Below are 72,089 nucleotides of genomic sequence, written 5' to 3' on the forward strand. Positions count from 1 at the left end.
CAGAGGACAACCAGCAGGCGAAAAGTCTGAGAAAAAAGTTCAATTGGAGCTGGCTCGCGAGCTTTGGCGCCCAGTGCATGCATGTTGAACCCCGACACTGTCGCCACCAGGAGTGAGCATTCAAGGGAAGTTCCTTTACCTCACTATTACTTCAATTCTTAAGCATGGGGACGTTTCTTTGTTTTAAGCGTGGGAGTGGGGGATACTTCAGTGTATATATGTAATTGTATTCATTTGACTGCTGATTTTGTGTTGTTTTGTGTGGTTTTGATTGTTTTGATGTTAGTAAGAGTTCATTAGTTTAAACTAGGTAAGTGGCTTGTCCCGACGACGGATCTCTTTCGGCGGGGTTCATGAGGGACTAAGTCGATCAATCAAAAAAAAATGAAAACTCTTCTGATGACAGATCCTTTGGACAATTCTTGAGGGAAGTTAGTCTAGAAAAATACAAAAAAAAAGATTTTTATGTTTTTTATTTTTAGGTAGTGTAGTAACTCCCCCTTGGTTTTCTTTAGGCCACGGTTCTTTTCCAATGGTTTAAACTTGAACCGGGTATAGGTATTTTTTTTTAGTTATTTTATTTTCTATTTTTTTTTGTAGATTAGGTTTAACGGGCTACGAGCTAGAGCATCAAAAGAGAATCTATAACGTCGACACACCTGAACACAACAGAAACTAGAGTGTAACGCTTAGTCTTATTGGTTGAATTTCACTAAAGTGCCTTAATTTGTATGTTTGTCACTAACTTGAATACTCATAATGGAATGAGTTGATTTTCACTAAAGTGCCTTAATTTGGATGTTTGTCACTAACTTGAATACTCATAAGGAATGTTCTCGATGAGTTAATCTAAGAATGAGTCATATGCCATGTGTGGTGAGGTTTTGTGTAGTCCATTGTGTATTGTACCTGTGTCTAGGGTATGTGAGTCGAAGCGAAATTTTAGGTGATGCTCGGTTTAAAAAAGGATTTTAGGCTTTCTTTGATCTTTTTGAGCTTAATTGCTTACCACAAATAAAATCTATCCCTAGTTACCCCTTTTGAGCCTGTAGACTTTTATTTGGCACCCACATTACAAGCCTACACCCTTTTTGTTCTTAATTGGCATTGTTTTGATCCCTTTTCCTCTTAAAGCACTTTAATCATGAGATGAGCGCTAAAAGAAGTAATAAGGAATTAAGAGTGGGGTGGCTTTTGAGTGGAACCAATGAAAGAAAGAAGGGTGCACTTATTCTGTAAAATAATACACCACTAGCGAAATTTGGAAAAGAAAAACAAAATCTGGAAAAAAAAGAGAAAGATAAGGAAAAGTGAATAAATTGTTGTCCTATTCTTGCTAGTGGGAAATACATTAAGGTAGTGCTTAAAGAGAAAGGGAACGTTGTTGGGAGTGATTTTTGTTGAAAAATTGAAGTGGGGATTGAAGAAATTGCGCTTAAGTTATCATGTGATGTGTTAAAGTGCTTAGGAGGGTTAGTCACTTTTCCTAAATATATCCTACCCGTCCCTTATCCCACATTACAACCATGAAAAAGTCCTAATTGATTTTAGATCGAGCAAGCCTACAGTAGTAGAGATTTACATTAAGGGCAAGCTTATGGTACCAATTGCATGCATGTGACGTCTTTTGTGAGTGTGAGCGATTTTCTTTGATATATGTGAGCCTGAAATTCGAATGCATGGATTGATTCTACTTTCTTTGCTATGATTGTGAGGGCATGTGACTCGTGAAGGAAAAGCAAGTCTTGACTTCTGTGTAGAGTAATTTGAGAAAGTGTGAATCTTGCGTGGCACTTGAGACTCCACCTGTGAGGCTGAGATTGTTCACTACTAGGCGTAGCATATGTGAATTGCTCTGGGTGTAATGCGGTAAGGGAAATTGTTGAGTGAATGAACCTCTAGAGAGTATAGTTTGATTGCTCGAGGACGAGCAATGAGTGTGGGGTGTTGATAATAGGCTAAGTCTAGGTGATTTGGCGATTGTTTATGCTCCTGCTTGATTATGTTTAAATGTCATAATATGGCTAAATGATGAAAAATGGGCTCTAATTGTGAATTTTACACATTGCAGGATGGTGAGCCTAGAGGATGCCTTAAAGTGGTGATTGAAGCTACATTGGAGCAAGAAAGACCCCTTGGAGCTGTGTGCGCGCAAAGACTAGACAAAGAATTGAAGAAAAATGGCCTGAACTAGCGCGAGGTCTAGTGCGTTCGCGCTAGTCCAGAAGCAGGAGGCAGAATGTCAGGAGATTAGACATGATTGTTAACTAGCCCGTGACCCTGGAATATTCTCCTCTATTGATTTTCATTCGAAATTGCTATTTGTTTGGTTAATTATTTTAGTTAGTTTATTAATTGATATTTTAGGTAGTAAATTAAAGACGAATATCATTTGTGAAAAATCTCTTGGATCGATAAGTTAATTGAGTTTAAATCAGTCAATAGTTAATCACAAGTCTTCGTGGGAACGATACTCTACTCACTATTTTAGTACTTGACGATCACGTGCACTTGCGTGAGTGTTTTGATCGCAACAGTACACAACATCAAATTGATATGTCCTATGTGCATTATAACTGAGACCGTCTATAAGATAGTGTAGAAGGTGAAACCACATATATTGCTCATATTTCGCAATAATTAAATCACAAAAAATCGTCTATGTGAGCCAAACCATAATTCTAATTTCAGTACAATGGCAGCAACAATTAAAATGAACACCAGACTCCAGTTTTTTACCTTTTTTCCGTAGCAAAATACTGAATTTCTATCGACGCCATTCCAATTTAAAGAATTAAAAAAACTTCGAATTCTCAATTCTCTATGATGTCTAGACCATAAAATATTTTCAGGAACAAGCAAATCAAAATGATTTTTGTCTGTATTTATTCTTTGAGTTTGAGGTTGCAGAATGAATTCATCAAAATTCTTTTTATCAACGTATCTTTGTTCTGGGTATCTTTTGATTAGTTTGGTGTTTACTTTTATGAACCAATGAAATACCTGTGGTTTGTGTATACGGTAAAATCAGAGGGTTCGATTTTCGGCTATTAAAATGCCTCGCAAGCGAAACTCACTAAAGGCTCGGGAGTATGGTCGAGATTCACCCCGAAGGGCCATCGACGCTTAACCTCAAGACGGTGCAAGTCGGCAGCTATGATAAGAAAGTGGGAAGTTCCCTAGGCGCACGACTGAGGCTGACACAGCCTAGAGATCTAGCCCTGACCCGTATCAGGGCATTAGGTGGCTATACGTGCCCCATATCTTTGTAATTAATGCATCTTGTACTATGTTGGATTCCCTCTTCATATATAAAGGGGATCCTTGTCATTTTGGTAAACATCTGATGCTCAATACTAAATACGCAAGAACATTCTCTGTGCCCTCCAACATATTCTCTTGACTTCATTGCTTCATTTATTGCTTACCTTCATTGTGTTCTATTTATTGCTCTTCATTTATTGCTTATTATTGGCCATAAAGAGCCGTCACTAATTTTGTTATAATTGTTAGTCGTCCATCGACTACCCTCGATAGCTCCCAGCCGAGCACTTGACTCGACCCCGAGGCCCCGGCTGGCAGTTATTCGGTTTGATCAACATCTCGTCTTTAAGCTCTTATCTCGCTTCTAAGTCTTTCACATAGCATCAACTGCTTAACAACTAGAATAAAAATAGATCACGTACTTTTAGAACCTCACAAAATCAAATTTAATTATTATTACCATTTTCACGGTAAATAATTTGGCGCCCACCGTGGGGCTAAAAATAATAGTGATTATTTCTTGCTAGTCTCGCTACACAATGCAAGTTATATTTCACACTTTTTCTTGCCCAAGATCTTTGATTTCAGGTCAAAATGTCTGACTCAGTAAACAACAATCTCGAGAACCACGGAGAAAATGGTGTTGACGTCCTAGGTGTTGCTGTACCACCATGAAACCTTGAGAACGCACCGGAACGAATTCCCGTGGACGCGGTTTCATGCGACGCTCAACATGTCGAAATAAGCTCCCACACCAACAGGAGCATACACCAAGGCGACCAACAAGAAGCTCAGAAAACCCCAGCTAGGGAAGAACGGGAGATTAGCCTTCACGTCATTTTTGAAATGTTGCAGGCATAATAGCTGACTATTGCTCAGCTGCAAAGTCACCAGAGAACTCCTAGCACGGTAGCACCGGGGACGGCTCTCCCGGCCGAGCAGGTACCATAGAGGTCAAGCAACAACGGGTCAGCAGCCGACCCCGCCATCATAAAGATGCTCGAGGACCTCATGAGGAGGATCGAATCGGGTGAGAAGAAGATAGAGGCCAACGACACGAAGGTCGAGACTTACAACTCCAGGGTCGACCAAATTCTGGGCGCACCCCCGATCTTAAAAGGTGTGGATTCGAAGAAGTTCGTACAGAAGCCGTTCCCACCGGAAGCGGCTCCGAAACCCATTCCGAAGAAGTTCAGAATGCCAAACCTCCCGAAGTACAACGAAATCTCGGACCCCAATGAGCACGTTATTGCTTACACCTGTGCGGTAAAAGGCAACGACCTGAGGGAAGATGAGATTGATTCCGTCCTACTGAAGAAGTTTGGGGAAACGCTTTCTAAAGGGGCAATGATGTGGTATCACAACCTGGCCCCAAACTCAATAAATTCATTTTCCATGCTGGCAGATTCTTTCATTAAGGCACATGCCGGTGCCATCAAAGTAGCAACAAGGAAATCTGACGTCTTCAAAATTAAGCAAAGGGAGAATGAGATGCTGCGAGAGTTCGTATCTCGCTTTCAAATGGAACAAATGGAACTACCACCAGTCTCCGACGACTGGGTAGTGCAGGCCTTCACTCAAGGTCTGAATGAGCAAAGCTCGGTGTCTTCGAAGCAGTTGAAATAGAATCTGGTTGAATATCCCGCCGTGACCTGGTCAGACGTTCACAACCGATACCAGTCAAAAATCAAGGTCGAGGAAGACCAACTAGGGGGGCCCTCGGGCTCGGTGTACCCAAGAAGGCTTCTGGCAAAGGAGCCAAAACCAAACAAAGAAAGGTACCAGCCAACATTGAAGACAGGACAAACACCCCGAGGCGCAACATACCCCGCAATTACCGAAGGATGGACCGAAGACAGAATCCTCGGGTACTCGTCAATAGAGCCGGGTTTGATAGGCACACAGGGCCAACGGAGGCACCTCGCTTGTTAGAATACAACTTCAACGTCGACGTATCAAACATCGTGTTCGCCATCAGTAAAATCAGAGACGCCAGGTGGCCCAGGCCTATACAATCAGATCCTTCGCAAAGGAATCTTAGTGTGTGAATTTCACAATACGCACGGCCACTGGACTAGGATTGCCACCAACTCCGAGAAGAAGTAGCCAGTCTACTCAATAAAAGTCACCTCCGAGAATTCCTAAGCGACCGGGCCAAAACTCAGTTCCGGGAAAGAGAGGCGGCTAAGAAGAACGAAACGAATGAGCCACAACATGTCATCCACGTGATCTTAAGAGGCATCGATGCCCCACAGGCGCCCATGATGAGAAGAACAAAAATATCCATCACCAGAGAAAAACGAACTCGGGGTTACATACCCGAGGATGCCCTCACATTCAGCGACGAGGACATCAAGACCTTATCTCAACCTCACAACGACGCACTAGTAATCTATTTCCTTGTAAATACATTTCAAATTAAACGTGTACTCGTGGATACAGGTAGCTCGGCCAATATTATCAGGTCGAGAGTGGTAGAGCAGCTCGGGTTGCTCAACCAAATTGTGCTCGCCTCATGAGTCCTCAACGGATTCAACATGGCGAGCGAAACAACAAAAGGGGAAATCACCCTCCCAGTCAACGTGGCCGGCACAACCCAAAATGCCAAATTCCATGTCATCGAAGGAGAAATGAGGTATAACGCCTTGCTCAAAAGGCCATGGATACACTGCATGAGAGCGGTACCGTCCACCGTCCACCCTCCATCAAATGATGAAATTCCCGACAAAAGAGGGGATTAAAACCGTCTACGGGGAATAGAGACAAGTGAAATGTTCACAGTAAATGATGTAATGCCGACACCAGTGCCTCCACCCTCGAAGGAGCCAAAGGATTATCAAACAGTAAAATAGTGATAGCAAACTACGTCTTCTGTTAAGTCCGACTAAACAAAGCAGAAGACCGTACTGCATCCTCATCACAAGTGACTGAAACATATCAGGGCTCGAAACATCGCCGACACATTCTACACTAAGGTACGACCGTTTCCCTTTTCTTTCAATTTTACTCTACGCTAACCTGAGGTATTCGATCGAAATGGCCAAAGCACTCTCCAATTCAAAGGCCTTAGGTTTCAAAAGCATGTGTTTCACTCTTTTCCTTCGACCGAGTTTTTATCTCAAAAAGGGTTTTACCGGCAAGATTTTTAATGAGGCAACATCCATATGCTACCTAAGGAAGACTCAACAAAGTATTCATGGCTTCTTTTGCAATCAACCTCGAATACTGAGGGGCATCTCCCCCCCCCCCCCCCATAAGGTCACCTACTCGGAGAAGCCAAGATACGCCAAATAGGGGTCTCGATAGGAAAATGATGTACCGGGCCAAACGGTCGAACGAACCGTGTCCGTATAGAATAACCAGGCCCCTGACACCAAAAATATGTATACTTGTACCAAGTAATCGAAGAATACTTTCCATCAAAGCACTTCACGCTTCAAAAGAGACTCGGTATTTTTGCAAAAATGGCTCCTTTGTCAAAAATATCCCGAACACTCGGGGACTGGCATCGAAAACTCGAGTCCACATGACCCCCGGGTCGGAAACTCCGGAATCGTAAGCCCTCAATGAGGCAATACCAAGTTTGCAAGTAATGGCTCCCGAGCCAAGAAATCCTCGATAACTCGGGGACTACTATCAATCGCCATCTCCATCGCAATGGCTCCCGAGCCGAGAAATCCTCGATAACTCGGGGACTGCCGTCAATCGCCATCTCCATCGACTTATCAAAAATCCGAAGCCATAAGACCCCAAATGGGCAGCCTCGATCTCGTAAGACCTGTATAAGGCAACAACAATATCTGTAAGACCTCAAGCAACGCATGAAACACGTTTGTACTAAGCGAAAATATTTGTAAGACCTCAAGCAAGGCATGAACCACGCTTGTACCAAGCGAAACAATATCTGTAAGACCTCAAGAAAGGCATGAACCACGTTTGTACCAAGCGACAATATCTGTAAGACCTTGTAACGACCCGAATTTTTGTTTTAAGAATTTGCATCTCGTTCACTGCTTAAGACCCCGAGAAGCTTTGTAATACACATTATGACCTGCATGTATGGTCAAGTTTGGTTTTCGTAAGACTCGGAGTTAAATTTAAAGAAAAATCAAAATCTTATTTTTGAAGCTCAAATGGAAAGAGTTGACCGGAGAGTTGACTTTTGAGCAAACGACCCTGAAATGGAATTTTAATGATGTCAATAGCTTTGTATGGTGATTTCGTACTTAGACGTGTGTCCGAATATGGATTTGGAAGTCCATAGGACAATTCAACGCATTTTGGCGAAATAAATAAGTTGACGTGTTCTAATTATATTATCTTATATGTGGAAGAGGTCTATTACCATGATGGATACCAATTAGATATGATAGCAAGTGTACGAGGTATACTATAAGATATATGGGGTCTAAGGAAAGTCCTAAGTCTAAGCCAAGTTGGAAAATTTCATAATAGACTAAAGTTGCAAATGAGTACGCACAAGACCTCACTTTGGACGAGCATATCTACATATATATAAGGTTTTATGTGGTGCGTAACCTATCAAATCAAAGGTCTTTGAATCTAGTTTTTAATGTTTCAAACCGCTCATCAATTGGACATTTGTACAAAAAGTTATCATTGATTTACTGAAGGCGGGTAATGGATTTGGGTGATTTCAAAGGGGTTTTTCACGATTTCGACTTGGGTAAGTGCTCTATATCCGGAAGTGATTACACTTCATAAATCTATATCAATATTCATCGTTTATTTCGGATGAAAGAAATTGTAGTTTTTGTAAAACTTTCCAAAAAATGAAAATTTAGGATTTGAAGGTCCATTTGACATCGGAATTCGATAATTTTTGCATGGTGGAACTCGTATCGGAATGGGTTGTCGGATTTTATGAGTTTCGTCGGGTTCCGAAACGTGGGCCCCACGAGCAATTTTGAGCTAAATTTCGGATTTTAATTCGGAAAATGTGTAAATTCATATGGAATTAGTTCCTACGATTCGTGTTGAGTATTTTGAATTATTATGACTAGATTTGAAGCTTCGGACGAATTCGCGAGGCAAAGGCTTGTTGGAATTTTGAATTGGTAGCAAAGCAAGGTAAGTGTTTGGTCTAACCTTAGCTTGAGGGATTAGAAGTTGTGTCCTATTTGTTATATGTTATTTGTTGAGTACAATGTATAGGCATGGTGACGAGTATCTATACGTTGGTGTCAAGCATGCCCGTGAGTCTTATACTTCAATTAATGTGACTCTGTTTCGTATTGTATATGCTCTATATGATAAATTCTATTGGGGAATATGACTTGTGGAAGTATTATTGTTAATTGAACATGGTAGAGCGTTGGCTCAAGTTGAGAATTTAATTGTTGAACATGGTAGAGCGTTAGCTCAAGTTGAGGTTTCATTGTGAAGTTAATTATCGGTACAAGTTTGGTTATAGCTGATTCCTTTGCCGGGACATATTTAATCCCTACTGTTGGTTCCCTTGTCGGGACGTTATTCCCTTGCCGGGATATTATTGTTATACTATTGTTCCCTTGCCGGGATGTTATTGTTTATGATATTGTCTCCCTTGCCGGGATGTTATTGCTTATGATATTGTCTCCCTTACCGGGATGTTATTGTTTATGATATTGTCTCCCTTGCCGGGATGTTATTGTTTATGATATTGTCTCCCTTGCCGGGATATGGTTGTTTCTGTATTGTTTCCTTGCCGGGATTCTTTTGTGATTAGTGTTGGCAACAATATTAAATGGATCGGGTTGCACGCCGCAACAATATTAAATGGATCGGGTTGCACGCTGCAACAATATTAAATGGATCGGGTTGCACGCCGTAACAATATTAGATGGTTGGATCGGGTTGCACGCCGCAACAAGAAAAAATAAAAGTGAGTTTTGATTCTTATGGTGAGGACGTGAGTAAAAGTACGAAGGGTGAGGCCGTGCACTTTCTGTTTGCTGTGTTTAATTGTTTTTATCAATTCAAGTGTTTTAATGGTTCAAAATTTTCCTTACTGCTGTGATCCTTTTGTGGTGGAACCCGTATTGCTTTCAATACCTCGCCGCATTTATATATAGATTTCAATACTTCAAATTTCAACAATTCTTACATTTTTAACTCAATGGATTTCTCAACTAAATTTTCCTTAAACCGTTTGAGGTTGTACTTTACTTAAAAAGGAATTTCTACTATATTTTGATTTATTGATTTCTCGTATTAAAGGTAATGATTCATTCGATATTGTACTTTAATTGAAAAGGGTATTTTCTTTATCAAATGATTTCTAAAAATATCTTCATCTTTTCTTGTTGATATCCTAATTGAGTTGGGAATTGTACTCTACTTTATGTTAAGTGAATGAGGCTCCTTGAACATTCTTAATTGTATTGGGTATGGAACCTATGAACTGAGTAATATGAGAATATTATTGTGCAATGTGAGACAGAAATATGTGGGCACAAGGTGCCGGGGAAATTATTATGGTGTTATTTAAATGGCACGTGAGTTGTCCGTGCGATTGTGATATAAATATAGGCACGAGGTACCATGAAAATGTGAAAGTAGGCTGAGATCTATATTATTTATGATTTTGAAATGAGGCATCACAAGGTGATCTTTACTCGAAAGGAAGTATATTAGAGATATATTTATTGAAAAGCATATTATCTTAGAGATTATTACTTGAAGGATTCATAGGCGAAAGATTTATATTTGAAGGACTTGATTAATTGATTGCACTTGTATTTATTATTTGTTGAGAAACATTTATGATGTTCTCGTTGCCTACTATTTATATCACTGGTTGATCATTGTTGCCCCCATTATTATCTGCTTCCTATTATTTTGTACGCTATATTGCACAGGTTTATTTGGTAGCCTGGTCCTAACCTCGTCACTACTTCGCCGAGGTTAGGCTAGGCACTTACCAGCACTTGGGGTCGGTTGTGCTGATACTACACTTCTGTACATTTTTGTGTACAGATCCAGGTGGATTGATAGTTGCTCTGCGGGTCATCGCGGTGGAGACTCAAGGTAAACCTGCTACAGCGTTCGTAGGTCTCGGAGTCACCTTCATTTGTATTTACTTCCATTTGCTCCTTTGTTTCGGGGCAGTGGTATATTATTTTGTGAAATTACTCTTAGATAGGCTTGTGACTTGTACCACCGGTTTTGGGAATTGTAAATTGTTAAGAGTTATTCAGATTAAGGTTAGCAAATATACATATTATCTCAGTTAATGTTAGGCTTACCTAGTTTAGAGACTAGGTGCCATCACGACTCCTTCAGAGGGATTTTTGGGTCGTGACAGACATCAAGCAAGGCATGAACCGTACTTGTACCAAGTATCCAAAACTGTAAGACCTCAAAGGCATGAAAAACTTGTAAGACCTACTAAAGGCATAAACCCGATCTCAAAGTTAAGGCTATATATCGAACTTGTAAGACCCCTAAAAGGCATACCCTCGATATAGATGCCGAAACTAATTCACTCGAGACTAAATGACTCCGGCCCAACACAAATGGCTACGGTCACAAGGCTGTACCAGCCAAAGTAACGCAATTCGAGGATGCTCGACCGTCGCTACAAAATCACAGGCCTTCAATTACTTCGAATCTACTTCAAAAAGAACCGGTTAAACAGGCTACCTCGACATAGGCAAAAGAGCTTCGACCATGTCAGCTCCTAAATACTGATTTCGAGATACTCAGCCTCCGAGCCAAACCTCCCGAGGTGCTCAATCATCGCCATATAAAGACTCGCAATCGAGGTTTTTTATTAAACCGTCGAAGACTCAGGCAAACACTTTCAAAAAATCCTTATCGGCGGAAATATAAAGCCTACATAAAAGGTTGCATCGACCCAAGGCGTAAGAGCCATTGTCGCCAGCCCACATAAAACGTCGCTTCGACCCAAGGCGTAAGAGCCATTATCGCCAGCCCACATAAAAGGTCGCATCGACCCAAGGCGTAGGAGCCATTTTCGCCAGCCCACATAAAAGGTCGCATCGACCCAAGGCGTAAGAGCCATTGTCGCCAGCCCCCATAAAAAGTCGTACCGACCCAGCGCGTAAGAGCCTAAGGGCCAGCTCTAAATTCAAAACTTGAGGGTCGAATGAGCTCGAGTCGAAACCCGATTCGGAGACTAAACCCAAAAAAGTTAGCTAAATCTACCTAAGAGCAAAAGCATAAGAGTCGTTGTAGCCGGCTTATACTAAAAGGTCACATCGACCGAGCACGTAAGAACCTACGGGCCAGCCTAATGATCCCCAGGGCTATACTATGAATCTAAGGATTCCTCTCAACTCAAGACCAGGTCGTCTGGCTGAAATTAAGGAAAAAAGAAATGCAAGAGGAATAAAACCACATGTTTTCTTTTTATACACAGATGCGAAAAACACAAGCTCCATCTACAAACGTGCTTTGAAAGTACTATATACAGAATCGAAAAGTGAAATCTACGTTCCCCTTGGGGACTATGGCCCATCGGCCTCATCCTCTCTATCCTCGGCATCGGACAGAAGCGCCTTAGCGCCACGTTCGTCTGCCCTCGCTCGCTTCACCTCTTCCGAGAGGTCAAAGCCCCTAGCACGGATCTCCTCGAGGGTTTTCCTTCAAGACTTACGCCGAGCATATTCCTTGCTCCTGCCCTCACGGTCGAGAACCATTCTCAGTTCAGCTGGAGCATCGGCAGCATCCTTCAAATAGACCGCCACTTTCTGGTCAGCTGCGGTTCGGCTCATTACGGCTTTAGCCCGGGCATCCACAACCTCAGCCTTTATCTTCAAAATCTCGAACTCGAGCTTCGTAATCATATCTATTCGAACTGAGCTATTATCACGAACTAAGTGAAGTTGAACCTCAAAAGCGGAGGCTTTAGTCAGAGCACCCTTCCCAGCAGAAGCCTCAACCTCTGCATGAGCCTTTAACTCAGCATACTCGTGCTTGGCTCGGCCAGCTTCATTCCGAAGGCGCTCCAGGTCCTCCATCTTCTTCTGCAGCTGAAAAGAAACAAAACATTAGCCTCAGGAGCTAGAAGAAGGAACACACACTCCCTCGGAACAAAAACGAGCAGCTCCTTCGAATTACTCTCATAATTTAAGCTCCAGCTCGCCTCATACCGTAAGTGTGCCAGATCGACTTCCCTTTCATCGCAAAGGAGCCTAAGGGATTTCTCCTCATCCAGAGCTTTCCGCAGCCTGGCCTTACGGTAAAGCAGCTCGGACTAAAGCTTGTCAAAAGCCTACAAAGGAAAACTCAGTAAAGAAGGGAAGGCGCCAAACTCGAAAGGCATGTGCCAAAACTCACCGCAGAGTGAAGCCAATGGGCCTCCTCGAAGGTCGAGCGCACATCTGCTAGACTGGCCCCCTCAGCTCCGAAAGTGTCGACCCCGGTCGGGATATGATCGCTCAGTACATGTGATCTCGGGTTTCGAGTATCCCTCGAAGTACCGCCAACGAAAAAAGAGGATGATAGCGGAGGAGAAACCGCATTTCCACAGCCAGAAATTACGGGCGCGGCAGGCTCAGTCAGCACTTTCACTCCGGGCCCCCGGTCCAGGTTCACCTTGCTTTGAGCACCGTCACCCTGCAAAGGTATCTCTTGCTTATTGTTATCATTCTTTAGCCCAGATGCTAGCAACCCTTCTCCTCACCAAAGGGGCACGGCCTCGCCTCAGAAGGCTCCCCGACACTTACAATAACAGGTTTAGTACGCAGAAAGAGAAAGTGCTTTTCCAACTGACAAAAGGGAAGGGAAGAAATCGCACAGCACATACCATGATGTTTTGCATCTGCCCCTAGACAAAGCTCGCCACTTACGCTCATTGCAGGTCGAGTGGGCCGCCAACTCCCGAGCCCAATTTGGCAGATCGGGGACCTCGCACGGCATCTATGAAATTGCTGCAGAAGAGGGAAGAAGGGCACATTTACAGAACACTCTTTTTCCATAATTAAAAAACTACGAAGGCACGAGTGTACAACTTACGTGTATAATTCCATTCCTCAAGGAATGGCATAAACTCCACGGGGATAATATCAACAGTCCGTACTCCGACGAATCGACTCATCCACTCCCGATATCCGTCTTCTTCATCATCAACAACGAACGGCGTGGCCGACAGGCATCGTAAGGTTAGCAGACCGCGATGGTGAAAAGGTCGGTACAGCCTGATAAGATGACTGAGCGTGAATTCAAGCCCTGCCTTCTCAGCAAAGAACCTCATCATCAATACTATCCGCCAAAATGACGGATGAATCAGCACTAAGGTGACCCAGTATTTCGGACAAAAATCAAGCACGACCCTATCAGGGGGGCCTAGCGTGAAGGGCTATATGTACACGTTCAAAAATCCCTCGACATGGTCCATGATGATCTCCTCCAGGGGAGGTACCCGCAATGCTACCTTTTCCCCTCATCCACAGTCCTTCCTCACCGAGTCAAGGTGTTTCTCTCCTATTAAAGAAATGAACGTCGAGGCATAATCCCGATAACCTCGAACGTTGGGAGTCTCTTCTGGCGGGAGATTCCCTCCCGAAGCAAAGCGCCCAGAGGCGGAGCTCTTTTCTCCTTGCCGAGCGGACTCGGGCATAGCATCCATGGCTATAGTAAAACGAAGGAAGGGGAAATGAAGATTTGGGCGAAAGCTTTGAGTTAAAGGAAAATTGAAGCAAGAAAGGAAAATTGGCGCAAGAAAGGGGAACTCTGTGAAAGAGGATAACTACTCAGAACAGCAGAATCTCCAAAAGGGCGAAGACAACCCTATATATGGAAAAAGCGGCGACCACTCGCATGCCTCGAAGGCCGATTAAAAATGTTGGCTAAAGCTTTAATCGCTTTGGAAAGATACATCGGCGGAATCGCCTCGGTCATTTTATAGTTGTATCCTACACTCGACGTCGCCATACCACGCTTCAAGGTCGAAAACCTCGCGTCAACCAAGTCCCGAGGTGGTACCCGACCTCGAGGACCTCCATGAAAGAAGTTAGGCTCATAGAAGCCACTCGTATCAGTGCAAGTCCCGAGGTGGTACCCGACCTCGAGGACCTCCATCAAAAAGAAGTTAGGCTCCAAGAAGCCATTGGCATCATTGCAAGTTTCGAGGTGGTACCCGACCTCGAGGACCTCCACAAAAAGAAGACATTCTCCAAGTAAACCATTGATATCACTACAAGTCCTGAGATGGTACCCGATCTCGAGGGCTCCTCTCAAGAAGAAAATAAGTGCTTAAACTCTACTCATATGGGTTTGGCCTCAGGGTACAATCTAAACCCAGGTAAACCCGCATCTGGGATCTATCTACAACGTCTTAAGGCTATCTACACCAAATTCAAAACGAGTTTCTAGGTGACCCGGATTTGAGCAAACCCCCACTCGGGGACTGCTCTCGAAAGCCTAAAGGCAGTCTCTATTTAACTCGAAATCGAGGTCCCGACAACCCGAGTTTATCAGTCTAGTCCGGGCTCGGCCCAAGGAACGACAAAGGGTTCTGCGGGGAGCCGTGTTAATCAATCAAAGGTCAGAAAAAATATTCGCATCCGGGCTCGATATATGCACTAATAGGTGGGGTCATGCACTCAGATTCTTCACAAACATAGATAAAGGGAAATATAGCATACACCAAAGACAAATTGAAGAAGCATCTTTATATTCATAAACACTTGATTACAAAAGCCCACGAGGGGTCCTTACATATGGTTACAAAAACCCACGAGGGGTCCTTACACAAAAACAAAGGAGAAAGCAGTACACATATATAATTAAAGACCAAAGCCTAGACTATTCTCGGGGAGCATCCTCGGCGGCAGCATGTTCGAGCATCGCCTCCTCGACGGTCTCATCTCGGTCTCCCAAAGTAGCATCTTCAAGGGAGAAGATGAAGAAGAGGAAAGTGATGCAGAAGAGGCAGAAAAAAGAGCCATAGCCCGCCAAAGACCAAAGGCTTCTATCAGGCCGAGGAAACCGCAGCCCGATAGGAGATCAGGAGGGCGTCGGCCCTACCTGCACGGCTACTTTAAGTCCACTTCTTGGGACATTGTGCCGTGCAAGTTAAGCGGCCGGTTGTGCCATTTCATCCACGGGGAAGCAAAGGGGATGAAGTGCCAGGCCGGAGTAGGGAGGTGAGCACCGGTGTATAGTTCGAACGCCCCGACCCCCCCCCCCCCCCCGACGCAGCGGTGTAGATTCCAAACATCCTCCTAAGTCGGAAGAAGTCGGCCCCCCTATCTCATCACCTCGAGCCAACGGCGACGACAACAACAACAACAACGACGAGCCGATGTGACCTTGCTCGGTAAGGGAAAGCCCTAGGAAAAGGCCGCGGCATGAATGATGAGAACGCCGCCATGCGGCCCTAAGGCCGCCAGGCTCAAACATGAGAGATATCAAAGGATGAAGAGAAGGAAGAGGTGGAAGGATATTGGAAAACACTTGAATGAGGAAATGGTTCCAGGAGGTTCCCTTTTATAGGGGGTGGCAGCGTAACCGGCGGCCCCATTAATGCCCTTGAAAGACGTATCAGCAAGCGCAATCAATGCGTTTTTTGGGAACAGAATCGACGGCGATATTGTCACCCTGGAGAATCGGAATCGGCAGTGCATTGAATGACACTAACAAGATGAACCGACGGGACGCCTCAATTATCATGAAGGCTCACGTCATAAATATGACATCATCGCGGGAAAGTTCGAAGAGATGAATATCAAAATCGTTTCTTATCGTTCCACTGCTAAGAAACGCGGGGACTATCTGTATACGGTAAAATCGGAGGGTCCGATTTTCGGCCATTATAATGCCTCGCAAGCAAAACTCACTAAAAGCTCAGGACTATTCACCCCGAAGGGCCATCGACGCTTAACCTCGAGACGCTGCAAGTCGACAGCTATGATAAAAAAGTGGGAAGTTCCCTAGGCGCACGACTGAGGCTGACACAGCCTAGAGATCTAGCCCTGACCCGTATCAGGGCATTAGGTGGCTATACGTGCCCCATATCTTTGTAATTAATGCATCTTGTACTATGTTGGGATCCCTCTTCATATATAAAGGGGATCCTTGTCATTTTGTAAACATCTGATGCTCAATACTAAATACGCAAGAACATTCTCTCTGCCCTCCAACATATTCTCTTGAGTTCATTGCTTCATTTATTGCTTACCTTCATTGTTCTATTTATTGCTCTTCATTTATTGCTTATTATTGGCCATAAAGAGCCGTCACTGATTTTGTTATAACTGTTAGTCGTCCATCGACTACCCTCGATAGCTCCCAGCCGAGCACTTGACTCGACCCCGAGGCCCCGATTGGCAGTTATTCGGTTTGATCAACATCTCGTCTTTAAGCTCTTATCTCGCTTCTAAATCTTTCACATAGCATCAACTGCTTAACAACTAGCATAAAAATAGATCACGTAGTTTTAGAACCTCACAAAATCAAATTTAATTGTTATTACCATTTTCACGGTAAACAGTTTGATACATAATAAATTGTCCATTATTTTTTACAGACAACCGAATAAGTTCGATAATCAATATCCCCTTCTTCATCAATTCTGTAAGAGATAAATTCTTGTGAATCAGCATTATATCCAAACTCATTTCTTTCCTTTGAATTGATGATATAGCAATTTTGCATGGATTTATCAGTCGAAGCAGGAGACAATATACCTTGATATTCTCGATCATTCTTTGATTCAAACAATCGTTCCATCTCAAGAAAGATCTTTTGTTCTTCTTATATATAAGATCGTGATTGAATCCGCATATGTTTGGTAAAGAGAATAACCTTATCCTTTGAGAATAATAAAAAATGGATAGTGTTCAATTGGAACATGAAAACGTGACTATTGGTCCTAGTTACTCTTCGGGGCAGAGTGGAAGAAGGGGGATTCTCGAACGCGAAAATGGTCCAATGAATTCGAAAGAATCGAACGATCAACAACCTGCGATCACAGTAGAAGAATACTATAATAGTGTTTCAAATAAGATGGATCACATTGACAAATCTCGAAAATCCAGGAAAGACATACAGTTGCATAATGATGCTTCAGTCTCCTAGAAAACTGTAACTAAAAGAAGGTACAAACAAAAGTGTAGGTTGATAAATCTAAAAAACTTGGAAGTGCAGAAAAGATGCATCCTCCTACTGTAATTAAAATAAGCTACAAATGAAAGTGTAAAAAGAAAACATTCAGTATTCTCAACTAGTGGAGGCTTTTTATATTCTGTAGTTCTCAACTTACGGTGTCCTGCTGATTCTTTCATTATATCTTTCCATTAGATCCAGCTTATCTCAAATGACATCCTATCACAATGGTACCTTAGTTACATGCTTGTGTCCTATAAAAGATTTTACATTATGATTAAAATATTAAGCCAAGATAAAATGACATAAAAAAGAGCTCATATCAATTCTAAATTTCAAAATGATGCGGCCTCTCATAGAACGTCCTTTTAGGCAATAAGAACAAAAAAGTTGACACCAAATATTCAATGCAGAACATGCATGAGTAGAGAAAAAGGCTAAAGCACAGCTGCACAAGTAATTCTAGAATAGCCATCATATAGGGTGTGTTTGGTACGAAGGAAAACATTTTTAATTTTCTCATGTTTGGTATATTTTCCAAAATTCTTCTCAACCTTTCCCTCCCTCACCAACCCACCCCACCCCCTCTCTCCAAAAGGCTTTTTTTTTAAATTTCAATTTTTCCGTTACTACCCACCCTACTACCCCTCCATCCCACCCCACCCCCCTCCCGCAAAAAAAATTAATTTTTTTACCTTAATTTTTTTTTTGCAATTTCAAATTGCTATTTTTCATTTTCCTGCCCCACCCACCCCAACCCCCTCACCTCCCCCACCCCCGCCACCCGTACAAAAAAAATATTTTTTTACTTTTTTTTTAGTTCAAATTTCTGTTTTTTTTTTCGTTTTACTGCCCCCCTCCCCCAGTCCTCCCCTCCCGAAAAATATATTTTTTAAATATATTTTTCAGTTTAAATTTTTTTATTTATAGGCTTAAAGATTCAAAAGTTTTCAAGTTCCAAAATTATGAGTTCGGAGGTTTATGTGTTTGGAAGTTTACGAATTTAGAATTATAAAGTTTACGGGTTCGAGATTCCGAGGTTTTTAAAGTTTAGCGGTTCGAAAGTTTATGAAATTTGTGGGTTCGGAAGGTTGTTGGTTGAAAGTTTATGACTTCATGTGTATTATATCTAAATTATTTATGAATACTCTTGAGAAGCCATTTTCCTTAATTTGCGTACCAAACACCGAAAAATGAATAAGATTACTACTTGTTTTCCAAGAAAATATTTTCTTGAAAAATATTTTTCACGAAAAATATTTTCCTTCATACCAAACACACCCATAATTCTAAACTTTCTTTTTTACACCTTCTAGGGTTAGTAAAACACGAAGAGGAAGATGAAAAATCCAAATCCCCAGAGTAGTAACATTTACCTGTTTGAGCAAAACTCGAACCCAAACTTTAAATGTTCTAAAAGGAAAACCAGAAGTGAGACCCGAAACACGAGCAGATGAAATAATATATAGAGAGAGAGAAGTGAATTAAAAATAAAAGTAAAGTGGAGATGTCCCCAAAAAGATAAACACGTGTCATCCAAATAAGAGGAAAAGTGAACCGCTGCAATGGAAGTGTAATACACATGTCAACAAACAGGCAAAATAAATCATACACCGGTGAAATAAGACCAAGCCTATAGTACAAGATACATAACTTTTTGTACAATTACCAACCAGGGCTGTGGTGGTGCGGGAAGCATTCCTTCATTCTTAACCAGAGAGCTCGAGTTCGAATCCCTGAATATAGAGTCGCCTTTATTAGGGAGCGCTTTACTCCCCAATGTGGGACATCCCGGTGCGAATTCGGATTTAATAGGGCCCCAATGTGGATACCAGACATCGGATGAAAACTAAAAAATAAATTGTACAATTATTTATTGCGGTGTTCGTACACCTTATTCATTTGTATATAAAAATATATATATAATAGATAGAAAAGAAATGCGTTTTGGATCGGTTCTCCTTTCACTACTTAAAAAATTAACCAAACACGATCGATTTTGGAAGATACCGATCAAAAACAGACCAATATATAGTGGGTCGGAAAAATACTATTCGGTAACACACACTAACCGACTTGGGGCGATCAATTGAATTTCAAAAAATCGAAATCAATCGATTTCGGTCAATTTTTTAAAATTACACAATAAAAAAATATGTCATCTGGGAATCGAACCAACGTTTGTACCATGGTAAGATATATCTTACAACTAGACCATTGAAGCTTGATGGTTTAAGATTTTTTTTTTTAATTTATACTTTTTAATCGTATTTTTGTACGAAAATAATTAACCGATTTATTAAAAAATAAATTATCGACCGAAATTTCTCTCGATATTATCAATCGGTTTTTCAGTCGACTTTTCGGTCAAAGATGGAGTGAAAAATTACTACATCGAAAAGTTGGATCTGATAGTTATGACTTTTTGTGTTAGGTGATAAAGTTTTGTGATTTTTTGGTTTTAAAACATAGTTATGTGACTTTGTTGGAAAAAAAATAATAATTATATGATTATTTGTGAAATTTACCAGAGTAACTTGTTGCTGTTTTTAATACTCCATCCGATTAATTAATTTTTTGGCCTTTTTATGATATTTGATTTTTTCAGAGATCAAGAAGGAATAAACTTCTATTTTTCAAAGTTGCCTTGGACTAAAGTGCATAGGAGTATTTGTTATATTTTCAATGAATAAATTAAGGTTAATATAGTCAATTTCAGTATTAATTAAAGTTAAAAGGTGGATTATTTAATAAGTGTGAAAATACCCACACAAAAAAAACAATTAAAGTGAAACAAAGGGTGTAGGTTTTAAATTCTTATGCAGCATCAAAAGAGTCCATGACTTAGGTTTAAAATTGGCAGTTAGAGCTCAACCTAACTCCCATGAAATAGAGATATATAGATTAGTCCATGACTTATATCCCGTTTGGTCAAGCTGTAAAAATTAGCTTATTTTGAGAAGTGCTTTTTTCAAAGTGCTTTTCTCAAAAGTACTTTTGGTGAGAAGCAATTTGTGTTTGGCTAATTAATTTGAAAAGCACTTTTAAGCAGCAATTAGTGTTTGGCCAAGTTTTAAAAAACTGCTTCTAAGTGTATTTTTCTCAAAAGTGTTTTTCAAAAAAGTACTTTTGGGGAGAAACTACTTTTTTCTGCTTCTCCAAAACTGCTTCTGCTTCTCCCCAAAAATATTTTTTTTTTCCTTTTAAAAGTTTGGCCAAAACAGCTTAATTTTAGAAAAAAATACTTTTGACCAAAAAAAAGTGTTTTTCCCTTGAAAGATGCTTGGCCAAACAGACTATTAGATACTGAACTTATAGAAGCGTAACAATGTTATTTTGAACCTCTAGATAAATGAGTACAGGTTATTGATGAAAATTTCGAGGAGCCCAACAATCAGGCATAATTTTTGCAAGGGCAACAACGTAGCACATCTTTTATCAAGTGAAGGATCCAAGCAATACAAACTTGACGTTTTATTCCATCATCTTGTTCCACTTTTGGTTGTTAATGCACCTGACTTAGGGGTGTTTGGCTAAGATTACAAGTTGGATAAACTGGTTTATAAGTATTTTTTAGTTTATTCACGCGTTTGGTAAATAGCCAAAGTGTTTATAAGCCAGGTGCTTATAAGCTAAAATCACCCAAAAGTCATAAGTTGGTCACCCCCAACTTATGGCTTTTTAGCTTATAAGTACTTTTAGTTTGACCAAAGTTTTACTAATTTATCCTTAATAATATTTTCTAATTCACAGAATATTTTTTCCAAAATAATTTTTCTAACTTTCTTTTCATTTCATATTCATTTTCATCTTTTTCTTTATAAAGTAACTTTTTAATTTATAATCTTTTGTAAAGTCTTTAAGGATATCTTAGTCATTTTAATAAAAGAACAACTTATCAGTATTTTTTTTATCAAACACATCAACTGCTTATTAACAGTTTCAGCACGTCTATCTAACCACATGAATGCTTATTTTAGAAATCAGTTTCAGCACTTAAAAATATTTTTCAGCACTTCAAACTTATTAGCTATTTACGATCAGCTAATCCAAATGGGATCTTAGTAGATAAGGTAGAAACTTATGAAATTCATATTGACTAGTGTTTGTAATAATTGGGCGAGACTTGGTAATCTCAGTGTCCTGAATGACATTGCTGCTTGTTATGACTTTCCAGTACTTTAGTATTAATATATATTAAGCATCTTATTTTACCAAAAAAACAAAAGGCTCGACTTGTTTAGCTGCTCTAATTACCACTTTGACGTGCCCTTATTTTCATTTTTAAGCAATATAACAATCTCAACCCATTTACATATTCCCTCCAACAAAAACCTCAAAATAACCTCCGAAGTACGAGAATTACCTTCAAAATGCTCTTCGTATTGCCGCTCTCAAAATAATAGTCAAAAAAATATATTTTATATATAGGTATATATATATAAAAATTATAGTATTAATTTTATATACTTTTTCGACTATCGAATATATATAATATACTTGTCACAGATGTAGACAAAAATTGACCATTATTTTGTTTCTATCACAAGGCTCTATCCAAGTAGAATGGTGTCTTTGGTGCCACATAAAACATGAGCTTATCATCTTGTCAAAAGTAAAATATGAGGAACCTAGAATCATGCTCTTGCAACGTGGAGCACAAACATAAGACATCCAAATGAAACCCTTTCGTTGTCTTCTACCGTAATCTCCCATATAAATAAATCGCGCATGAATTAGATTTTTGAACTTATCCTATTCAACCAGTGTTCTTCTAGGAGTAATATTTATTACGAAAAATGTTGTCAATATTTGTTATGCTTATTCATGATAGAAACCGTACCAGTGTTTCAAATCAAATGGTTAGATTATTATTAATAATAGTTGAAAATTATATTATACACATTTTTGAGTGAACGCGATTTTTCTATAAGATATTTGTATTGAATACGGTTAAAATCGGGCTTCTCCGATTTTGCTATTTAATCGAGACAAGGGGATCGCGTCGAGGGTCAGCCTCGTAATAGATCAGGCCAGAGCACGAAGACAAGGTGCCGAGTTCGAGAGTCAAGGTGCCCGTCGAGATCGAGGCCAACAACAATCGAGACCAAATATGACCGACTTCGAGCAAAACGCAATAACGGAAAGGCGAGATATCCGTAACCGGTCGGAGATCACGACGAAAATCACAGAACGGATCAAATCAAGGGCGATATTTAGGCTAATCAAGGAATTTACTTCTGTAATTAGAGTTATACCATAATTAGGATTTCTCTATTATATAAAAGGGAGTCCCCATCATTTGTAGAGACCTTACATTTACGAATATCAAAGCAATATAATATTTCTCAGCTTACTTTCTTGTTCATCAGCTTATTGTGCCTTTAACTATTCTTGCGTAACTAGCTCAAGGGTGTCCGAGCTCGAGGGCTCTGTCCAAACGCTGGTTTGCTTTATATTATTGTCAATTTGCTTCACTTATTGTTATGTTTATCGATTGGTATTAGATGAAATCACATATCCTTAAAACCACATTATAAGTTTTATTGTTATCCAATTTCTAGGGTAAACAGTTTGGCGCCTACCGTGGGGATAAGGATAATAGTGACGGCCTAGTATTAACCCTCATAACACACACTGCTTTTACCCATGTTCTCGTAAGTGTCTTTGATTTCAGGAATCAATATGTCGAACTCTGAAGCAATACCCACTCATACGAATACCGGACTTGGCCTTCATGGCGAGAACGAGCACATAGTCACCCAGGGAAACGGAGTACCTCCAATCAATCTCGATGTACCACAGGCCGTAGATCCGTCGATGTCAGTTCTCGAGTCGCTATTCGTGGAGACTTAGGCGCCGACCTTGAGAATAGCGTCCGCAGAGACGCCCGGGCAGCCGATTAGAATGCACAGAGTGGTGAAGAAGGCGGGATTAGCCTTCGAATGATATTTGACATGTTACAAACTCAGCAGGCTGCGATAGCGCAACTCCATCAGAATCGAGCACCAAGTAGAATCGAACTCGATATATCACAAGAAGTTGTTCATAGGGTCGAACCTGTACAGGAGAAATTGAATGATAATGGATCGGGAACTGACCCCGCCATCATGAAGATGCTCGAGGAGCTCACTAAACGGATTGAATCAGGAGAAAAGAAAATTGAGGCTAATGATAAAAAGGTAGAAACGTACAACTCACGGGTTGATCAAATACCGGGGGCACCCCCAATTCTGAAGGGTTAGGATTCAAAAAAAGTTCGCACAGAAGCCTTTCCCACCAAGTGCGGCTCCGAAGCCCATTCCGAAGAAATTCCGCATGCCAGAAATTCCGAGTACAATGGAACCGCTGATCCTAATGAGCATGTAACTTCTTATACATGCGCAATAAAAGGAAATCACTTAGAAGACGATGAAATTGAATCTGTTCTGTTGAAAAAACTCGGGGAAACTTTATCGAAGGGGGCAATGATATGGTACCACAAATTGCCGCCCAATTCCATCGATTCTTTCGCCATGCTTGCCGATTCGTTCGTAAAAGCACACGTCAGAGCAATAAAGGTCGCGACTAGGAAGTTGGACCTCTTCAAAGTGAGACAAAAGGATAATGAAATGCTAAGGAAATTCGTATCTCGATTTCAGATGGAACGCATGGACCTACCCCCGGTTACCGATGATTGGGCTGTCCAAGCCTTTACTCAGGGTTTGAGCGAGCGAAGTTCGGTAGCATCACGTCAACTAAAGCAGAATTTGATTGAATATCCAGCGGTGACCTGGGCTGATGTGCATAATTGATACAAGTCAAAGATTAGAATCGAGGATAATCAGTTGGGAGCCCCGTCCGGTTCCGTTTACCCAAACAGATCCAAAGGCAGGATTCAAAGAGACATCGACAGAGAGCCCCGATCGAACAGAGATCGGTACCAACCCTATAACGCAAATCGTAGAAACAACGGACCGGGATCGAGATGATCGAAGGAATGATCGAGGTCAAAATTTCCGAGGGCTCATAAGTAAAAGTGGCTTCGATAAACATGTTGAGCCTAAAGAAGCGCCACGGTTATCGGAATACAACTTCAACGTCGATGCTTCAGGTATTGTGTCAGCCATTGGACGAATCAAGGATACTAGGTGGCCCAGACCCCTACAGACCGTTGCAGCTCAAAGGAATCCAAATCAAATGTGCAAGTACCATGGAACCCATGGTCACAGAACCGAAGACTACAGATAGTTAAGGGAGAAGGTAGCTCGTTTATTCAACAAGGGTCACCTTCGAGAGTTCTTAAGTGACCGAGCTAAAAATCACTTCAGAGACAGGGACGCAAACAGGAAAAACGAGCAGGAAGAACCGTAGCACGTGATTCATATGATCGTTGGTGGGATCGATGTTCCTCTAGGCCCGATATTCAAACGCACCAAAGTGACAATCACAAGGGGAAACCTATTCAGGATTACTTACCAAAGGATACCTTATCTTTCAACGATGAGGATGCAGAAGGAATCGAACAGCCTCACAACGACGCACTGGTAATATCTATCTTTATGAATAAAATTCAAGTTAAACATGTGTTGGTTGATCTAGGTAGCTCGGAAAATATTATTCGATTGAGGCTCGTAGAGCAGCTCGGCCTTCAGGATCAATTCGTGCTTGTAGCTCGAGTGCTCAACGGTTTCAACATGGCAAGTGAAACCACCAAAGGGGAATCATGTTGCTAGTGAACATGGCCGGAACTATCCAGGAAACAAAGTTCCATGCAATCGAAGGTGATATGAGATACAACGCGCTAATCGGGATACCTTGGATCCATAATATGAGGGCAGTACCTTCAATGCTTCATCAAGCCTTGAAATTCTCAACACCAGAAGAAATCAAAACGGTGTACGGCAAACAACCAGCAGCCAAAGAGATGTTTGCAATTGATGAGGTGATACCAGTATCGACACTAACATCAACAAAGGAACCAGAATCGAAGGAAAAGCAGGAAGTCAAATAGCAACCACAGTTGTTGACCTGATTAGGATATCTTCAGCAGAGAATCAAATTTCACCAATAATACATACAAATCATATTTATTACGAAATTTTTTGTCAATATTTGTTATACTTATTCGTAATAGAAACCGTACCAGTGTTTATAATCAAATGGTTAGGTAATTATTAATAATAGCTGAAAATTATATTATATACATTTTTGAGTGAACGCGATTTTTTTATAAGATATTTATATTGTATACCGTTAAAATCGGGCTTGCCCGATTTTTCTATTTAATCGAGACTAGGAGATCACGTCAAGGGTCAGCCTCGTAATGGATCAGGCCAGAGCACGAAGACAAGGTGCCGAGTTCGAGAATCGAGGTGCTCGTCGAGATAGAGGCCAACAACGATCGAGACCAAATATGACAGACTTCGAGCAAAACGCAATAAAGGAAAGGCGAGATATCCGTAACCGATCGGAGATCACGGCGAAAATCCCGGAACAGATCAAATCAAGGGCGATAGTTTAGACTAATTGTGAGATTTACTTTTGTAATTAGAGTTATACTATAATTAGGATTTCTCTATTATATAAAGGGGAGTCCTATCATTTGTAAAGATCTTACATTTACGAATCTAAGTAATACAATATTTCTCAGCTTACTTTCTTGTTCATCAGCTTATTGTGCCTTTAACTATTCTTGCGTAACTAGCTCAAGGGTGTCCGAGCTCGAGGGCTTTGTCCAAACGCTGGTTTGCTTTATATTATTGTCAATTTGCATCACTTATCTTTACGTTTATCAATTGGTATTAGGTGAAATCACATATCCTTAAAACCATATTACAGTATAAGTTTAATTGTTATCCAATTTTTAAGGTAAACAAGTATATAAGAAAATGAGTTTCTTTAACTTTTAGGAAGCAGATTGCATTTAATTTTTTTTTACAAAGTAGATATGTTCCTTTACATAAGGAAATAGGAGTAGGAAATAAGATAAAGTAATCAACATAAGTAAGATTTTTTTTAGGGAAAACTACCCTATATACCTACCCATTTAAAAGTAATTATCCGTAACTACCCATCTTAAAAGTAATTATATTAAATACCTATTCTAGTAGAACTAATTACCCGCTCATTCAATTCTTGCGATGGACATATCCAGTTTAAGTAACAAAAGTGTGAATCCTAAAAAGAAGCCAAAGAATAGTTAGCTTTTTTCAACAGTGGATAGTGTTGTTAGTATTGTACCTTTTTTTGCTACCATCACCTTTTTTTTTAATTTGTGCTCCATAATTTATTTTATCTTCTAAAAGTAAAAAAAAAAATATGTACTATATAACAAAAATTTGAATTTTCATGTGTGTTGAAGTGTTTGCTGTTGGAATTTATTGGGTATTGTTCTTTGATTATGATATTAATGGTAATTTTCAAATATTTGACAAAAATTCAAATCCACCATTGAAGGAGCTTGAAGCTTGAAACTCATAACTTGGTTTGTTTGAGTTTTTAAATTGTTTTTGATCCGATCCTATATGAGTTTGTTTGGGAAAGTTGGATTGGAGTTGTAACTAATGTTTTAAGTCAATTTGTAGATGTTGTAGTAAGATTTTAGAAGTTTGGGGTTGAAATATAGTTGAACAAGAGAAGAATCGAACGAATTTAATATTGTATAACTCAAATAGTATACAAATAATACCATTGTTGGATACAATTCATTCCAATCTAATATACCTATTAGTATAGTATATACTATCTTGGTATCATATGTTAGTTGAATCATTTTTTGGTTGTCTTAGCTGCATTTATAGTACAATATTTGATTTTCTTTTAATAATAGTAATACTAGTACAATATCTTGAAATACTTTATTATATTAATCATGTGGTACACTATTTTTTTTATTTTTTCTCTTTAACGCATGTGTGTTATGTAATAGTAAGTATAGTCAATAGTTGCCAGAGGAATTAATCAGCTAAAACTATATACCATGTTGATAGTTATATACCATATTGGTATCATATTGAATAATGTTGAACATTTTTTTGGTGTGTCTTGGCTGCATTTTTAAGTGAATTCAATTCTGAATAATCTTATATGAACTTGATTTACAATGCTGATATTTGTTTTGCTGAGTGGATATAGATTAGTAATAGTTTTTATAATTATAGGCAATTTTGTGAACGACCCATACAACTATATATACCATGTTTCGTATATGGAATGAGCAAGTTGCTTTGCGAATATTTAGCTTGCAATTGTGAGCATGTGAATGTTTCTCATACTTTTATTGTATCCTTAAATTGTTTTGGTACAGTAGTATAGTCACAAAGATAGTTGTAACAATATTCTAAGAGCAATCATATACTCTGTTGGTATACTTGTATACCATATTGGTATCATATGGTACTACAAGTCTTTTTTGCTACTTACATTTTTATTCCATTTTTCAATATTTTATTATCATTTCTAATTCTAACTAGTATATAATGGAGATTTAGTGCCTTAGATTATGTTTTCTTGCTCCATCGACTGGTTAGATGTTACTAAGCTAATCGGTAAGTATTACGTGATATTTTTGTAGGGAAGGGCAGATCAATGGATTTGCATGGCAAATCACGTGAAAATTAGAAAAAGGAACAAGAAATAAAGAAAAAATAAAATAAAAAAATAAAGAAGGAGTCAAATTTTGAGTGTGAAATAAGTTATGGTAAAAATAACAATAATACAATTTAGACAAAAGTAAATAAATAAAAGAGAAAAAAGAAAAAAATAGGAAGAAAATGAGAAAAAAGAAAAGGAGAAAAGAAAGAAAAAACAGGAAAAAAGAAAAGAATCATAGAAATAAAAAAGAATTAGAGAATAAAGAAAAAAAATTTCCCACAAAAACTATTATGGGTAGGAAATATAATTAGTTTATAGATAAAAAAACAAATGGGTAGACAAGGAGAAATAGTTTTATTTTTGTGGGTAACTGTGTCAAACTCCCTTTTTTTTTTTATAAGTTACTAGTATGAAAGTTAAATTTTTATGTCAAAGTCAAATCGTCATCTCTTACAAAATCATTAATCACTCATCACTCGCCACTCATTACAATTTCACAGACATACATACATAAACCATTCAGCTGCTCGGATTTTCCCACAAATAAATCAACAATGAAATCCACACAAACACAATACCTCTCCCCGTTCATCTTCTTCTTCCTTCTCAGCTTGGTGTTAACCTTGTTATTATCCCCTGCATCTGCTGCCCATGATAACCTCAACGCCCACACCAGCATCATATTCACTACCTTGGGGAGATCAAGCTATGCTTTTGACATCTTCGCTCTTCCAGTATACTCGCCAACTGAATCCAACGAACTGCAGTTGACGGACGGCAATTCCGTTAACTTTAACGGCTACTTCCCCGCAACCCTACCACCTTCCCTGATTTCGCGCCTACCCGATCATTGCCTCAACAAGGAAACACCGCCATTTCATCTTATTTACGTGACGGAACGGAACGGCACCCACCATATTTTTTATGACGCTGTGTTCCACGGTACTTCTCGGAGAGCCATACTTGATTTTCCAGCTCGGACTGAGTCGACTCGAATTCAGGTTCCTTTGGTGGGTGCTCATGTTTCTTTGAAAGATAAGCCTAGTTTAGTGGGGGAATCATTGATATACGTGTCGACTCATGAGGACTCGGGTGTACCCCGGACGAGCTGGGCCGCGGTGTACTCGACCCAATTGAGTTCCGGGTCGGCACGGAGGTTAACCCCTAAAGGAGTTGCTGATTTTAGCCCAGCAGTGTCTCCGTCGGGCGTTTGGACGGCGGTGGCGTCGTACGGGAAGAAGGGTTGGACTGGGGATGTTCAGGAGCTCGACACGGATATCTACGTGTTCTCAACTCGTGATGGGTCGGGCCGGGTCAAGGTGGTGGAGCACGGCGGATGGCCCGCTTGGGCTGATGAATTTACTCTATATTTTCACAGAAAGTGTGATGACGGGTGGTGGAGTGTGTTCAAGGCTGTTCTTCCGAAAGCTGGTCAACTCGGCGTTGACTCCGTCTCGACTCACCGAGTCACACCACCGGGTTTGCACGCGTTCACACCAGCAGCTTCTACTGCTAACAAGAATCTCATTGCCGTAGCTACTAGAAGAGCAAGTTCAGAATATCGGCATATTGAGTTATTCGATGTCGCTTTGAAGAAGTTTACAGAAATAACCCGACCCGCTTCTCCTCATGCCCATCATCTGAACCCGTTCTTCTCACCCGATTCCTCGTGGGTCGGCTACCATAAATGTAGAGGCACTGGCAACGGAAGAGGGAGTGATACACTGTTATTCGAGAATCTTAAAAGCCCGATACCCGGAATTTCTTTGTTTCGAGTTGACGGGTCATTTCCGTCATTTTCACCGAGTGGTGACCGGATAGCTTATGTGAAGTTACCGGGTTTATACGTGGTAAACTATGACGGTTCAGGTTTGCGTCAAGTTTCAACAAGAATGGCTTTTTCCACAGCGTGGGACCCGAAAAGAAAAGGAGTAGTTTACACTAGCGTTGGGCCCACATTTGCTAGTGAAAGAACGGAAGTTGATGTTATTTCCATTAATGTTGACGATGAGGACCTAAGTTACAAACAATTGACAACAGGAGGGCAGAATAATGCGTTTCCATCGCCTTCACCCGATGGAAAATGGATTGTTTTCCGGTCCGGGCGGTCGGGTCACAAGAACTTGTACGTTATGGATGCTTTGGAAGGCGAGACGGGTGGGCTTTATCGACTCACGAAGGGTCCGTGGACGGATACCATGTGTAATTGGTCACCCGATGGGGATTGGATCGCATTTGCATCTGATCGAGAGAATCCCGGGTCTGGTAGTTTCGAGATGTTTATGGTTCACCCGAATGGAACAGGTCTCCGGAAGGTGATCCAGAGTGGTACGGGTGGGCGGACGAACCACCCGTACTTCAGCCCGGATGGGAAGTATATAGTGTTTACATCAGACTACGCAGCAGTGTCAGCTGAGCCCATAGCAAACCCTCATCATTATCAGCCATATGGTGATATCTTTGTGATCAAATCAGACGGCTCAGAAATTCGGAGAATGACTCACAATTCATACGAGGATGGGACCCCTGCTTGGGGACCCACTTTCATGAAACCTGTGGATGTTGAATGGCCTAACGGTGGATCTCCTTGTTCTTTTGAAGATTGTCACTGGCTTAATGTTAGGCCTAATGTTAGTGTAGTTCATGCATCCCTTGGCTTAGGTTCAGCCAAGATTGAGTGTGCTCAGTGAGTGTCCCTTTTGTGGTTTGTATTTTGTGTATGTACTATATGTAAAATAAATGATCAGTTGAATATGAATTGTTTTGCGAGAAGTTTTATTGTGTGTCTCATACAACTTACATTAGTTGTGTAAGACTCCTTTTTGTCTCACAAATTTGTGGACAATCTTACACTCCTGGGTCCACAAAACTAATGTCAGTTGTATGAGACACAAAATAAAATTTTCCATTGTTTTGCCATTTTCCTATGATTTAGAGGTCAGTTGAATATGAATTGTTTTCTCAAGCCGAGTGAAAAATTTGTATATAAGATTTCAACTTGCTTGGAAATGAATTATTGTTATTATCTCAACCCTAATTGGCTTAAAACTGCAATAGTTCCTGAGAAGGAATTACTGAATAGTTTCTGAGTTAAGGGAGCTGCCAACAGCTCTTCTGTACACACACTGACTAGAGAATCTAAACTAGAGAAGAAAAGTAGGGTAAACAAGACTAATCCTGCAAAGTCAATGTTAAATGAATATCAACAAAGATGCTCTCCTATGGCCATGCAAAGAGAAGTTGATGGCTTGATCTGTGACGAATGAAGCACCGTTGAAATGAAGTTGATGCCAATGCCTTGAATTGAATCCAACAGAGAATTGGAAGAGTGAAGTTGATGCCTCCTCCTCTCTGCTTAGCAGCTTATGTTCTGGAAGAACTCTACAGGTATTGTTGGAGGACAATACTTCTTTGCAACAAATTTGTACTGTTTCAAAAAAATCACATAATCAGAGCAGTAATTGTATGCAGATGCCTACCATATGTTATGACTTTATTCTACTTATATTTTTAATCAAAACAGTGTCATTTTAAATTGCTTGCTGAGCATTCAGCTCCTAGTTGGGCAAGAGCAAATGGGGCTAGGAAAGTAGGATGAAGAAAAGAAATTCAGAGATCAGAATTAAAGATTACCCTGTGCTGGCTGTATTTTTCCCTGATTGCTGGTAAACTAGAATTGTTGTTGTTGCAGCAAAGGCTATGTAGTGCCATGACACAGTCTCGTAAATCAGAGGGTTGATACAGAGTATAATGCCTCAAGGTAGAGTTCTGTATTAGGAGTTTACAGAAGTCGAATTTTATTAAGAAGGGAGAATACATTATAACCATTTACATGATTGTCAATGCTAATTCGTACATACCCAAGGTTTCTTTGAGGGGAGAAGAATATATTTGGCTAAGAAAATTGCAGAAGCAGCAATGACTGATGGAGCATAACAAAGCATGTTGTACTCTAAAAGAGAGAGTTCTGCTATGTAGCTGGCCAAGTGTTCCAACTGCAGTGACAGAACCTGTAGAAGATTATAAGATTTTAATCAAACTCTTCCATTCATATTCATGAGGCGAAGGGCCAAAAAAGAGTGAATTATGAACTCAAAACTGATATTTTCTTTTCTGTTTCCTATATAAAATATGTTGGAGAACTATAAACATTATGTGAAGAGATTACCTCATTAAGTCCTTGAGCAGCACGAACGAACCTCCTGAAATATATGTCAACGTAAGTGCCTAAATCATCATAGTTAAAAGCAACTACTGGGTAATGGTAAAATATTAAACAGTGACCTCAGAAAACATTTGGCTGTTGGGGCTGTCATTTCAAACTTCAAGTAATTTAAAACGGTAGACTCCATTTGTAAGACCTGCATAATACATAGTGCTTAGTGCCATTGAAATGTTTAGAAACTGCATAGTCCTGTAAATAAAACTCATGTACCAAAACTCATGTACCTCCTCCTTGAAGTAAGTGTTGTCTGTTATGTAGCAGAATTCTTCTACTTGAGGCGCACAGATCTCCTCATATTTGCTGCAATATAGCATTTCCCGTATTAATGTATTAGTCTTACAGCATTTTCTTCCAGAAATGTTTGGTATATTTGAGAAAGTAAGAAGAGTAGTTTCTTACGATGCGATCATCATGCAAGCTACTCCAAGCAACTGTAATCGTTGCCTGTCCATCAAATTGCCAGAGAGATATCGATCAATGTAGTTAACAGTCAGATACAATGTGTCTGGGACAAGCCTGTATTCCTCGGCAACCTACACATAGTGGTGGCAACAAATTCTACATCAAACTCAGGAGTTGCTGAGCTTTATCGACATCTATTTAAGTCATAAGTTCCAGCACTCTGATATTGTCAGGGACAGCGTTAGGAAGAAAGACATTAGAAGTTTACCTCAACAAGCCAGTCAATCAAGATAGCACGCATGCTAGCATTTATGTCCTTCTGAACTTTCTCCATGAAATCTGTGGAAGGCCTTTTCTTTACCTAGTATAATGACCAAAAGCTAACGTTAAAACATACACGGCAAATTGCAGCAAATGTTGATCCTTCTAATACTTCAATTCGATTATAATTTCAAGCAACAACTGTAAACTTTTCAATGTACTAAGTGGTTAAAGTTGGCAGTAGCATCTAATTTAAGGAGCCAAAAGAACTGAAAAGAGCTAAGTATAAACATCTTTATACCTCTGTGGCTCTCAAGTGTTTGTATATGTCACAGGCCATTGTAGCACATAATTGTGGATCAACAAGATTGTTATCAATGTTGGCAATCTTATCCCCTAATTCCATGTCTACGAGTACATCCCTCTTGCATATATCTGTTGCAGGAATCAAAAACAGATAAGTTCATTATATAAAACAAAAAATATTTGAAAGAAATAAAATGTTTGATCAAGGATATATCCATTTCACATTCAATGAAAGACTGACTACTCTCTGCTGAAAATATCAAACAAGAAGGTAAAAGAATCTGTTAAAGTTATCAAAGCACAAAACCTGCTGCTTTAACATCTTCTGAGATGTAGAGGGTGCTAAACGCCTTCTTCTCAATGGAATCAAATGCAGCTGTTTGGTTGTCGTCAATGTACTCAACATCTGGACTTCTCAGTGTGTCGGAAGAAGTTGACATAGATTCATCCATGGAGACTGATGATCCGTCCGAGTGAGACGGAGAAATGTCCATGCTGCTAGTGGCAGGAAGAGGAATGGCAGTGATCTTAGGGACAACTGCATCACTTCTTGGAAGAGACACAGTTTTGCTGATTGGTTTGACAAAGGAGGATGATGTTGGCACAACTGAGGAAGCTGCATTACTATTGCTCTTCTTAATGCTTACAACCTTAGATGTACATGGTGCCTTTCAAAACCAAAAATTATTCCAAGTTAGCCTCAACTTCAGAAACAAGAAATGATCTTTTTTCAATAATAATAGCGGAGGCAGAACAAGACTCACATTGCAAAACAGATTATTACACAAAAGGTTTGACAACTGAAAACTAACTGCTCATCTGTAAAAACACCTAACAATTTAAGTACAATAATAAAATCCTTGAAAACCTTCAGCTCTAATGATATGTTAGAAATGAAATTTCTTCAAATATTAAAAAAGCAAAGTTGGCAGATAAAAAAAAGGAGACAAGAAGCACGATTTGGGGAAGATGTTTCAAATTTTCCTTTCATAATGCCTTTTTATCATTAAAAGAATATATTTTCTTCCAAACTAATTTTTTGTTTAAATCTAATAACAAAGAATTTCAATAACAAAACTGACGCATTTTCTGTAACACGGAACTTGTTTATAGAAGGAAAGTCAATAACAAAGAATTTCAACTTGCGAATCAAAATCTTGACAAAAAATAAATTCCGCAATCCTCTCCTATCTAACAGCCTCATATCCCATTTCATGATTTTTCTCAAAGTCATTCAACCCAAATTGTCCAGTCATTTTTTTTTACCTTTTTACAGTATTTAATTCAAGAAAGAACCTCCCAAAAACTTTACATAAACAACACACACACATACAAAAAAAACGAGAAAAATAGAACTATTTTCTAGAGAAAGAAAAAATTAAGATAAACCATCTGATATACAAATTTATCAAGAAAAACCCTCCGAAAATTCCATAAACAGCATAAGAAAAAAAGTTATCGAACTAGTAATTAAATACCAAATAGAAACATCACAGGAGAAAGACCAACAATTTTTCCCTACAGTAAAAATACATATAATTAACAAGTTCTATATGGTATAAAATTTACATTGTCAAAAATGGATGAAGGAAAAAAACGTACGAGTTTGGAGGAGTGAGAGAGCGAGTTACGAGCGGAAGCAGCTGTATGATTACTGATATTAGTGAGGGCTGGTCGTTTCTTGGCCCCACCCGCCGGCAATTTCCCGTGATTATTCTCCGCCATCGCTTGCCGCTTTGCCACCGCACTCGAAACTGAATTACGTCTATTTTGGGTCGTCGCCATTTCTTCCTCCGAAATAATTCCCCTCAGTGGCAACAACTGTAATTGTGTAGAAAACTAGGCCCAATGTTTCATCAGCGCTTCCTCAAGAAGAAGAAGAAAGCTGTTACAAGTATGTGTGTGTAAATTGTGAACTGATATATAAAGTCAATTAATAAACGAATAATATATAGTGCTAGGCGGGGAAAAAGGGGTGATTTGAAATGAAGGAAGATCTGGGCCGTTGGATTGACATTAGGTATTCGTTAGGAGCGGACAAGGACTGGGCCCACTGAGGATCTTCTGTTTGAATTGAATTTTCAATTGAAAATGTGAACGACCAATCAGGTGAAGCCATATGGGTAAGCGAGTGATGACCGAGCTGTCGTTTTAATTGAGTAATTTTGAATTCGAATTTGAAGGTCCTTTTGTAAATCTGTCTTGACTTTAGTGCAGCCAGAAAAAAGGTCACGCTTCCCCTTTGTTTTTCACTATTATCCAAGTTGAACTTGTTATAATAAAGCCAAATACAAACAGAAAAAAAAGGGAATTTTTTCAAAAAATTTCAAATACTGCAGTCTTGATTACATAACAGATTATAACATTCAAAATAAATTGCTACTAATAAGGAATGAAATTGAGTTAGTATCTTAAAGCCTCATTCAAATATGTGAGTTTAGTCCATGTCATAACATTTGAATTGACATTTCATTAAGCATGTGAAATACCCTTCAAACGGCTATTTTAAAAACTTGTGAAATAAACTTCAGCAAATAAAGTAATATTATTTGAAAGTGAAGTATTAAATAAGCGGGCCCTAAACTTTGACTACATTGTTGATTTAGTTTTGGTTTTCCTAAGGTAGATGCAATCTTTTTAGAATTAATTAAGTAATTATGTTGGTATGATAATTTGTCCTAAGGTTAGGATTGAAACTTTATGAACTTGATTACATAGTTGATTTAATTTGATTTTACTACTTATTCATATTTTATTGAGCAGTAAGGAAGCTAACAGTGTGTTGTTGCATGGATTTTGAGATTTTTATTATTTCCATTAAAATTATTTCAAAAATTATATTATATTTTTCTCCCTCGAAATTATTCTTGAGAAGCTAGTATCCGCTGCGAGTTGAAAAGAAGAACGTGGCTTGTCCTAGCTTTTAAATGGAACATACAGCATATGAAGTAGGAGTAACATTTTTGGGAATGTCATTTAAAGACATCGGTTATTAATTGCACTTAAGGAATGAAATCTACAAATAAAGAAATACATCTTACGATTATCTGTCTTACGGTTTGAATTAACATTCAAAGAGTAGCAAATTTTCATTTGATATTCTTTTTCTGGGTCAATATTTTCTTGCTAATTGAAAGTTGGATCTATATTAGATCGTACTCGAATTGCCCCAATTATCCTCCTGAGAAGGAATTTGGTTTCAAACTCTGGTTAAAATAAGAGGATTATGCCATGCTAATGTGTCTTAGACGATCCACATCTCGGGATTAGGCGTCGATGAGCACATTGAACTATCTATCCCCTCACCGCCTAGCTAGGCGCAATGAAGCACTTATCAGGGGTTCACTCTATCCCCGAGCTAATAGCTAGTCGTGTGAGCCTTGCACTTGGGGCGCGTTATGCCAATGTAACGATGCGACTGGTCGTTTTGAGCAATTGCGTCCGGTTCGGCAATTTGAGGTCACGAGTAGTTTCACACAGTGTATTATGACTTGCGAGCATCATCGTTACGTGTTTTTGAGAAGTTCGGAAAAAATTTTAGAAGTGACTTTTATTTGAGAAGTTGGAAGTTGAAAGAATTGACCAAAATTTGGCTTTTGAGTATTTGACCTTGGATTGGAGTTTCGATGATCCCGATAGGCTCGGATTGTGATTTTGGACTTAGGCGTACGTCCGAATTTGGATTTGGAGGTCCGTGGGTTGAATTGAAGTAATTCGGCGAAATTAGGAAAAGTTGAAGTTTGGAAGATGGAGGAGTTTGACCAATATTTGACTTTTGTTATATCGGGGTCGGAATGCAATTCCGAGAGTTGGAACAGCTCCGTTATATCATTTGGGACTTGCCTGCAAAATTTGACGTCATTCCAGGTTGGTTTGATAGGTTTCGGCACGAGTTTTAGAAGTTGGAAGATTGAAAAGTTCATAGGTTCGATTCATGGCACGATTCGTCATTTCGGCGTTGTTTGATGTGATTTGAGACCTTGAGCGAGTCCGTGTTAGGTTATAGAACTTGTTGGTATGTTTACACGGGGTCATGGGGGCCTCGGATGTGTTTCGGATGGGCCACGGGCCATTTTCTTCTATTTTTGAACTGCTAGTTTCTGCCATTTGGTTTCCTTAATCGCGTTTGCGTAGTGTTATTTCGGAGGAGGAATCATTTGTTCGTCGCGTTCACGAGCTTTGTTCCACGATCGCATACTTCTGCATTTCTATTCTTCGCGTTCGCAGTTGCCTTCTTACGTTCGCGTAGGGTCATCCTGGCAGCCTTCATTTTTCTTCTTCCCGAACGCGTGCATCCTTCCGCATTTGCGATGCTTTAAGATCTAGGCAGAACAAATAGTACTCTATTCCGAGGGTTTGCCATTTTCACCATTTTTGGAGTTCTAAAGCTCGATTTTGGGTGATTCTTTGTAGGTTTTTCAAGCAAAACAATTGGATAAGTGTTCTTCACCTAGAATTTATTATATTCCATGATTTTGTCTTTATTTTTATCATTTAATTAGTGTTTTAGGTTGAGGAAAAATGGAGATTTATAAGAAACTTTCAAAATGAAAAATCATGATTTAAGGGACGAAACGGTATTGGAATTTGATCATTTTTGTATGGTTGAACTCATACTGGGATGGGTGTTCGGATTTTGTGAAGTTTGTCGGGTTCCGAGGTGCGGGCCCGGGGGTCGACTTTTGGACTGATTTTTAGAATTTGATAAAGATTGAGGCTTTATGATCTGGAATAGTTTCTTATGAGTTTTATTTGTGCTTTTAAGTTATTTTAGTTAGATTCAAGCCGTCCGGAGGTCTTTTCATCCGAGAAGTTCATTTTAGAGTATCGGTTTGTAGCATCTTGAATTTAGGATTTAGCTTGATCCGTTAAAATTTCATTGTCTACAATATGTTACCTTTCTCTTTTGTTAGTAAAAATTGAAATGCTTGTAGGCTGTAGCCATGGCTTAACTAGGTTTCCAGTTAGCTAAATTCATCTCGTAAAACTACTCCCTCCGGTTCACAATAAGTGACCAATTTGCTTTTAGCACGCCCATTAAGAAAATACTAAATTCTATACAAAAATACCTACTATGACTAAACTACCCCTAATTAAACATTTAATGTGAGGAGTAAGAAAACTTTTTTGGGATATGTACATAGGGGTTATTTTGTAAAAACAAATCGAATTCTTTCTTGATTACATAACTGGACACTTATTTTGATCCAAAATAAAAAAAGCAAATTGGTCACTTATTGTGAACGGAGGAAGTACCATTTACTTTAAGAAGAAAAAAAAGCCATGTGCAGTCACAGTGAAAGTAAAGCTTGGAATTCGGGAGTACTGTTGCTTCATAGAGTATACTTTTTCCTCCCTATTGCATGGTCTTCCGGTCAGTGGCATTTGTAGAATTCTTGGTAAGTGGTGTTATATTCAAAAATGCAAACAAGTCGGTAAAAAATGTTTGAATAATATCATAAAAAGTAATTCAAGTATATTTTCCTTGACAATCTTTTTTATTTTTTGAGATGAAATTCATCATAGCTTTACTAAATAAATAGTTACATCATCACTATTTTAACAAATGAAAGAGACGAAGGCACAACAATCTGGCTATAATTTTGGTACACTAGCTGGCGAAGTAACACTACTTTGCCTAAGGTGCCTCCATCTTTACTTCTAGTTTCACCACTGGTGAAATGTACAAAGAGTTTGGATGTTTATGCTTTCTCGAGTTGGGGAAAGTAAATACCTCCTTTCTCCCCTAAATTTGTCGGAGTCCAGAACTAAAGTTTGGTTTTTTTTGGACTCAAAGTACTAAAATGTGTGAAATAAACAACCTGTGACCATTTATATATACTGCATGGATGGGATGAGTTATACCTTAACTGTACTTTTGTCCGTTAAGATATAGCGCATACCATCCATGTGCTATACTCTTAATTGACTGACCCACAATAATTAGTGGGTATATAGCACGTTTAGTTAATGCGCTATACCCTCCACTTATTGTACCTCCCCTCCACCCGCACATCTTTTTGCTTATTTAAAGAGCTTCATTCTATCTTTAAAAATTCAGTCTTCTGCACCCTTTTTATTTTCCTTTACTCATTCTAAAATATTTATTTACTTAACTCTTTACGCATTTTGCCATAATGTCTGAAGAGCGAAAACTCAGGGTTGCATTATATTGGGGGGTGAGATTGTCGTGGAGAATAACTCAGTACACTATAGTTGTTCTTCACAATGTATTGTTAAGTTGCCACTTACATTGGAGTATGATAGATTTGTATCGTTGATATGTAAAAAAATGAGTGTGAGGAAACGTTCGGTTAATATTAAAGTAACCGAAAGATATCCATATTCTCTTACTCCGCAAAGGGCTGCTTGTTATGCTGAGTTTAACATCGAAAGCGATGAAACTCTGAAAGATTTTTTGAGTACTCCGGATGAACACCGGGAACTTCTTATGATAAAAATGCTGGAAATGTACGTCAAGTCAGAAGACGTTCGCAATATTGAGGTTCCGCAAAATAGGGATAATCCTCAATTATCAGGTTGTGATTTTGGAGCAGTTTTATTCGAACAGATTCCGTTTGAAAGTGTTTGGCTAGATCTAAGCTTATCTCCACGGGCGAATGAGGAGCGAGGACATAATTTCTCCCCAAGTTTACATAATTCACACGCCGAGTGGTAAATTTAAATTTATCTTTGTCTTAGCATGTTTTTTTAACACTTATATATTCCAAAGGAGTATCGGTCAGATATGATTTTTACAAGTTATGAACCAACAAACAGTACGGATATGCCCAATTTTGGTGTTTTGGATCATGGTGGTCTATCTGGAAGCCATTAGCAACTCGATAATGTGCATCACGGAATATCAACAGATTATGAATTGTAAGTTAAGAGATAAAGTTAATATATAATGTTGGGATGAATTTGAAAAACTCATTACTTTATTGGTTGTGCAGTGAAAATGAGCAACTTGAAGGTCCTTCCTTCCTCAACTGGCCGAAGACGATATATTTAATCAGGATTTGGCAGATGCACAGAGTCAGGAAGATGATAGTGATTATGATAACAATGCTGATGACTCTGGAGATGATACACCTTTTCCTCATGAGGGTGATGATGATGAGGAAACACGCTTTGCTATGAGAATGAGAATGAGCAGCCTGATTTGCTGAGGGAGCATGATACCACCGATGAGCATGCTCCATATATGCATACTCCACCTCCCGTTAGGCCCAGAGTGTACGAGTTCCATGTGTTGTTTCATTCAAGGGTGATTCCCTACCTTGATCAGTTGTCCAGTATGTCGGATGTGGATGCCTTCACAAGGGATCTTGATGACATTCGGACAGCAATGTGGGATGAATCTAGACCAATGGTGGTGTCATAGAATATGCTTTTTGTTGATAAAGCATGCATTAGCATGGCGGTGCGAATGTACAGCATAAAAGAGTGTCGTGAGATCGAGGTTCATGAGTGATCTCCGAAAGTATATAAGGTTATTTGTCGTAGATGGTTTCAAGGTTGTAGATGGATGTTGCTTGCGAGAAAGTTAAAAATAAATATGTGGATTGTGGGGAAATACATTGGCAGTCACACTTGTGATATGGACATTAAGTGGGAATCATTTTAACTTGAATGTTGACTTGATTTCTCTTGTCTTGATTCCACATATTGAATCGTCCATAAGGTACAAGATTAAAAGGTGTATAACATATTGTCACCAGGTATATGGCTGTACCATTACCAAAATAAAGGCATTTCTCGGGCATAAATGTGCATTTGAGATTGTTTATGTTAACTGGGATAAGCCATTTGCCGCTCTACCCAGGTACATGGCTACTTTGCAACTCCGGGATTGCTGTTGAATGAAAGCTTGAGCAGAGTCCGTGAATGCTAGAATTCATATTTAGATATGTGTTCTGGGCATTTAAATCAGCCATTGATGGTTTTGTGCATTATCGGCCGGTAATCTCCCTAGACAACACTCATGTCTATGGAAAGATTGATATTAATATATTGATTGTCGTTGCAGTAGATACTAATAGAAGCATACTTCCCCTCGCATTTTCCATTTGTGCCAATGAAAGTCAAGAGACTTGGACATTATTTTTGAACCACTTGAAGGAGCACATTGTCAGATAGTCGTTCAGGTATTTGTCTAACCGCGATATTAATACCCACACCACCAATGAATCCAGAAGATTATGTTCGTGTGGAAAACGGTTGATATATCATTTTCCATGTTCACATGCCATAAAGTGCTTTCAACATACAGGTTTTGCAGCGATGAGGTACGTTGATAAAGAATATAGTGTTGTTGCATACGTAACCACCTGTAGTGGCCACTTCCAACCAGTAGGTGCTGAGCATAATTTGCCGCCGGAACCAATTAAAATGGTATGTAACAAGGATTATGTGCGTCAACGGCAAGTGCAAAAAAATGCGGATACCTAACTAAATGGATGTTGGTGATACCGTTTATGCACGTAAACATGGTATATGTTCCCAAACAGGACAAGATTGCCATAAATGTTCTTCAGTTGATTTGGAAAGCGGTGATAATTCAGATATCGGAGGCAGTTCATCCTATGTGCCCAATTTTCAAGGATAAACTTAGTGTTTTATTGCAGTATTGTTGTTGTACTAAGTATCTGTAATGGTGTTGTTTGCAATATTTATGAAATAAAATTAAGTTTCCAATAGGCTTAAATATAATTGATATTTACCATTGAAGATTCAATACAACAAAAAAATAACTTCGACAAATAAATAACGATTTTCATTTGTCATTATCATCACTGTCTGGCACTATTTCATTGTCATTGTCTTCATCTTCTTCGTCAACATCTTGTACACACCCGTCCGGATCGAGGGAATCATAATCTAGGCCCCAGTTGACACACATTTCTCCTATTTCATCGCTATCATCAATAAGACCACTTGCTTGATTTCTACAACAATATGGAACTCCTACGTCCAACGTCTACGGTAGAAACTTAGGTAGTCCCTCCCACTCAACAACTATTGGAAATACAGGATAATCAATGTCTCTATGCAATTTTTCATTTTTTAATAAATTTCAATACTGATCCTCCGTTCCTTGCAGGTAATTAAGATCATATAATGCAAGATGAACGACTGGTGCCTTTTCAATCTCTAAAATCTCCTTCATCAAATGTCGAAACACTTTTGGTTCATCTTTGTGTGTGTTTGTTTAGAATGTTGCAGATAGTGTTTGTGGTATAACTAGCCCATGCCAATGGCATAGTACTTCATAATTACACATTTTTGAGTAAATGGGAACCCATTGTAGTTTTTCACCCCAAATTTGCATACCTTCAGGCTTTGTAGAATGTAGGGGTGGGCATAATACCGACCGAACCGAAAAATCGGTCGAACCGTGAATTTCGATTTTTCGGTTTTAGTTTAATTGGTTTTTCGGTCGGTGCACGGTTTTAAAATTATTAATTTTCAGTTTTTCGGTACGGTTTACGGTTTTTTGTATTTCGATTTTCGGTTAAACCGAAAAACCGAAATTCACAGGTATTAGTCCATCTCTGAAACCAAAAACTAAACTGTGTCTTATATACACAACTCTTTCCGATTCTTCCTTTATTCTATCTTGTCTTTAGGTATTTAAACATGCCAATACGCAATAACACAACTTCTTTGATTTGTTGCGGTGCATCTGACCAAACCTTTTTTTATGCACTTGTGATATCTTAAAAGAAGTTATTAAACATGCCAATACGCAATAACACAACACAACTACTGTTTCTTTCCTTCCAGCTCTTCAGGCAGAGACAAACATTGAAAATCATCTGAATCATCAAATTGCAAATGTACGCATTCAACTTTTTTCCACGCTTTCAAAATCATAGTCAGAGAAAAAAATGAAGTAGACCAAAGCTGAACAATAAATTCAGAAACCTTTTTTCCTTGCCTTAATACTACAACTTATGAACTGGCTTCTCATCCCTTATTGTTCCACTTACGATCCGTCTTCCATATTATCCAGTCGACTAGAAATGTAGAAACGTGAGTTAACTTTTTAAAAGTCTCAGACTAGTTGTTATCAAATCATTCGTTAAGAATTTCACAATTAGGCTGCTGTTATAAGAACGATCAGTGTACAATCTTTTATAGGAGGCTTCTGGGATTAGACTTCTAACCAATTCAATAAGATCAGTGTACAATCTTTTCTTAAAACCAGCATTTCCAGAGAAGCATAAAATTATTTTGAACCATTTAAAACCGAAAAAATAAACCGGAAATAAACAAACCGAACTTTGAAAAAACCGCACCGAAGCCTAAATTTGGTTATTAATATTACAAAATCGAAAATCGATAAACGGAACCGCACTTTCATAATAACCGGCCGAACCGACCGACGCCCACCCCTAGTAGAATGCGCACAACCTCAATAATGTGCCCTGTAACTTTGAAATCAGTGTGTATATTAATAGGCTTATTTCCCAAGGGACGTAGAACACCATACCACTTGTCATCAACGAAATCAGTATAGCAACCTAGCATATTTTTTCAAGGTAGGGATCGATTGTGTTATGACATGTTCCATGTGGATCTGTTGAACTACCTTCATCTTTTTGCCTCTTCTTAAACCACTTATGAAATGTTAGTGGCATTTCTGAAAGGGATGTTGTAATGGTTCTTGAAATGGTTTTTGAATTTTGGAATGTTGGTTCAACTTAAAAAGAACTAAACTACACGAACTTGTATGTTAAACATAGCGCATCACCAATATGCGTTATGTGTATTGTCATGTCGACCTGAAAAAGCTGCACTGACTTGTACCACGCGAAACGTAGCGCATCACCAATATGCATTATGTGTATTGTCATGTCGACCTAAAAAAGTTGCACGGCTTGCACCGACTTGTACCGTAAAGAATCATTAGCACGCGAAACGTAGCCCATCACCAATATGCGTTATGTAACCTAACATCACTCTTAGCTGCCAATAAAAACCCCGCGCATTTTGCATTATTATTTGCGGCGTAACAAACGAAGAAAAAAACTTTCCATAAAATTTTCAAGTTCGAGCATTATGACATGTCTGGACGCAATGACCTACCAAGGTGTTACTGTGGTAAACGTGCGATTTTGAATCCATGTTGGTCAAAATGAGATATAGGGCGCAAAGTTGGATGTGTAAACAAGTTGTAAGTTGTTATTATTGAAAGTTATGTTGGTTAATAGATTATTTATAACATGTTAATTAATAGTCTTTTGTTATCATCCCCATTTGTTGGACGAAAATTAATGTGGTTTTAAAGAATGGTATGATGAACTCATTAATCAGGAATACCACAAATCATGTTTGCTAAACATTTGGAATCTGACCGGTGAGCACGAACTCCGGATCTTGAAACTCCAAAAGCAACTTGCGGCAGTGAAGGAGAAACTGAAAGTGACAGAAGAAGAAAATAATTGGTTGGAAGAAAAATTTCAGCGGTTGAAGCATAAAGTAATGGGCGATAGTGACTAAACAAACACATGGATGCGTTAAGCGTAGTTTTTTTTATTTGTATGTTGTACATGTCATGTATTATTTGTAATTTTTAACGAATTTAAATTTATGTTAACCTGTCTTATTTTTTTGTGTTCTAGTTTTAAACTAATAAATAACCTGAAAATTAAAAACATATCTACAAATTATGTAAAACATCAATAATTTTACTATTAGATATTTAATGTTATATATACGACTCAAAATACATATCAATGAGTCCCACAACATGTATGATTTAAAGCATTGGCTAGCCTGAGGCGTATACCATCCCGCCTGGCTACGCTATCAGGATCATCCTCATCACGTCGCCTCTTTATCGGAGGATGCGTTGCAGCATGATCGCTAGTAAGGCTAGCAGGCTCAGTAGAAGCAATCGTTGGGCCATCAGTAACCTACAAAATAATAAGATATTTTAGTATATGAAATATAGAATAGTTATGTACGTGTTGGCAAAAATATTTAATGGTCAAATCATGGTCTCTACGGGCTCCTAAATAAAATCATCCGTCTCCGGCAAGCGAGTATTGCACAATGTGGCTTCCGTGACGGGTGATGATGAAATCTTTAAAAAAATATAAACACTTTAGATATTACTAACTAATCTATAAGGTAAAAAAAACAAATTGAAGTAATAGTAATACAAACAAACATGCGCCTGAGTAGCCACACAATGCTCAATGGGAAATCCGAGGTGCACTAGAGTAGATAAAGACTATGACGTCTCGAGCCGATGTGATGTGTCCCTATTTGTGCATGAAAGATCCTCAGCAGCCCTCGGTGATGAGCCATAACTCAGTCGTCACCCACTATGCACCTCTCATATCAGACGATCCTCAGCAACACTCGATGGCTCTAGACGATCAGGAAACCGATCCCAATCATGTTGTATAATGGCGGTGCCCGCGATCAACACTGGAGCTGGCGAGGTCAACAGTGAAGTCCCTAGTGACAGTTGAAGGCTAAATGATGGCATATCATGATGAGCATCATGTGGCTCAAGGTATGCACCTGACTGATCAACTCCAATACCCTCCATGGGTGCCTCAGTGCCCCCATACTGGGGACCCCGTCCTCGCCGACCACCACGACCACGTGGGCCACCCCTTCCTCTATGGCCAGCCCTACCACATCTACCGCGTTCTAGGGCCACGTGTGGCCCATGATGGTAATCCTTAGGCGGCACATACCCAACCTCGTAACCTAGCCGCACATCCTCTCGGGCATGTCTCAATGTGTCAGCAGCAAGATCAGTAACCCGACGACCAAGGTCGTGCACAACTTCTGCTCCATCGCCTGCATGTTGTAGCATTGTAACAACACGGACGGTCGTTTTGAGAGTTATAGTCCCGTTTCCCGATTTCCTGCTTCTTTTGTGTTCTACAGCTATATTATGATATACCGAGTTAGTTGGTTCGGGGTCCGGAGTGGTTTCAGAGTGAATTGAGAGACAGATCTCTTATTTGAAAGCTTAAAATGGAAAAACTTGACCGGATGTTGACTTATGTGTAAACGACCTCAGATTTGAATTTTGATGGTTCCGTTAGGTGATTTTGGACTTAGGTGTGCGACCAAAATGTGATTTGGAGGTCCGTAATAGAATTAGGCTTGAATTGGCGAAAGTTAAAATTTTGGCAATTTTGGTCGGCAGTGGAAACTTTGATATCGGGGTCGAATTATATTACCGAAAGTTTGATTAGGTTCGTGGTGTCATTTTTGACTTGGGTACAAAATTTGAGGTCATTCGGACGTGGTTTGATAGGTTTCGGCATCGTTTCTGGTAGTCGAAAGTTTAGAAGTTCCTTAGGCTTGAATCTGTGAGTAATTCGTGTTTTTGGTGTTGTTGAAAGTGATTTGAAGATTCGACTAAGTTTATATGATGTTATGGGACGTGTTGGTATGCTTGGTTGAGGTCCCGAGGGCCTCGGGTGGTTGACGAAGCATTTTTGGCCTTGGTGAGATTGCTGATATCTGCTGCTGCATTTTTCTGGTTTCCTCTTTCACGTTCGCGAGTGGCCCTCGCGTTCGCGAAGAGTGTTTTCTGAGTGGTGAGAGTTTGTTCTTCACGTTCTCGAAGGGCAGGACGCAAACACGAAGGTGTAGTCTGCGTGCGCATCGCGAACGCGGGAGCAGGGTCGTGTTCGCGAAGAGGAGTGAGGCAATTGGGGGACCCCAGGTCCTTGTTCAACGCGTTCGCGAGGTGGTGGTCGCGTTCGCAAAGGTCCGAGCTAGCAGAGCATCACGTTCGTGAGGCATGGGTCGCGTTCGCGAAGAGTAAACTGAAGAGGCAATCAAGTTGTTCTACGCGAACGCGAGAGGACGGTCGCGTTCGCGAAGAAGGAAATCTGGGCAGAGAGTGTTAAATTTAAATCGAGGGTTTTAGCTCATTTTTCATATTTTGAGCTAGAGATCACGGATTTGGGCGATTCATAAAGGGATTTTCGCAAAGTTGATTGGGGTAAGGGTTTCTCACTTGGTTTTGGTTAAATCCCATGACTATATCATTGATTTTATCATCTAAATTGTGATTTGAACTGAAGAATTGGGGAAAAAGTGGAGGTGTTCTTGAAACAAAATTTTGAGGTTTTGTGGGATTTTGTTGTCGGATTTGAGTAAATTTGGTATGGTTAGGCTCGTGAGTAAATGGTCTTTTGGGTTTTGTAACTTTTGTCAGAATTCGAGATGTGGGCCCGGGGGCCTGGTTTGAGCCGATTTTTGGATTTTTTGCTATAATTTGGTATTTTTCTTGTGGAATTGGTTCCTTTAGCCTATATTGATCATATTGTATTGCTTGTGGCTAGATTCGGGACGTTTGGAGGCCGATTTGAGAGGCAAAGGCGTCGCGGAGTAGGATTTTGCTTGGTTTGAGGTAAGTAATGCTTCCAAACTTGGTTCTGAGGGTTCGAAACCCTGAACTAAGTGTTATGTGATTAGTATTAAGGTGACGCACATGCCAAGTGACGGGCGTGCGGGCGTGCATCGTGAGATTTGTGACTTGGGTGATTCCATGGCACCGTTTAGTGACTCTATCCTGTTGAGTGATAAAGTAGTTGAGCTGTAAATCATGCTAGATATCATGTTTAGGCTTTGTGCCGGTTTTGTGTGGACCCTTAACTGTCGTTTCTTGCTGTCATCTCACTAGTTTTCATTCAATATTCCTTACTCAGTCATAATCATGCATTTTTATATCATATCTCAGTCTCAGTTTTTTATTGATTCATCATATTATTGTTCCGGGTTGTTTTCATGACACTGTGAGCCCGTGGTAAGACTGGAGAGGTTGATGACTAAGTGAGGCCGAGAGCCTAGTTATGAGTGACAGTTATGGGATCGGGCTGCACGCTGCAGCGGTTATATTGATGATTATGATAGCGCTTGGGCTGCAGGAGCCCCTCTAGAGTCTGTAACATACACCCAGTGAGCGCGGATGATATTATTGAGGGATGGAATTCCTTGGACATGGATTTGTCCGAAGTACTTGATACCTGGAGATGGATTACTCCACAGGGTTGGATTGCCCTTTTTCCTCGATACTGGGTGACTTACAGTCAGTGTTGTATATGTTTCGGGATGGATTTCCCTGGGCCGGATGGCCATATACAGTACCGAGTGGTTGAGCACTTGAGAGTGGGAGCACATGGCGCATTTCATACAGTCTGTGCATTAGCATGTATAGATAGCCGAGTTGTATACCTTACACTGTTTAGATATATACCTTTACTTTTTGAGCTGCATAATTGACTTGAAAGCATGTCTACGAATCTACACATTTATTTTTGTTATACCTGTTGAGGTTAAGTTCGTCACTACCTTTCAGTCCAAAGTTTAGACTTGTTACTTATTGAGTTGGTGTACTCACGTTACCCCCTGCACCTCGTGTGCATGTCTAGGCGATACCGGTCGTAGCAGCGGTTGCTGATTGAGGTTCCGGAGTTTGGAGATTATCGAGGTAGCTATATGGCGTTTGCGGGTCTTGACTCTCCTTCTTTATCTTTGTCATACTTTCAGTTTATATCTTCAGATACTGTAGTAGACTGTATTTCCTGACCTAGACGCTCAGGTACTCAGTGACACCCTGGTTTTGGGTTGAATTGTATCACTTTGGGATTTTCTTATGTTTCAAACAGCTTTTCTCTAATGTTAAATGCTTCCGTTATTGTTTCAAACTTATTGTTGTTGGTAGGGCTGTCCAACGGGACGGGCCGTCCCGCCCCGTCCCGCGTCCTGTCCCGGTTCGGTCCCGTCCCGTCCCGTCCCGTCCCACTTCAAGTTAAATGGGATGGGCCAATGTTAAATGGGACACGAGATAGGACATGACGACCATTTCTTCCCGTTTGTCTCGTCCCGTTTTGTCCCGTCCCGCATCTCGCCTGAATTTTTTTTTTCAAAATCTAGCCATTGGGCGACGGCTTAAATTGCAAAAATAGCCGTTGCCAACGGCCAAAAACGAGCAAAACACCCCTACCCCCCCCCCCCCCCAAAAAACTTTTAATATAACCCCTAAGTTTATTAAATTACACTTTGGCCCTATTTTCTACTATAATTACCCCCACTCTTCTTCATTTTTTCCCACAAAAAATCAATCTTCTCTCTCAAATCTCTTACATTCTACTATTCTATCAATCTATCTATATTATTCTCTCAATTTGTTACTATCAACTATCAAGTGATAACTTTCAAGTTTCAAGTATTTGGGCAAATTTTTGGAGCAACTTTCAAGTTTCAATCTAATTCGTCAAGTATTTGGAGCAATATTTTGGGCTATTTCTTCAACTTTCAATATTTAATCACAGTGCACTCGTTCCATCTCCTAATTTTAATGTATAATTTTTGCGTATCATTTTAGTGCTTAATTTTTGTGTTTACTTTACGTGTTATATTTTCGTATTTTATCGTGTGTTTAATTTTTTGTGTTAGCTTTTTTAATTTAATTTCGTATTTAAATTATGCATCTAAAAATATATTTGGCATGTTTTAAAAAGTAGTAAAAAAATAGTAAAGGTGAAAGTAGTAGTAATCCTAATCCTAGTCCTAATCCTAACCCTTCTCCTAGAATTAGAAAACATATAGATGAAATGACTCATGTTGATGAAACTTCCTTTTCCCAACCCCCCGCATGTTATAATATTAATGTCGGAGAACAACTAGATCATGAAACTTTACAAAGACTATTTGGCAGTGATATTATTTTTGAGGATGAAAAAAATGAGGAAGAAGAATTAGATGAAACACCCACTAGTCCCGCAACAGAAGCTCCAACTCAGAGTCAATCTCGGTCTGGAGCTTTACCCCCTGTACCTCCTGTAAGGGGTAAGCCTAAGGCTGAACGTCCCAAAACATCACTTGTATGGAAATTTTTTAAAAATGATAAAGTAATCATCGTGCTATATGTGAAAAATGTAAGCAAAAAATTTCACACACAAAAAGTGGTGGGACGGGGGGTTTAACTAGACACTTAATAAAGGATCATAAATCTTTATGGATACAAGCTAACATAGAAGCCGGAAAAATTATAGATCCTACCACCGGTACTGGCACTCCTAGTGGATCTGGTTCTAATTTTGTACAACAACAACTTGACCCTGCTTCTGGTAATGTTTTGCGCCCCTATAACAAAGATAGAGATCGTGAGAACTTAGCAAAAATGGTGGCTGTCGGTGGCTTACCTTTTACTTTTCCTTCTCACCGTGCTTTTGTGCATTATATACAAGAAACTTATAACCCTGCTTTTCAAGATTTTCCTAAGACCACAGTTAGAAATGATATTTTTAAATTTCAAACCGAATATCTTCAGTATATTCGTTGTGTATTTTTTCACTTAGATTGTAAAGTGTCTATCGCATCTGATATAGGTCGTAGTCCTAATGGTTGTGATTATTTAACTGTTACATGTCATTGGGTTGATCATCACTAGAACATGCAAAAACGTATTATTGGTTATAAATTTGTTGATTCAAAACACACTGGAGCATATATTGCAACTACTGTTCTACAAATACTTGATTTTTATGGACTCGTTGATAAAGTTTTAACTATCACCTTAGATAATGCTTCTGCTAACACAACTGCAGCAAATAGCTTAAAAACTAGACTTTGTCCAATTAATCTAGCAAATTTTCATGTTAGATGTGCATGCCATATTTTTAACTTGGTTGTAAAAGATGGTCTTAATTAATTTTCTGATGCTTGTAGTAAAATACAAAATGCTTGTGCCTATATTTTTTGTGCTAATAAAGCGAGTAGAATTCGTGAATTTGCTCAACAATGTGCTAGTGCTAACCTTCCATTTAGAAAAGTTTCAAAAGATGTTTGTACAAGGTGGAATTCTACTTATGAGATGCCTAAAGTTGCTTATGAGGGTGCCTATCCAAAAGGTATTTAATATGCATAATGGTATCCCCGCCGATCAAATTGTCGATTCTGATTGGGATGAGATCAAAGAGCTTACCAAATTTTTAGAAAAATTTTATTATGCTACAAAACAATTTTCTGGTGTATATTATCCTACTGTTACACATATTATGGTATATTTGTGGAATTTCTATTGTATTTAGTAAGTATAAAACAAATCCAACTTATGCACCGGCCATTGATGAGATGATTTCAAAATTTAAAAAGTATTTTTTCCCTATTCCCGAAGTTTATTTAATTTATACTCTATTTAACCCATCTTTGAAACTAAAAGGTGCAAAGGGACTTGTTCGTAAAATTTATGAGTATTTAGCAATTCAAGAAAATGAACAACCATCTCTCGAAGACTGCCAAGCTAGCATATATTCTTATGCTAGATCAATGTTTGATAAATATAAATCTATGGAAACAACAGGTAGTGAAACTGCTACTTCTACTTCTAAGTCTAGAGCAGAAGTTTTATGGGAAGATATGGATGATATAACAGGTTTTGATTCCTCCATTGATGATGAACTTGATTCTTATCTTAATCAAGGATTGGAAAGTATTAAATATGAAGAAGGCAACGAACAACTTTTGTCATGGTGAAGGGAGCGTGGCAAGACTTTTCCAACACTTTCAATAATGGCCCGAGATATCCTGGCTATTCAAGCATCATCAGTAGCATCGGAGAGTGTTTTTAGCGTGGCAAGATTTCAAATTGGAGATCATAGACATGCATTAGCGGAGGACAGTCTAGAGATTTCCGTATTATTCAGAGATTGGATTAATTCGAAAAGAAGAAATCCTGGTTTTGAAAAATTAACCACTAGGGAAGAAGAAGAATACAATGAGTTACTTAGCACTGGGAGCGATGACGGCATGGAGCTCATGGAATATCAATCAACATTGTCAATTCCAGTAGAATGTCCGAGAGATATTATTGATAAGTTACAAAGAAGCTATATAGAAGCTTACAAATATTAGTAGATTATTTGTAATTGGCTACTAAGAGGCCTAGTTCAAACAGAACCCTTCCTAGAAGGTGGCTACATAGATTAGGTGCTCTTCAAAAGAATTATATTTGTATTTGAGATTTGAAAGTTCTATTAATAAAATAAAAGGCTCTAAGCGTTGATTTTTTTTAAAGAATTTTCTTAGTTACTTGATACTTTGAAATTATATTAAATAATTAACTCTATTGTAAATTTATAATTACTAGAATATTTCATTACAAGTCTTTTATTTTAATATTTTATTATTCTTTACTTAGTTTTTTAATTTCCGTTTTAACATTTTAAGTTTGTTAAATAAGTCAAAAAACTAGCCGCTGCAAACTTTGAAAACTTAGTCATTTTCAAAAAACTAGACGTTTTAAAAAAATACACTTAAGGCCCACAAACCCGTCCCGTCCCGTTCCGCCCGGTCCTATCCCGTTTGTTAGCAGGACGGGATGGGACGACCGTTTCGTCCCGTTTGTCCTGTCTCGTTTTGTCTCGTCCCGCCACCGTCCCGCTTAAATGTCGTCCCGTCCCGTTAATTTTGCCCTGTCCCATCCCGTCCCGTCCCGTCCCGTTGGACAGCCATAGTTGTTGGTGATGGGTTGTTGAGTTGATGTTGGCCTAGTTCCACGATAGGCGCCATCATGACGGTTGATTTTGGGTCGTGACAAGTTGGTATCAGAGCCTAGGCTACATAGGTCTCACGAGTCATGAGCGGGTTTAGTAGAGTCTCGCAGATCGGTACGGAGACGTTTGTACTTATCTACGGGAGGCTGCAGAACTCTTAGGAAACATCACATTCTTGAATTCTTATCGTGCGAACATGTTGATACTAGTAACTAAATCTCTATTATTCTATTCTCTCACAGATGGTGATGACATGTGCTACTGGACAGGACGTACAACCACCAGTCAGGGCCGCGAGAGGCCAAGGTCGCAGTAGAGGTCGTGGTAAGGGCAGAGGCGTAGCCCGCACAATAGCTAGAGCAGCACCTACAGATCCACCAGCTGCCCCAGTTCAGGATCAGGTCCCGATTGTGGATGCACCAGCGGGACCATCTCAGGCACCAGCCGTGCCCATCGTGATCACATGTCTCCAGGAGACCTTAGCTCAAATTCTGAAAGTGTGCACCAGTCTAACTCAGGTGGTCTCTGTTTCTACTGCCGCAGCCACTTCCCAGGCCGGGGGAGGTACTCAGACTCCCGCCGCTCGTACATCAGAGCAGGTGGTACAAGGACTCCAGACATCGGGGGCACCACCAGCCCAGTCGGTTGCACCTGCTCAAGACTATGTGGTTCCAGTCATGACTGATGATGAGCAGCATATATTGGAGAGGCTTGGGAGGCTCCATCCTTTGACTTTCAGCGGTGTAGAGGGTGAGGATGCCCGGGGTTTCTTGGACAAGTGTCAGAGGATTCTCCGTACAGCAGGTATTCTGGAGACCAGTGGGATCTCGTTCACTACTTTTCAGTTCACTGGAGCTGCCTTCACTTGGTGGGAGGTTTATGAGAGGAGTAGGGTGGTTGGTGCAGTGCCACTTATATGGAAGAAGTTTTCTGTTCTCTTCTTAGAGAAATATATGCCGTGGTCACGCAGAGAGGAGCTGCACAGACAGTTCGAGCAGTTGCGTCAGGATGGTATGACAGTGACACAGTACGAGATGAGATTTTTTGAGTTGTCCCATCATGTTGTTTGGTTGGTTCCCACATATAGGGATAGGATCACGAGATTCATTGGTGGCCTCACATACCATCTACGGATACTTATGACCAGAGAGAGGATGTCTAGTGCTACTTTTGAGGAGGTTGTCGACATTGCTCAGGAGATAGAGTCAGTCCGCAGTCAAGAGCGGGTTGAGAGGGAGGCCAAGAGGTCTCGTGGTTCAGGTAGCTTTGGTGGTGTTCCTTCTGGGGTCAGCTTCACCACGGCGGAGGTCATCCTTACAAGCATGCTGAGACGACCCGCCCAGTTCACCGTGGTGCATCATCTGGCCATGGTTCTCACAATTCTCATCAGGGCCACTCATCACTCAGTTCCCTTCAAGATTAGAGTTCGTCTCATGCACCATCAGCCCAGGGTTCATCTATGTCGGGGCCTTCTAGCGGGTATCCCGGTGCTCGGGCTCCCTTCAGTCCCCACCACCTGTGGCCGGTAGAGGTTGCTTTGAGTGTGGAGATTTGGGTCATATCAAGAGGTACTGTCCCCGCCTTATGGGAGGATCGTCTCAGTAGAGGAGTCAGCCTTCGACTTCAGCACCAGTTACTTCACCACCCGCCCAGCCAGCTCGGGGTGGAGGTCAGTCAGCTAGGGGTTTCCCTAGAGGGGGATGCTGATCCGGTAGCGGTCAGGCGCGTTTCTATGCACTCTCTGCTAAACCAGATGCCATTTCTTTAGACATAGTGATCACAGGTATTGTCTACATATGTCATCGAGATGCTTCTGTATTATTTGACCCTAATTCCACCTATTCATATGTGTCATCATATTTTTCTCATTAACTGAACATGCCCCGAGAGTCTCTAGTTTCATCTGTCCATGTATCTACGCTGGTGGGCGATACTATTGTTGTGGACCATGAATACCGGTAGTGTGTAGTGACTATTGGGGGACTAGAGACTAGAGTTGATCTGTTGCTACTTAGTATGGTTGACTTTGATGTGATATTGGGCATGAATTGGTTGTCTCCGTGTCATGCTATTCTGGACTGTCACGCTAAGATGGTGACGTTGGCTATGCCGGGGTTGCCACGGATTATGTGGCGAGGTTCGTTAGATTATATTCCCAGTAGGGTGATTTCATTCTTGAAGGCCCAGCGGATGGTTGGGAAGGGTTGTCTTTCTTATTTGGCCTTTGTGAGGGATGTCAGTGCAGAGACTCCTACTATTGATTCAGTTCCGGTGATGCGAGATTTTCCGGATGTGTTTCCTGCAGACCTACCGGGCATGCCGTTGGATAGGGATATCGACTTTAGTATTGACTTGGTACCGGGAACTCAGCCCATTTCTATTCTACCGTATCGTATGGCACAGGCAGAGTTAAAGGAATTAAAGGAGCAGCTTTAGGAACTCCTTGATAAGGGGTTTATTCGGCCTAGTGTGTCACTTTGGGGTGCACCAGTTCTATTTGTGAAGAACAAGGATGGCACTATGAGAATGAGCATTGATTACAGGCAGTTGAACAAAGTCACAATCAAGAACAAGTATCCTTTCCCTCGTATTGATGATTTATTTGACTAGCTTCAGCGAGAGAGGGTGTTCTCCAAGATTGATTTGAGGTCAGGGTATCACCAGTTGAAGATTAGGGACTCGCACATTCTTAAGACAACTTTCAGGACCCGATATGGTCATTATGAGTTCCTTGTGATGTCTTTTGGGCTGACCAACGCCCCAGCAGCGTTCATGAATTTGATGAACAGCATATTTCGGCCTTATCTCGACTCGTTCGTTATTGTATTCATTGATAATATCCTGGTGTACTCTCGTAGCCAAGAGGAGCACGCTGAGCATTTGAGGGTTGTATTGCAGCGGTTGAGGGAGGAGAAGCTTTATGCCAAGTTTTCCAAGTGTGAGTTTTGGCTCAGTTCAGTAGCGTTCTTGGGACACGTGGTGTCCAGCGAGGGTATTCAGGTTGATCTGAAGAAGATAGAGGTAATTCAGAGTTGGCCCAGACCGTCCTCAGCCACAAAGATTCAGAGCTTTCTTGGCTTGGCTAGTTATTACCGTCGGTTCATTCAGGGTTTCTCGTCTATTGCATCGCTCTTGACCAAATTGACCCAAAAGGGTGCTCCTTTTAGGTGGTCGGATGAGTGTGAGGCGAGCTTTCAGAAGCTCAAGACTGCCTTGACCATAGCTTCAATGTTAGTTCTACCATCAGCTTCTGGTTCTTACACCGTATATTATGATGCTTCACAGGTCGGCATTGGGTGTGTTTTGATGCAGGAGGGTAGAGTGATTGCATATGCTTCGCGTCATTTGAAGCCCTATGAGAAGAACTACCATGTTCATGATTTGGAGTTGGCTGCCATTGTTCACGCATTGAAGATTTGGAGGCACTATCTCTATGGTGTGTCTTGTGAGATGTTTACTGATCATCGTAGCCTCCAACACTTGTTCAGGCAGAAGGATCTCAATTTTAGGCAGTGGAGATGGTTGGAGCTGCTAAAGGACAATGATATTACCATTTTGTACCATCCGGGAAAGGCCAATATGGTGATCGATGCCTTGAGTAGAAAGGCAGTAAGCATGGGTAGTCTTGCATTCCTTCTTGTTGGTGAGAGACCCCTTGCAGTTGATGTTCAGGACTTGGCCAATCGGTTTGTGAGATTGGATATTTCAAAGCCCGGTCGGGTCCTAGCTTGTGTGGTTTCTCGTTCACCCTTATTCAATCGTATCAGAGAGTGCCAGTATGATGATCCTCATTTGCTTGTCCTCAAGGACAGGGTTCAGTACGGTGATATCAGAGATGTGACTATTGGTGATGATGGGGTATTGAGGATGCAGGGACGGATATGTATGCCTAATGTGGATGGACTACGAGAGCTGATTCTTGAGGAGGCCCATAGTTCGCGGTATTCCATCCATCCGAGTGCCGTGAAGATGTATCAGGATTTGATACAGCACTACTGGTGGAGGAGAATGAAGAAAGATATAGTTGGGTTTGTAGCTTGGTGTCTCAACTATCAGCAGGTGAAATATGAGCATCAGAGACCGGGTGGCTTGCTTCAGAAGATAGAGATTCCAGAGTGGAAGTGGGAGCGGATCACCATGGATTTCGTAGTTGGGCTCCCATGGACTTTGATAATGTTCGATGCTATTTGGGTGATTGTGGATCGGCTGACCAAGTCCGCGCACTTCATTCCTGTGAGTACTACCTATTCTTCAGAGTGGTTGGCTGAGATTTACATCAGAGAGATTGTTCACCTTCATGGGGTGCCAGTTTCCATCATTTCAGACAGAGGCACGCAATTTACATTGCAGTTTTGGAGGGTCGTGCAGTGAGAGTTTGGCACTTAGGTTAAGTTGATCACAACATTTCACCCTTAGACGGACGGACAGTCCAAGCGCACTATTCAGATATTGGTGGACATGTTACGCGCTTGTGTCATTGATTTTGGGGGTTCATAGGACCAGTTCCTGCTACTTGCGGAGTTTTCTTATAATAATAGTTATCAGTCGAGTATTCAGATGACTCCGTATGAGGCTTTATATAGGAGGCAGTGTAGATCCCCAGTGGGTTGGTTTGAGTCGGGTGAGGCTAGGATTTTGGGTACAGACTTGGTTCAGGATGCATTGGACAAGGTGAAATTGATCCAGGAGCGGCATCGTACGGCGCAATTGAGACAAAGAGTTATGCTGACAGAAAGGTCCGTGATGTGTCTTACATGGAGAAGGTCTTGCTGAAGGTTTCACCCATGAAGGGTGTTATGAGATTTGGAAAGAAGGTCAAGTTGAGCACTCGGTTTATTAGGTCGTTTGAGGTGCTTCGGAGGATTAGGGAGGTGGCCTATGAGCTTGATTTGCCGCCTAGCTTATCGAGTGTGCATCCAGTATTTCATGTTTCTATACTTCGGAAGTATATCGGCAATCTATCTCAAGTTTTGGATTTCAGCACGGTTCAGTTGGATGGTGATTTGACTTATGGTGTGGAGCTAGTGGCTATTTTGGGGTGTCAGGTTCAAAAGTTAAGGTTATAGGATATAGCTTCAGTGAAGGTGCAGTGGATAGGTCAGCCCGTGGAGGAGGATACTTGGGAGACCAAGCGGGAGATGCGAAGCAGATACCCACACCTATTTGAGGCTCCAGGTACGTGTCTAGACCCGTTCGAGGACGAACGTTTGTTTAAGAGGGGGATGTAACGACCCGGCCGATCGTTTCGAGAGTTATTCCCGTTCCCCCATTTCCTGCTTCTTTTGTGTTCTACAGCTATACTATGATATACCGGGTTAGTTGGTTCGGGTACGTAGTGGTTTCAAAGTGAATTGAGACACATAGTCTCTTATTTGAAAGCTTAAGTTGGAAAAAGTTGACTGGATGTTGACTTATGTGTAAACAAACTTGGATTGGAATTTTGATGATTCTGTTAGCTCCGTTAGGTGATTTTGGACTTAGGAGTGCAACCAGAATGTGATTTGGAGGTCCGTAGGAGAATTAGGCTTGAATTGTCGAAAGTTAGAATTTTAGCGATTATGGCCGGCGGTAGAAAATTGATATCGGGGTCAGATTGGATTTCCGGAAGTTGGAGTATGTTCGTGGTGTCATTTCTTACTTGGGTGCAAAATTTGAGGTCATTCGGACGTGGTTTGACAGGTTTCGGCATGGTTTGAGGAATTCGGAAGTTTAGAAGTTCCTTAGGCTCGAATCCATGAGTAATTTGTGTTTTTGGTGTTGTTCAAAGTGATTTGAAGATTCTACTAAGTTCGTATGATGTTATGGGAAGTGTTGGTATTCTTTGTTGAGGTCCCGACGGACTCGGGTGGTTAACGGAGCATTTTTTGGCCTTGGTGAGATTGTTGATATCTGCTGCTGCATTTTTCTGGTTTCCTCTTTCGCGTTCGCGAGTGGGCCCTCACATTCGCGTAGAGTGTTTTCTGAGTGGTGAGAGTTTTTTCTTCGCGTTCGTGAAAGGGAGGACGCGAACGCGAAGGTGTAGTCTGCATGTGCATCACGAACGCGGGAGCTGGGTCGCGTTCGCGAAGAGGAGTGAGGCAGTTGGGGGACCCCAGGTCCTTGTTCTATGCGTTCGCGAGGTGGTGGTCCCGTTCGCGAAGGCCTGAGCTAGCAAAGCATCGCGTTCGTGAGGCAAGGGTTGCGTTCGCGAAGAGTAAAGTGAAGAGGCAATCTTGTTGTTCTACGCGAAGCGAGAGGACGGTCGCGTTCGCAAAGAAGGAAATCTGGGCAGACAGTGTTAAATTCATAATCGAGGGTTTGAGCTCATTTTTCATATTTTGAGCTAGAGATCACGGATTGGGGAGATTATTGAAGGGATTTTCGCGGAGTTGATTGGTGTAAGTGTTTCTCACTTGGTTTTGGTTAAATCCCATGATTATATCTTTGATTTTATCATCTAAATTGTGATTTGGAGTGAAAAATCGGGGAAAAAGTGGAGGTGTTCTTGAGATGGAATTTTGAGGTTTTGAATGGGATTTTGTTGTCGGATTTGAGTAAATTTGGTATGGTTAGGCTCGTGAGTGAATGGTCTTTTGGGTTTGAACTTTTTTCGAAATTCGAGACGTGGGTCCGGGGTCGGGTTTGAGCCGATTTCGGATTTTTGGCTATAATTTGGTATTTTTCTTGTGGAATTGGTTCCTTTAGCCTATATTGATCGTATTGTATTGCTTGTGGCTAGATTCAGGACGTTTGGAGGCCGATTTGAGAGGCAAAGGCGTCGCACAGTAGGATTTTGCTTGGTTTGGGGTAAGTAATGCTTCCAAAGTTGGTTCTGAGGGTTCGAAACCCCGAACTATGTGTTATGTGATTAGTATTGAGGTGATGCACATGCCAAGTGATGAGCGTGCGGGCGTGCACCGTGAGATTTGTGACTTGGGTGATTCCATGGCACCGTTTAGTGACTCTATCATGTTGATATCCATGTTTTCATCATGTGATAAAGTAGTTGAGCTGTAAATCATGCTAGATATCATGTTTAGGCTTTGTGCCGGTATTGTTTGGACCCTTAGCGGTCGTTTCTTGCTGTCATCTCACTAGTTTTCATTTAATATTCCATACTCAGTCATCATCATGCATTTTTATATCATATCTCTGTCTTGGTAATTTATTGATTCATCATATTATTGTTCCGGGTTGTTTTCATGACATTGTGAGCCCGTGGTGAGACTGGAGAGGTTGATGACTGAGTGAGGCCGAGAGCGTGGTTATAAGTGACAGTTATGGGATCGGACTGCACGCCGCAGCGGTTATATTGATGATTATGATAGCGCTTGGGCTGCAGGAGCCCCTCCGGAGTTTGTAACACATCCCCAGTGAGCGCGAATGATATTATTGAGGGATGGAATTCCCTGGACATGGATTTGTTCGAAGTACTTGATACTTGGAGATGGATTTCTCCACAGGGTTCGATTGCCCTTTTTCCTCGGTACTGGGTGACTTACAGTCAGTGTTGTATATGTTCCGGGATGGATTTCCCTGGGTCGGATGGCCATATGCAGTACCAAGTGGTTGAGCACTTGTGAGTGGGAGCACATGGTGCATTTCATACAGTCCGTGCATTGGCATGTAGAGATAGCCGAGTTGTATGCCTTACACTATTCAGATCTATAATTGCTTTACTGTTTGAGTTGCATAATTGACTTGAAAACATGTCTACGTTTCTGCACATTTATTTCTGTTATACCTGTTGAGGTTAAGTTCGTCACTACCTTTCAGTCCAAAGTTTAGACTTGTTACTTTTGAGTTGGTATGCTCACGTTACCCCCTGCACCTCGTGTACAAATCCAGGCGATACCTGTCGTTGCGGTGGTTGCTGATTGAGGTTCCAGAGTTTGGAGATTATTGAGGTAGCTGTATGGCGTTCGCGGGCCTTGACTCTCCTTCTTTATCTTTGTCGTACTTTCAGATTATATCTTCAGATACTGTAGTAGACTGTATTTCCTGATCTAGACGCTCAGGTACTTAGTGACACCCTGGTTTTAGGCTGGATTGTATCACCTTGGGATTTCTTATGTTTCAAACAACTTTTCTTTAATGTTAATTGCTTCCGTTAATGTTTTCAAACTTATTATTGTTGGTAATGGGTTGATGAGTTGAGGTTGGCCTAGTTCTATGATAGGCGTCATCACGATGGTTGATTTTGTATCGTAAAAAGCATCTCCAGTCCCAACTGGTAGAACCAGTGTAAGCCAATAGACTACATAACATATAACAAATTAACTAAGGAAGGATGTTAAAGTAATGTAATATTATAAGTAAGTATATCAAATAACATATCAGTGCCTCATACCTCTCGGCGTATGGAATGTACCGACCACCAGTGCGATGAATGGGATTCTCGGTAAGAAGGCGAGTAACACTACGGTACCAACCCATGTACTCATGTTCCCCATCCAAACGGTCATGTGGTGGGTATGGCGGAATCAGGCCATACCTCAGATCCCAATCCACTATCTAGGCCTTTAGCCATGCCAAGTATATCTTGTCGACCTTTCAGCAAGCATCCTGCTGGTAATGTCTCATGTGCCAAGTGGGCGGAATAGGTATAAGCTGGCGTCGACCAAACTGTTGAATGTCTCGCTCGGTATGATGCTCGACTATATCGAGACATATATGTGGACTGAAGACATTCACATAGCTCAACCATGGGAGCAATAATCTGGCAATCCAGCTACAAGCTCGTTGTTGTATGGCCTCCATATGAACTATTTATTAAACACAAAATCGTTAGTATATGCAAGACAGATCAAGAATTATCAAACAAACTTAGTCATATATGTACTTGAGTTTCTTCAAGTAAATCCAACATATCCGTGTAACAAGGGAGATGATGTCGAGCCTCGACCTCGCGGGCCTGGCCTCGCCTATCTACCCAACTCATAGCTAGTGGTAGAAATGGTGGAGGGTGTGTATCTGGAGCTATCGGTGGCAGAGGTAGCTGGATCGGCAGGAACCGCTCCCAGTCCCAAACCTAATAGTGAATGTGGACGTAAAATTTAAGTCATTTTTACTATCTCTTATATAATCATGAAAAGAATTGATTATGATATCACCTGCAGTAGTAGAATAAAATAGGCGACGTCTCTCACGGTGCCCATGGACGACCGGACTATAAAGGTAGGCTAGAACTGCTCCACCCCAACTGTAATCAAGTAACTCATCCAGCCGCTCCAGATGATGCAGAAATCACAAGCTAACTAGGTTTTCTGAAGTGTTCGGGAACAAAATACCACCAAACATCATCAGCAGCAACAGCCTCGTCTGCCGGTTGATAGCCTCTGGCGGTGAGTCATCAGTAATCTCCGCATGCAGCCACACTAGATGCTGCCTAACGGGCGACAACTGCAATCGCCGGCACCATTCAAAGCAATCGGCTCTGTAGGCTGGAAATAGGTGAGCCTCTGCAACATATGTGGATAGTCCTCTCCCGTATAGTCACTAAGAGCATGCGGGTTGCTGACAGCCATACCATCAACGGGTAACCTGAATAGAACCTCCACGTCCGCTAGCGTGATGGTAGCCTCGTCGATAAGTAGATGAAATATGTGCATCTCCGATCGCCACCGCTCTATCATAGCCGTGATCAGGGGCTAGTTGAACTGCAACCGTCCGATCTCTATAATACGGTAAAACCCCATTCACTCAAGGCGTCTAACTGTACGGGGATGAAGTGGGTGGTCCCTAATGAACTCCCAAAGATCATCTATATATTTGGGGTGGAAGGTCTGGTACAAACACTGTCCATCCCATATGTGTGAAGACCTATGGCCACCCTGGAGCAACAGTAGCGCTCGAACAGCAGGTCCAAGATGCACAGGGGGAAGCTCCATGACGATGTCTGTAAATTGAACATTATTAATTAAAGTATTTTTCTCTTTAATTGTTTAACATCTTTAAATATATTTCGATATTTTTTATATTAATACTTAATCGGTAAATTTTTTATATAAAAAATACTTAGGTTGATAAATTTTCTATATCATTATTTTATATGTTAGTTTCTTACATTTTTTGACTAAAATTTGGTAGGGTTTTGTTTGAACTGCCATCTTTTTCAGATATTTTTGGGTTATAAGAGAATTCAATATTTAATTTTCATAACTAATCAACATATATTTAATAATTATTCATATAAAAGAAAATACTTAGGTTGATAAATTTTCTATATTATTATTTTATATGTTAGTTTTACATTTTTTGACTCAAATTCGGCTGGGTTTTGTTTGAACTGTCATTTTTTTCCAGATATTTTTGGGTTATAAAAGAATTAAATATTTAATTTTCATAACTAATCAAGATATATTTAATAATTATTCATATAAAAAATACTTAGGTTGATAAATTTTCTATATTAATATTTTATATGATAGTTTCTTATATTTTTGACTAAAATTCGGCAGTGTTTTGTTTGAACTATCATCTTTGTATTTTCAGATTTTTTAGGTTATAAGAGAATTAAATATTTAATTTTCATAAATAATCAAGATATATTTAATAGTTATTCATATAAAAGAATACTACAAACTTAATACTAAATAATATTCAATTATTTCATTCGTAACGATTTGTTTGTTAACTTTTATATTTAACCCAAAAATCCGGCAGTGTCTCTTTTGCACTGTCAACTAATTATTTTATGATTCATATCTAATATTTGATTGTTATCTAGTAATACATTTATTCCATATTGAGTACTCTAACCAGGTTAGTTAATAAGAGCACGTAGTTTTTATTCTAGACTAAAGAATCCTAAAGTGACACTACTCTAAATGGCCATAAACAACAACAACTAACATAAACTAAAATTTATTATCAGTTTTACTAGGCTAAGGGCACTACATAACAATAAAAGGCATAACATAACACTAAAGGGCACTAAACAACAATAAAGTCACATATTATTATATGTAGAACCCTAAAGTCACATATAATACTAATTATTTAGCAAATATACAATTTTCATAATTTTTTGCACATAAACTATTCCGGCTACAAAAAAAAATACTATTTAAAAAAACGATTACAAAAAGCATACAACACAGTAAAAATAACTAATTAGTAAATTATATACATGAGTTTTACTATAAAAGTGAGTCAGAATACCTCATTTTAGAGTTTTTTTTAATTGAGAAAATTGATGATTTGACCACCGAAATGAGCAATAGAAGAGATTCACTAAACGACAATGTCTTGGATCGGGTGTTAGCTCGCTAAAATAATGAGGGGATGCGATTTTTGGTAGACGGGTGGACTCCAATAGAGCTTTAAGCTTTAAAGGGGGGGGGGGACCCTTTTTTTACCTTCTGTCCCGAGGAAGAAGACCGGGCCCTTTTTAATATAGGTATAGCGCATATATGTGATGCGCTATACCTACCTGTCTTTTCAACTTCGGTATAGCGCATCCCATATATGCGCTATATCTGTACTTTGACCGACATTTTAAAATCGGGTATAGATGGATGCGCTATACCTTAACGGACAAACGTGACGTTAAGGTATAGGACATCCCATCCATGCACTAACATAAAATGGCCGCGGATTATTTTTTTCACCTATTTTTGTGCTTTGAGTCCAAAAATTCCCCATTTTTTGGACATTTAAACTTTTTGTCCTGACACGCTAAATAAAGATGCAAAATTGCAACCTAGAATAGAGACAGAAGGGCCGATCTCTAGGGTCATTATAGGTCAAGAGCATTGATTGTTCTGTTATTGTTATGGTCTTGAGTCTTGACGGGTTGACATTCTCTGGATTGGTCTTTGAACTTTGGATTCTCTAACTATTGCTTTGATCTTTTAAACATATTAGTTGTCTTGAGCTTAAAATATTACTTCAAAGTATTATGCTAGTTGTATTCTCTAAGAAGAAAATGTGTACAATTTTCTTAATTGACAGGAAGTACTCAATAAGCGTTCCTTGAAATGATTCCTCTTACTCTTATGGTATAATTAGAGAAGCTAAGGTATTCCCATAATGGTTGAAATTTTATCTGAGGTTCCTCGTGCAATGTCTTAGAAAAAAGAATATCCAATAGTATGTATATCAAGGTTACACCATCTGATTCAATGATTGAAATTTGATACTCTGATCACAATCTGTACGATATGTATATGAACATCCAAGGTAGAACATAAGCTTCCTAATTGGTGAATTAATCAAAGCTCTTGAAAAAGTGTATTACAGAACTCATTTTAGAGTCAGACTCTAATGATTCTTAATCTGATTCAGTAAATGCATCAAATTAATCCCATGGAAAATGAAGCACATGGTGATGGAAATCAAAAGGAAGATGGAGCAAGTCAATGGCCAATTGCAACTCTGCTACAGGAAACGAATTGTTCAACCCTCGATTGTAAATTCGGGGTCACCGATATAATGGAACCCTCACATGACTCTCTACATTCATCATTTCTAACTATATAAATACCAGCATTACAACGCAATTAAAATTTATAATCACATCTTAACTCAAAGATTGCTTGATATTCTTCCATTAGTTTACCTAAAAACAACAACATGCTACTAGCAATTTTCTTTTAAATTAGAATGACATTTTACCTCAAGGAGCTCAAACAATTTATATAGCCACGTAAGTTGCAAGAAAATTCAATAACTAACAAATAATTTGGTTAAAATTTCACCTTTTAAAGTATAACTAGCCGTAGGGGTGTTCATAGTTCGGTTTGGATCGGTTTTTTCCCAAAAAAACCAAACCAAGTAAGTCGATTTTCCAAATATTAGAACCAAACCAAACAAATTAAGTCGGTTTTTTCTCGATTTGGTTTATGTAGGATTTTATTTTTTTCGGTTATTTGTCGGTTTTTTCTTATATATAAGACATACAGTACCAAACACATATTCCGTCGACTATATTATTTGTCACGACCCGGATTTCCCACCCTCGAGAGTCGTGATGGCGCCTACTCGTGAAAGCTAGACAAGCCGAGTATTATAAATTCATTACCCTTTTTATTAAGCATGTTCAACAATTCAAAGTAATAAGTGATTAAACGACAGAATAAATTAAATAACCAGAAATGCGGAAGACGAAAACTTAATAGTTTAACCAAATATTGCTACATAATCTGAAGTACTATACTACCCAGAATTTGGTGTCATAATTTCACAGACTGTCTAAGAGTACTACAAATAAAGGGTCCAAAAATAAGTACAATACTGTCTCGGAAATACATAAATGAAACAGGATGAAAGGATAGAAGGAGACGCCAAGGCCTGCGGACGCTTGCAGGACTACCTCGGGTCGCCTGAATGGACTGAAGTCTGCACCCTCACTGCGGTCCAAACGCTCCGGTATCAGACCTCCACACAGTGCAGAGTGTAGTATCAGCACAACCAACCCCATGTGCTGGTAAGTGCCTAGCCTAACCTCGGTGAAGTAGTGACGAGGCTAGGACCAGACTACCAAATAAACTTGTGCAGTTAAATCACATACAGCGAAAAATAAAAGCAGATATTCACAGTTAAAGATGGGGAGGGAAAGGCATGCTACGGGGAGTATCAGATAACAACAAAATACTAAAGAGGAATGTAAAGAAACCATAATTTAGTTGCCAACAATAATGAGGAAAACAAACACAGTGTTCACTTTCATTTCTTTCTCGTTGCAGGCATGCAACCCGCTCCTATTTCATATATCTCGTTGCAGGCGTGCAACCCGCTCCCATTTCATATATTACCGTTGCAGGCGTGCAACCCGCTCCCATTTTATATATTACCGTTGCAGGCGTGCAACCTGCTCCCATTTCATATATTACCGTTGCAGGCGTGCAACCCGCTCCCATTTCATATATTACCATTGCAGGCATGCAACCCGCTCCCATTTCATATATCAACACCAATCATAGAAGAATCCCGACAAGGGAACAATAATACAACAACAACATCCCGGCAAGGGAACAATAATATAACAACAACATCCCGGCAAGGGAACAATAATATAATAACAACCGGCAAGGGAACAAGAGTATAACAACAACATCCCGGCAAGGGAACCAACAATGATAATCATCATATTAGACATGGATAAATCACAACGGAGTCACAACAATTACAATACTAGACTCACGAGCATGCTTGACGCCGACGTATAGATACTCGTCACCATGCATATACGTCGTACTCCACAACTAATACATAGCAAATACGACACAACTCCTAATCCCTCAAGCTAAGGTTAGACCAAACACTTACCTCGATGCCACGAACACAATTCAAGCCTCAACTATCGCTTTACCTCTTAATTCCACCACCAATTCACTCGTATCTAGCCACAAGTTACTTAACTATATCAATAAATGCTAAATGAACCAATTCTAATGCATGAAAATAGATTTTCTAGAGTTTTTCCCAAAAAGTCAAAAATCGGCCCCGGGCCCACATGGTCAAAACCCGAGGTTCGAACCAAAACCCGATTACCCATTCACCCACGAACTCGAATATATAATTTGTTTTGAAATCGGACCTCAAATCTAGGTCCAAATCCCCAAAATTTGAAAAACCTAGGTTCTACCCAAAACACCCAATTTTCCCCATGAAAACCCTTGATTTTGAGTTGAAATCATGTAAAAAGATGTTAAAGATTGAAGAAAACGAGTTAGAAACGACTTACAATCGATTTGGAGAAGAACTTTTCTTTGGAAAATCGCCCAAGAGAGTTTATGTTTTGAAAGAGTTTGAAAAATAAAAGACTTTCGGCTAAGTCATGAATTTGCAGGTCGCAGATGTCGCAATTGCGACCAGGGTTCGCAATTGCGAACCCTTCAGAACCTGCTAACTTCGCAAATGCGAAGACTTTGTCGCATTTGCAACCTAGTGCAATTCCGGTCCTCTTCGCATTTGCGAGGGACCCTTCGCATTTGCGACCCAAGGCAGCCCAGGTCATCTTCGCATTTACAATAAAGCTTCGCATTTGCGAGCCAGGCTCGCATTTGCGAAGCCTGCAGACCTGCAACATACCAGCAATTCCTAAGTCCAAATTTCACTCCGTGACCTATCCAAAACTCACCCAAGCCCTCGAGGCTCCAAACCAAACATGCACACTAACCTAACAACATCATACGGACTTGCTCGTGCCATCAAATCATCAAAATAACATCAACAACTATGAATTTAGCATCAAAATCATAGAAAATCTCAAGAACTTTCAAAGTTTCAAATTTTACAACTAAGGTTCCGAATCACGTCATATGACCTCCGTTTCTTACCAAAATTTACAGGCTCAACTTAAATCACATATAAGACCTGTATCGGGCTCCGGAACCAAAATACGAGCCCGATACCATCAAATTTCAAACACATTTCATTTCCAAAACTCATATATATTCCAGAAAATAATTTTCTTTAAAAATTCATTTCTCGGACTTGGGACCTCGGAATTCGCTTCCGGGCATACGCCCAAGTCCCATATTTTCCTACGGACCCTTCGGGACCGTCAAATCACGGGTCCAAGTCCGTTTACCCAAAATGTTGACCGAAGTCAACTTAAATTCATTTTAAAAGCAAATTTTATCATTTTTCACAGATTTTCACATAATGGCTTTTCGGATAGAATTTATTTCGGATAGAATTTAAGGCCTCGGAACATAGAATTTATTTCTAAAACAAGTGATGACCCAAAAGGTCGTCACATTCTCCACCTCTAAAACAACCGTTCGTCCTCGAACGGACATAAGAAGGAAGTACTTGAGTTAGAGAAAAGATGGGGATAACGGCTCCGCATATCGGACTCGGACTCCCAGGTCGATGCCTCAACAGGCTGAGCTCTCCACTGAACACGAACAAAAGGAAAACTCTTCGATCTCAACTGCGAACCTGCCGGTCTAGAATAGCTACCGGCTCCTCCTCATAGGACAAGTCCTTGCCCAAGTGGACAATGCTGAAATCTAACACGTGGGATGGATCGCCGTGATACTTCCAAAGCATGGACACGTGAAACACTGGATGCACGGCTGATAAGCTCGATGGCAACGCAAGTCTGTAAGCCACCTCCCCCACTAGATCAAGTATCTCAAACGGGCCAATGAACCTAGGGCTAAGCTTGCCCCTCTTACCAAATCTCATCACGCCCTTCATAGGCGACACCCGAAGCAACACCCGCTCGTCGACCATGAATGCCATATCACGAACCTTATGGTCAGCATAGCTCTTTTTCATGTACTGAGCTGTACGAAGCCTATCCTGAATGATCTTTGACCTTGTCCATGGCATCCTGTACTAGATCCGTACCCAATAACTGAGCCTCTCCCGGCTCAAACCACACAACCGGCGACCGACACCGCCTACCATGTAAAGCCTCACAAGGAGCCATCTGAATGCTCGACTGGTAACTATCGTTGTAAGCAAACTCCGCTAAAGGCAAAAACTGATCCCACGAGCCTCCAAAGTCAATAACACAAGATCGGAGCATATCCTCCAAAATCTGAATAGTACGCTCGGACTGCCCGTCCGTCTGAGGATGAAATGATGTACTCAACTCAACCCGTGTGCCCAACTCACTCTGAACTACTCTCCAGAAATGCGAGGTAAACTGCGTACCTCGATCAGAAATGATAGACACGGGCACACCATGAAGACGAACAATCTCCTGGATATAGATCTCAGCTAACCTCTCAGAAGAATGAGAAACCGCCACAGGAATGAAATGCGCTGACTTGGTCAGCCTATCAACAATAAACCATACTGCATCGAACTTCCTCTGAGTCCGTGGGAGTCCAACAACAAAGTCCATAGTGATACGATCCCACTTCCACTCATGAATCTCAATCTTCTGGAACAAACCACTAGGTCTCTGATGCTCGTACTTTACCTGCTGACAATTCAAACACCGAGCTACATAGGCAACAATGTCCTTCTTCACCCTCCTCCACCAATAATGCTGCCGCAAGTCCTAACACATTTTGGCGGCGCCCGGATGAATAGAGTACCGGGAACTATGGGCCTCCTCTAGAATCAACTCTCGAAGTCCATCCATATTAGGCACACAAATACGACCCTGCATCCTCAAAACTCCATCATCCCCAACTGTAACCTGCTTGGCACCACCGTGCTGCACCTTGTCCTTTAGGACACACAAATGGGGATCATCATACTGCCGATCTAGGATGCGCTCAAATAATGAAGAACGAGCGACTGTGCAAGCTAACACACGGCTGGGATCAGAGACATCCAACCTCACGAACTGATTGGCCAAAGCCTGAACATCCAAAGCAAGCGGTCTCTCACCGACGGGAATATACGCAAGACTGCCCATACTGGCTGACTTTCTACTCAAAGCATGCGGCCACCACATTGGCCTTCCCCAGATGATATAAGATGGTGATATCACAGTCTTTCAGTAGCTCCAAACACCTTCTCTGCCTCAATTTTAGCTCCTTCTGCTTGAACAAGTATTGCAAACTCTTGTGATCCGTGAACGCCTCACATGACACGCCATATAAATAATGCCTCCAAATCTTCAACGCGTGAACAATGATTGCTAACACCAAGTCATGAACTGGATAATTCTTCTCATGAATCTTCAACTGACGTGAAGCATATGCAATAACATTGCCATCCTGCATCAACACTGCACCAAGTGCAATACGAGATGCATCACAATAAACTGTATATGGCCCTGAACCTGTGGGTAAAACCAATACTGGCGTCGTAGTCAAAGCTGTCTTGAGCTTCTGAAAGCTCGCCTCACACTCGCCCGACCACCTGAATTGGGCACCCTTCTGGGTCAACCTAGTCATCGGAGCTGCAATAGATGAAAACCCCTCCACAAACCGACGGTAATAGCCTACCAAACCCAAGAAACTCCGGATCTCTATAGCTGATGTGGGTTTAGGCCAGTTCTTGACTGCCCCTATCTTTTTTGGATCCACCTGAATACCCTCTGCTGAAACAACATGACCCGAGAAAGCAATTGAACTCAACCAGAACTCACACTTCAAAAAACTTGGCATACAACTGACTATCTCTCAGAGTCCGAAGAAATCTCAAATGCTGCTCATGCTCCCCCCGACTGCGAGAATAAATCAAAATATCATCAATGAAGAAGATCACGAAGGAATCCAAATAAGGCCTGAACACTCGGTTCATCAAATCCATGAAAGCTGCCGGGGCATTTGTCAATCCGAATGACATCACCAAGAACTCATAATGCCCGTACCGAGTGCGGAAAGCTGTCTTAGGGACATCGTATGCCCTAATCCTCAACTGCTGGTAGCCAGATCCCAAGTTGATCTTAGAAAACACTTGGGCGCCCTGAAGCTGGTCAAACAAATCATCAATCCTCGGCAATGGGTACTTATTCTTGATTGTGACCTTGTTCAACTGCCGGTAATCTATACACATTCTCATCGATCTGTCCTTCTTCTTAACGAACAACACCGGCGCACCCCAAGGCGAGACTTAAGGTCTAATGAAGCCCTTATCAAGCAAGTCTTGCAACTGCTCCTTTAATTCTTTCAACTCAGGCGGGGCCATACGATACAGAGGAATAGAAATGGGCTGAGTGCCCAGAGCCAAATCAATGCAGAAGTCAATATCCCTGTCGGGTGGCATACCCGGTAGGTCTGAAGGGAAAACCTCAGGAAACTCATGAACAACAGGTGCAAAATCCATAGAAGGAACCTCAGCACTAGAATCACGAACATATGCCAAATAGGCCAAATACCCCTTCTCGACCATTCGTCGAGCCTTCATATATGAGATAACACTACGGGTAGAATGACCAGGAGTCCCTCTCCACTCTAAAAGAGGTAAACCCGGTAAGGCTAGGGTCACATTCTTGGCATGACAGTCCAAGATAGCGTGGTAAGGTGATAACCAGTCCATCCCCAATATGACATCAAAATCAACCATATCCAAAGTAACAAATCTAATCGAGTCTCAAGACCCCCAATCACAACTATGCAAAAACGATGAACACGATCTACCACAATAGAATCACCCGCCGGTGTAGACGCATAAACAGGAGCACTCGAAGAATCACTAGGCATGATCAAATACAGTGCAAAATAAGATGACACATAGGAGTATGTAGACCCTGGATCAAATAGCATTGAAGCATCCCTACTACAAATTAGAACAGTACCTGTGATGACTGCATCAGAAGCCTCAGCCTCAAGCTTGGCTGGAAGAGCATAACATCGGTTCTGGGCCTCACCACTCTGAATCACATCTCTGGGACGGCCTCCTACTGGCTGGCCTCCACCTCTAGCGGCCTGACCTCCACCACTAATACCTCTACCTCCACCTCTAACACCCCTACCTCCGCCTCTAGCTGGCTGAGCGGGCGGTGGAACACTCGGTGCCTGAACCATGGTACGGGAACCCTGGTGCCGAGAGCTGCTCGATGCTCGAGGGCAACATCTAGCAATATGCCTCGTGTC

At 40.4% G+C, this 72,089-nt stretch overlaps 2 protein-coding genes across 2 annotated transcripts; one reads left to right on the top strand and one right to left on the bottom strand.

The window, feature by feature from the left end:
• Positions 28,350-30,690, top strand: LOC109225373. Its single transcript, XM_019390010.1, has one exon. It carries the CDS (start codon positions 28,467-28,469, stop codon positions 30,600-30,602), a length of 2,136 nt encoding a protein of 711 aa, XP_019245555.1. The 5' UTR covers positions 28,350-28,466; the 3' UTR covers positions 30,603-30,690.
• Positions 30,955-35,014, bottom strand: LOC109225374 (cyclin-A1-4-like). Its single transcript, XM_019390011.1, has 11 exons — positions 34,709-35,014; positions 33,414-33,774; positions 33,102-33,235; positions 32,808-32,900; positions 32,537-32,670; positions 32,362-32,437; positions 32,197-32,273; positions 32,081-32,114; positions 31,773-31,922; positions 31,546-31,680; positions 30,955-31,339 (listed from the first exon to the last, which is right to left on the bottom strand). The coding sequence occupies exons 1-11, from the start codon at positions 34,889-34,891 to the stop codon at positions 31,268-31,270; spliced, it is 1,449 nt and encodes a 482-aa protein (XP_019245556.1). The 5' UTR covers positions 34,892-35,014; the 3' UTR covers positions 30,955-31,267.

Source organism: Nicotiana attenuata, chromosome 5 (genome assembly GCF_001879085.1).
Source record: "Nicotiana attenuata strain UT chromosome 5, NIATTr2, whole genome shotgun sequence".
NCBI lineage: Eukaryota > Viridiplantae > Streptophyta > Magnoliopsida > Solanales > Solanaceae > Nicotiana > Nicotiana attenuata.

Coding starts and splice junctions, on each gene's coding strand:
- LOC109225373 (XM_019390010.1), top strand. CDS start 28,467: ATGAAATCCACACAAACACAATACCTCTCCCCGTTCATCTTCTTCTTC.
- LOC109225374 (XM_019390011.1), bottom strand. CDS start 34,891: ATGGCGACGACCCAAAATAGACGTAATTCAGTTTCGAGTGCGGTGGCA. Junction 32,671..32,807: donor TGATTGACTGGCTTGTTGAG/GTAAACTTCTAA, acceptor CACTATGTGTAG/GTTGCCGAGGAATACAGGCT. Junction 32,438..32,536: donor GCTTGCATGATGATCGCATC/GTAAGAAACTAC, acceptor GCTATATTGCAG/CAAATATGAGGAGATCTGTG.